Source organism: Nicotiana sylvestris, chromosome 12, assembly GCF_000393655.2.
Source record: "Nicotiana sylvestris chromosome 12, ASM39365v2, whole genome shotgun sequence".
NCBI lineage: Eukaryota > Viridiplantae > Streptophyta > Magnoliopsida > Solanales > Solanaceae > Nicotiana > Nicotiana sylvestris.
Genome location: NC_091068.1, coordinates 138,179,450 through 138,251,538, shown reverse-complemented (window position 1 = coordinate 138,251,538; position 72,089 = coordinate 138,179,450). Strand labels below are relative to the sequence as shown.

The window sequence follows — 72,089 nt, the reverse complement described above, 5'->3', positions numbered from 1 at the left end:
TAGACTATCTTTGATTTTCTGAACTATCTTTTTTCTGCACTCTCCACTGTCTCTCCTGTCTGATTCCTCCCCCAACTAATGGAATCCTCCTCTATTTATTCTAGCATCAGCCCATTCAAAACAGCCTGTTAAAATCCACTGAACTCCCTCACATGTTCTCCTACTGTTTTTCCACTCAAAACTCAAAAGAAAAGTATTCCCCATGAGATTCCCCTGACAGACCCTTTCTTTACTGCTAAAGTGGCCTGTCTTTATTAAATTAAGCAAATATGGGCAGTGTGGTCATGTCCTGACAACACATGCTGTCCATTTCTATTCTAACTTCCTAACACATGCTGCCCATGCCATTAACTTGAACTACAATCTGCAATCTATGCTAACACTAACAGCTATCCAATCTTTAGGTGATTTCTGGTTCAAATACACAGGCTAAACATAGTGCAATTACTTCTCAGAAGCTTCAATAAGCAAATCAATCATATGAGTCAGATAAATACCATTCCAAATCGAAACTGATTGACGACATATATCGACTCGACTATACTAATTATAACACAAAACAAACAGTCGATCAAACAAACAACACAAATAAGGCATAAACTATTCTTGACAATTTTTGCACGATACAGGGGAACCACATGCATTATCGATTCGACGATTTAATCAAGCTGGAATATGTATATCACTATACGTATTCAAACATAAGCAGAATAACAATTGACCGAATAAAAGGTCTATCGGAAATGGAGAATAACTGACAGTGGAATCCCAGAAATAAACAAAACTAATTAAACATGCCGAACAAAACTAAAACAAACAACGAAATGGACTGACATGAAAAAGGAAAACAGAAATACCTTAAAGGCTTGAAAAATCAGAAGGCCCTGTCTCGGATTTGAATCGACCTTTCTTGGGGTTGAACGAACCCTAATCTTCTGGTTCAAACGGAGAAAAATCGGACTCAGGACTTCTAGGGTTCCTAGGGCAGATTTGGGATTCACGTTTTCCTGGTTGAATTCGAACCAAACCAAGCCTGGTTTGGTCATGAGGGAGGTCAGGGGAGTGCCTGACATGGATTTGGGGTGGTTTGGTGCAGGTCGAGGCCCGGCTCGAATCTTCAAATGAAGATTCGAGATGGTGGGGGAAGATTCGAGACCTAAGGTTAGCAGATCTATGTTCAGGGCGGTTGAGTGGTCCTAGGGTGTTAAGGTGGTGGTCACCGGCGTTGTTGCCGCCGGGTTTACGGTGAGGGGAAAGGGGGGCGGCGCTAGGGTTCTAAGGGGTTTGGGTCTGGTGAAAATGACCTAAGGGCAGGGGGGTCTGGCTTGGGGCGTTTGGTAAGAGGGATGGGCTTATATACGGGGTAGGTGAGTGGATCCAAGCCATTGGATCTGATGAGATCAACGGTTTGGATTTCTTTAACTATATGAAACGGGTTCGTTTTGTCTAAAAGAGGGTTGAGTCGGTTTGGACGGGTCGGGTTTAAACAATGGGTATGGATATGTGATGAGGGCCGTCAGATCCATTTGGTTTGAACGGCTGAGATGGATTGTTCTTGAAACGGCATAGTTTTGGTGTCAAACTACGTCGTTTAGTGGCCTGGGCGATGGGTCTCTTGGACCGGCTGCCTTTGGGCTTGTTTTTGGTGCTTTTGGGCCTCGAATTTTCTAAATAAAATGGCCCAATCCGATTTAGACCAATTTGCACTCTTTTCTTTTTATTTTCTAATTTAAACACAATACCTAATTAAAGTAAAACTAAACACATATTAATTAACACTTAACACAATTATCACACACACATTAAAATATTTAAATAGGTAAAATCACACTACGACAACAAAACACAAGACGAAAACATACATTTTGCGATTTTTCTTTAAAAACTAAACCATGATTTAATTAATTCCTAAATGTACAATTAAATCCCAAATAAGCATGTAATATATTTATTTTACATTTTGCGATTAACTACAAAAGAGGTAAACATTTACGGACAAAAATGATTACCAAAAATGTCACACAAATTCTCACAATTGTACCCGAAGGTAACTTGTTTTATTTTTTGATTTCTTTTTGGAGTGATTTCCGTGAAGCAAAAATCACGTGCTCACAGTTGCCCCTCTTTGCCCGAAAACACAAAGAGTTTTCGTGCAAAGATAAAGTGAGCGGATATGAGCGATTCTGCCCATTGGAATACTCCGTGTGAAGCATCTTTGAAAGACTTGACCAAATCTTTGCTTCAAAGATTTCCTACATATCCTGGGCTAAACAGGAATCAGGTCAATGTAGTTCGGGAAACTTTGGTAGCTGGGACTACCATTGGATTGCAATGCTTGTTGTTACTGCTGTTGCTGTTGCCGCTACTGCTTACCGACAGCCTTATTACAACCAAAGGAAGTTGAAACTGAACTAACTATTTATGTCTGTCAACCGCTAGTTACAAGATTCCTATCTATAATTCTTTTGCAACTTGATCTTGGGTCTAAGCTGATTCTGCTTGTAGACTTCGATCCAAATCTTGATCCTTGCAAGTTGTAGGCGCTTGTTTATTTCTGCAATATTGAATGAAACGGGATTGGCGGAGCTTCGGGACTTTGATCAAATTTTGGAGCGATCCGCCGTTTGTTTGTTCCAGTACTTGGGAACATCTTCTCTTTTTGTTCTTTTATTCTTTTCTTTATCCAAGATTGAGATTCATCCCGTAGGTCAACTCGATCCATGTGCCTCGAGGTCAGACCTACTGAGACAAAATAAAACAAACGAACGAAATTTTTCTGCCCCAGTTTCACTAGGAAAATTTCGTGAGTTAATTGCCATAATAATCTACAGCACTGATGCGGGGATTGAAAATTCTAGTCTACGAAGCGCAACTCAGGGATTGGAGCCCTAATGTCACAAAAGGTAAAAATGCACAACTCAGGGATTGGAGCCCTAATGTCGGCTTAACAGAAAAACGCTCAGTTCAGGGATTGGAGCCCTAAATTGGGAGGATTGCCAGGTTATGTTGGAAACTGTCTGGGTTATGTCGGAAAGATTCATCGGGTTATGCCGGAAAAGGGAGAGAGTCCTCGGGTTATGCCGGGAAAGTCATCGGGTTATGCCGGAAAAGGGAAAGAGTCCTCGGGTTATGCCGGGGAAGTCATCGGGTTATGCTGGAAAAGGGAGAGAGTCCTCGGGTTATGCCGGGGAAGTCATCGGGTTATGCCAAAAAAGGAAAAGAGTCCTCGGGTTATGCCGGGGAAGTCATCGGGTTATGCCGGAAAAGGGAAAGAGTCCTCGGGTTATGCCAGGGAAGTCATCGGGTTATGCCGGAAAAGGGAAAGAGTCCTCGGGTTATGCCGGGGAAATCATCGGGTTATGCCGGAAAAGGGAGAGAGTCCTCGGGTTATGCCGGGAAAGTCATCGGGTTATGCCGGAAAAGGGAAAGAGTCCTCGGGTTATGCCGGGGAAGTCATCGGGTTATGCCGGAAAAAGGAGAGAGTCCTCGGGTTATGCCGGGGAAATCATCGGGTTATGCCGGAAAAGGGAGAGAGTCCTCGGGTTATGCCGGGGAAGTCATCGGGTTATGCCAGAAAAGGGAGAGAGTCCTCGGGTTATGCCGGGGAAATCATCGGGTTATGCCGGAAAAGGGAAAGAGTCCTCGGGTTATGCGGGGGAAGTCATCGGGTTATGCCGGAAAAGGGAAAGAGTCCTCAGGTTATGCCGGGAAAATCATTGGATTATGCCGGAAAAGGGAGAGAGTCCTCGGGTTATGCTGGGGAAATCATCGGGTTATGCCGGAAAAGGGAAAGAGTCCTCGGGTTATGCCGGGGAAGTCATCGGGTTATGCCGGAAAAGGGAAAGAGTCCTCGGGTTATGCCGGGGAAGTCATCGGGTTATGCCACAAAAGGAAGAGAGTCCTCGGGTTATGCCGGGGAAATCATCGGGTTATCCCGGAAAAGGGAAAGAGTCCTCGGGTTATGCCGGGGAAATCATCGGGTTATGCCGGAAAAGGGAGAGAGTCCTCGGGTTATGCCGGGGAAGTCATCGGGTTATGCCGGAAAAGGGAAAGAGTCCTCGGGTTATGCCGGGGAAGTCATCGGGTTATGCCGGAAAAAGGAGAGAGTCCTCGGGTTATGCCGGGGAAATCATCGGGTTATGCCGGAAAAGGGAAAGAGTCCTCGGGTTATGCCGGGGAAGTCATCGGGTTATGCCAGAAAAGGGAGAGAGTCCTCGGGTTATGCCGGGGAAATCATCGGGTCCTCGGGTTATGCGGGGGAAGTCATCGGGTTATGCCGGAAAAGGGAAAGAGTCCTCAGGTTATGCCGGGAAAATCATTGGATTATGCCGGAAAAGGGAGAGAGTCCTCGGGTTATGCTGGGGAAATCATCGGGTTATGCCGGAAAAGGGAAAGAGTCCTCGGGTTATGCCGGGGAAGTCATCGGGTTATGCCGGAAAAGGGAAAGAGTCCTCGGGTTATGTCGGGGAAGTCATTGGGTTATGCCACAAAAGGAAGAGAGTCCTCGGGTTATGCCGGGGAAATCATCGGGTTATGCCGGAAAAGGGAAAGAGTCATCGGGTTATGCCGGGGAAGTCATCGGGTTATGCCAGAAAAGGGAAAGAGTCCTCGGGTTATGCCGGGGAAGTCATCGGGTTATGCCGGAAAGGGAGAGAGTCCTCGGGTTATGCCGGGGAAATCATCGGGTTATGTCGGAAAAGGGAAAGAGTCCTCGGGTTATGCCAGGAAAGTCATCGGGTTATGCCGTAAAAGGGAAAGAGTCATCGGGTTATGCCGGAGAAGTCATCGGGTTATGCCGGAAAAGGAAGAGAGTCCTCGGGTTATGCCGGAAAAGGAAGAGAGTCCTCGGGTTATGCCGGAAAAGGGAAAGAGTCCTCGGGTTATGCCGGGGAAGTCATCAAGTTATGCCGGAAGAGGGAAAGAGTCCTCGGGTTATGCCGGGGAAATCATCGGGTAATGCCGGAAAAGGGAAAGAGTCCTCGGGTTATGCCGGAAAAGGGAAAGAGTCCTCGGGTTATGCCGGGGTAGTCATCGGGTTATGCCGGAAAAGGGAAAGAGTCCTCGGGTTATGACGGGGAAATCATCGGGTTATGCCGAAAAAGGGAAAGAGTCCTCGGGTTATGCCGGGGAAGTCATCGGGTTATGCCGGAAAAAGGAAAAAGTCCTCGGGTTATGCCGGGGAAGTCATCGGGTTAGAAAAGAAATGTAGGAAAGAATCAGGAGGAGACTTCCCTTTTGGGTTCGTTATTGCAGCATAGCTATTTCTAATCTTTGCGCATTTCCCTTTAGCTGCGCCTGCCTCTCGCAGGGTTGTACCTGCTTTCTGCTTAGTTCGTCTTGTATTGCAACTGCTTCAACTTCAAACAAAGGAAAATTGTTAGTTTGAAATTGTGGTCGGTTTTGTGGCCTTCATTGTTTTTCTTGGTCCCAAGCCTCATTTCTGTTGAGAAAATTCTCCATTGATTGGCTTCCAAGGCGACCTCCTTTCAAACTGATAAGACTCAATATTTCAGGATTTCACGATGATTTGCGCGTGTAAGGCTCTGTTTCCTCCATCTCAAACTCTGCTTGGGGATTTTGAGGTAACCAGATGTCACGATCAGTCGGGATTGGACCGACGCACCACTGAAGCCGGGTATGTTCTTCACCTCTTTCTAGACACAGCCCTGTGAAACCGCCACCTTTTCTTTCTAGCATGTTTTGGGGCTTAGGGTTAAAACGAAAAGGAATCCAAAGAAAGGTAAACAAAGAGCGAGGAAATGAATTTAAAAGAGAAGCGTCTTTTTCGGGGAAAAGAAAGACTTATCTGAGGTGCATGCTGGCTATAAATTGACATGACCTGCTTTTTGGACTGGATGCCCGACTCTCACGAACCTACATTTTCTCACGAACCAAATGGATCTATGTTTCCAAACCAGGGAGCCTTGCCAGAACCTTCTGTGGTGAAATCCTTTTTTCGGCCGACAGCGCCCTTTGCGAGTTTTCGCTAGCCGACCTCTCTCATTTCTCTTCTTACCGTCGCCTTATAGTGCTCGTCATGAGTTTCACTAACAAGACTCTCTCATTTTGATTTCTCTGCTCGCCATCGCCTTATGGTGCCTATAGGTTTTCACCAATAAGACTCTCTCATTTTATTTCTCTCATCCTGACTGCATCGGATCCGAGCAACTGCGTCCTTTGATTTTGAAGAAACTTTTGCCGATTGATCGGAAGGACTTGCAACAGGTTTGGGATCAAAAGAACTTGGATCGAATTACAACTTTGGAACCATCTAGGCGGGATTATCGCCGAATTATTATAACGTCTGCCCCAGTTTAAATTTTGGGGAAAAACTGGATTTTTGTTTTGGTGTGACTGAACCCCATAGAGAGGCTGCCTACGTATCCTTTCGGAATCAAGTCAAACGTAGTTCAGGACAGTTTCATTTTTTTTATTTTTTTTAACTAGCACTTCCGGGTTCCAAAGAGGGTAATGAAAGAAAGGTAAATGTCTCAAAGGGTTAGCAAAGGATTTGAGTGTTTGGGTAGCGGGAATGAAAGCCTTCGTCCTCTCAAATGTGCAAAAACATCGTCAGAGCAAGTTCAAACATAGTATCTTTTTACTGCATCTGCATTCACGGCTGTGTCGGGATCTTTTCCTTCAATATCACCTAGATATAATGCTCCCCTGGGCAATATCTTCCTGATGATGTATGGACCTTTCCAATTAGGAGCAAATTTTCCTTTCGCTTCCTGGTGATGTGGAAGAATGCGCCTTAACACCAGTTGACCTACTTCAAAATTCCTGGGTCGCACTTTCTTGTTGTAAGCACGGGCCATTCTTTGTTGGTACAACTGCCCATGACAGACCGCAGCCATTCGCTTTTCATCGATCAGTGTTAACTGTTCCAAACGGGTTTTGACCCACTCACTGTCTTCAATTTCAGCTTCAACAATGATCCGGAGAGAAGGGATTTCTACCTCTGCCGGTATCACAGCCTCGGTCCCGTAAACCAACAAGTATGGGGTTGCCCCTACTGATGTGCGTATTGTAGTGCGATACCCCAGTAGGGCGAAAGGTAACTGCTCATGCCATTGTCTGGAACTCTGGGTTGTCTTCCTCAAAATCTTCTTGATGTTTTTGTTTGCCGCTTCAACAACGTCGTTGGCCTTGGGCCGATGAGGAGTGGAATTCCTATGCGTTATTTTGAACTGTTCGCACACATCCTCCATCAAATGACTATTTAGGTTTGCCGCATTATCTGTGATTATAGTTGCAGGAATACCGAAACGACAGATAATATTTGAATGTACGAAATCCACCACGGCTTTCTTAGTGACCGATTTGAGAGTGACAGCCTCGACCCATTTTGTGAAGTAGTCGATAGCGACCAATATAAATCTGTGTCCATTTGAGGCCTTCGGCTCGATAGGACCAATGACGTCCATGCCCCAAGCAACAAATGGCCAAGGTACAGACATGGGATGCAGTTCTGTGGGAGGCGCATGAATCAAATCATCGTGCATCTGACACTGATGACACTTACGACCGAAGCTAAAACAGTCCTTTTCCATGGTCATCCAGTAATAACCTGCTCGAAGGATTTTCTTTGCCAAAACATACCCGTTCATGTGGGGGCCGCACACTCCTGCGTGTACTTCATGCATGATCCTTCCCGCCTTATCGGCGTCAACACATCTTAGCAGATTGAGGTCCAGGGTCCTTTTATACAATAACTCGCCGCTCAAAAAGAAACCACCCGCATGCCGCCTAATGGTTCTCTTTTCATCTCCAGTAGTATGTTCGGGGTATTCTTGTGTTTTCAAGAACCTCTTGATATCATGGTACCATGGCTGTGTACACGCTCCTGCCTCGATTACGTTGCAGTAACTGTGTCTTTCCCTGATTTGGATTTCTAAGGGATCGACGTGGGCGTTGCCTGGGTAGGGCAGCATTGAAGCCAAGGTAGCAAGTGCAGCCGCTAGTTCGCTGTGACACCGCGGGATGTACCTGAACTCTATTGACTTGAAACGCTTGTCGAGGTCTTCCACGTGCTGTCGGTAAGGAATAAGCTTGACATCCCGAGTTTCCCATTCACCTTGGGCTTGCCGGATAATCAGGTCAGAATCCCCCATAATCAATAAATCTTCAACATCCTGATTGATCGCCATATTCATGCCCATGATGCAGGCTTCATATTCAGCTGTATTGTTCGTACAAAAGAAACAAAGCCTAGCTGTAGCCGGATAATGTTGACCAGTAGGTGAGATCAAGATTGCCCCTATTCCTACACCTTTGGCGTTTACGGCCCCATCAAAGAACATCCTCCAAACATGAGCGTTTTCCGAGGTTATTTCTATGGTGTTGATTTCTTCATCCGGAAAATAAGTACTCAACGGTTGGTATTCCTCATCAACCGGGTTTTCGGCCAAATGATCCGCTAATGCCTGGGCCTTCATTGCCGTGTGGGTGACATAGACTATGTCAAATTCAGTAAGCAAGATTTGCCATTTGGCCAGTCTTCCAGTAGGCATCGGTTTCTGAAATATGTATTTCAGAGGATCCAACCTGCTTATGAGGTAAGTGGTGTGAGCTTGGAGATAATGTCTCAATTTTTGAGCAATCCATGTCAAAGCACAACACGTTCTTTCCAGCAGAGTGTACTTGGCCTCGTAGCCGGTGAATTTCTTGCTCAAGTAGTAGATCGCCTGCTCCTTCTTTCCGGTTATGTAATGCTGCTCGAGGACGCAACCGAAAGAATTTTCCAAGACTGTCAGATACAAGAACAGTGGTCTCTCTGGCTCTGGCGGGACCAAAACCGGGGGATTTAAAAGATATTCCTTGATCTTGTCAAAAGCTTCTTGACACTCAGCTGTCCATTTGATCGCTGCATCCTTCCTTAACAGCTTAAATATGGGCTCACACGTGCTAGTCAGCTGGGCGATGAATCGACTGATATAGTTTAACCTTCCCAACAGACTCATCACGTCTTTCTTCGTCCTTGGGGGAGGTAGATCTCTGATAGATTTTATCTTTGTTGGATCTAACTCTATACCTTTCCTGCTTACTATGAAACCCAAAAGCTTGCCTGATGGGACCCCGAAAGGGCATTTGGCTGGGTTCAGTTTCAAGTCGTACTTCCTCAGTCTCTCGAAGAATTTCCTCAAGTCTTGGATATAATTGTCCTGCGTCCTGGACTTGACTATCACGTCGTCCACATACGCCTATATTTCTTGATGCATTATGTCATGAAAAATGGCAGTTATGGCCCTCATGTAAGTTGCCCCAGCATTCTTCAGACCAAATGGCATAACCCGGTAACAGTAAGTGCCCCATGGTGTAGTGAAATCAGTCTTCTCGTCGTCTTCTTCATCCATCAACACCTGATGATACCCAGCGTAACAATCTACGAAAGACTGGATCTCATGTTTGGCGCAATTATCAACAAGGATGTGGATGTTGGGCAATGGGAAATTGTCTTTGGGACTCGCTCTGTTCAAATCTCGATAATCCACACATACCCGAGTCTTCCCATCTTTTTTCGGCACTGAAACTACATTCGCCAACCACGTGGTGTACTGGACTACCCGAATTACTCCCATTTTCAGCTGCTTGGTGATTTCTTCTTTAATCTTGTCACCGACATCAGTTTTGAACTTTCTTTGCTTTTGTTGAACTGGAGGATAATCAGGGTGAATTGGCAATTTATTCACCACTAGATCAACGCCTAACCCTGGCATGTCATCATATGACCAAGCAAACACATCTTTAAATTCAAAAAGAAGTTGAATTATCGCGTCTCGCATTCTCTTGTCCGTGTGAATGCTTATTTTGGTCTCTCGGATTTCCTCAGGATTTCCCAAATTAACCGGTTCGGTGTCATTCAGATTCGGCTTAGGTTTGTTCTCAAAGTGTTCCAATTCTCGATTTATTTCCTTAAAAGTCTCTTCTTCATCGTATTCCGTTTCTTGGTTCATTATTTCGCAGCTAGACTGCATGTTTGGATCTGGGCATGAAGTCCGCAAGCATGTCATGTTATTTAAAACCGCATTATTAGAACTGAAAGAAATAAAACAAAAAAAATAAAAAAATCAGAGAGAATAAATAAGATGGAAGATGAAATATTAATTTCATTTCATTGAATTTTGAAGATAATAGGGTTTACATCAGAATTTAAGGACAGGAAACTAAGAGGAAATCATTCGAGTTACACCCCAAAATAACTCGTGATGCAGAAAAGGTGGCAATACTGGTCTACCAGGATTCCCGCTTGATCGGAAACGGAGTAGCCTTCCAGTTTTGTAATTTGGCACCAGGCCCCATGTAAAGCACCTCATCAGTGCTCGAGCCTTCCCTCGGCTAAACCATATGGGTTTTATATAGCATTTGCCTCATAACCCCACAGATTTCTTCAATTTCCTCGGTCGTGAAGGTCTCATCCTCTCTTTCTTCAATGTACTTGGGTCAGACGAATGTTCTGTAAAGATGCGGAATTGGCTGAGATAAAACCCAACCATTACTCTTTCGTTGGTTTGCCCACATTACGTCAGCTTCTTCGGCATAAAAACCAACACCGAAGAACTTTTCGGCGGTAGGTAAGGTGATAGGCTCGGTGATACCTTGCAATGATGCCCCGAGTCCCTTCCCCAGTTTATAACCATGCCTGATCATTTCCTTGGCAACCATAACTGACGCTTTTGAGAGAAAAGGTTGAGGGTAAGGGCTTCCTTCTTCGCATTGGTCTGCGACCACAAACTCAAAAACTTGATAGACTATGTGTTCACTACCCTCCTTAGCTTCGAGGCATGGAACCGACGGGTCTCGATAAATTGAATGCTCATCCTCTCCGTGGACTATAATCTCTTGATTTTCATATACAAATTTTACCATCTGGTGGAGAGTAGAAGGTATGGCTTCCGCCGCATGAATCCAAGGCCTTCCTAGAAGGAAATTGCAAGAAGTATCCATATCTAGGACCTGAAAGGTCACCTCAAAATCCACAGGTCCAATAGTCAAAATCAAATCGATCTCGCCTAGGGTGTCCCTTTTGATGCCGTCAAAGGCACGAACACATACGTTGTTGGGCCTGATTCTCCCTGTCTCGATCTCCATTCTTTGCAGAGTCGAAAGGGGACAGATATCTACTCCGGACCCGCCATCCAGCATGACCCTCTTCACATAGTACCCTTCACATTTAACTGTTAGGTGGAGGGCCTTGTTGTGAGCGGCCCCTTCCGGGGGCAGATCATTTTTGCTGAAGGAAATCTGATTGATCATGAAGAATCTTTCTGACATCCTCTCTAGCTGTTCCACGGTAGTTTCAATTGGGACATAAGCTTCGTTGAGGGTCTTGATCAATACTTTCTGATGCTCAGTTGAATTCATTAATAGAGACAACAAAGAGACCTGAGCGGGAGACTTTCGGAGTTGGTCAATTATCTCATAGTCCGCAGTTTTCATTTTCCTGAAAAACTCTTCTACTTCCTCGGCACTAACTGGTTTCTTGAGTGGGAAACGCCTCTTTGTAAAATCATTCAACTCCTCCAGGTTGAGGTATTTCTCAGTTGGGTTAGTTTCATTTACTTCTCCCATGATTTCTTTTCCTTTGTAGGTTACTACCGCCTTGTTATAATTCCACGGGACGGTAGTAGGATCTGTCATGGGCCTCTGCGGCGCGCGTCCAATAATCACGGGCTCATTCAGCCTTGGTGAAATTATTGGCCCCCGTTCCGCATAGGTCCCTTTGGGCACATACATTTTAGATCCTTTGTTCAGCTCAAACCTTCTGGGAGGGCTCAATGTCACTTGTCCTTTCTTTGAACCTCGGGGGACATAAAGGACGGCATCTTTCGAAGGTACTACCTCAGTTTTGGTTTCCACTGCTTTTTCTGTATTTTGAAGAGGGGTTTTACTCTTCTTGTCCCCCTTTTCTTGCTTTGCATATGTCTTGGGCTTTTTCTCAATGTCGGCGATTGCAATGATGGCTCTCAAGACAGGATCAAACTCTTTATCTTCGCAGATCATCCCAATAATCGGTCCATGGTTGTGAGCCGGTAACGGGTTGTTGGTCACATTAGGAATGTCTTCGTCCTTTAACACTATCCGCTTTTGTTCTATGAGGTTTTCAACAACCCTTTTCAAAGTTCAACAGCTCTAAGTGTCATGCCCTTCCACTCCCGAATGATAGGCACATCGGGCACCAGGTTGGTAAAAGGGTGACTCTGGGTTTTGCCTATTTGGGGGTACGGGTTGTAACAAACCCATTTGGACCAATTTAGGGAAAAGGTTGGAATATGACTCACCAATAGGTGTGAAGTCCGTTTTCCTGGGCGGCTCTCGAGTGCGGGTGTTGTAGGGGAGATTATTTTATGGAGGTCGGGGATTATACTGAGCTTGGTGAGGAGGTTGATTTCTTGGAAATTGAGCTCGCTTTTGGTGAAATTGTTGTTGTGGCCTAATATATGGTTGTGCATTCATTACTGTGTAGGGCTGAAGGTTCATAGCATAGGCCGTATCTTGATGGGGGTAGTAATGTTGCGGGGCTCTTTCAGAGAAATGAAATCTGGACGGATAGGGTTTTCTTACACTCGAAGTGGCCATTGTTGCTTCTTCTTTCTTCTTTCGGTTTGCTCCTCCTCCAGGCCCGCCTTGGATTGCTTGGGAAGTGGCCCTTATAGCAGACTGACTCAAGATTCGCCCTGTCTTTAACCCATTCTCCACCATTTCACCGATTTTGATGGCTTCAGCAAACGGCTTTCCCAATGCAGACATCATGTTTTGATAATAATCAGCCTCTTGGGCTTGAAGGAAAACACTGACCATTTCTGTTTCATCCATCAGAGGTTTGACTCTGGCCGCTTGTTCGCGCTATTTGACAACATATTCTCGGAAGCTCTCCGAAGGCTTCTTCTTTAGATTCAACAATGAATTCTTGTCGGGGGCAATGTCGATGTTATATTGAAACTGCCTGACAAAATCCCGAGCCAAGTCGTCCCAAATGTGCCAACCAGATACTTCCTGATCCGTATACCATTCAGAAGCAATGCCGATCAAAGTTTCTCCAAAGTAAGCCATAAGAAGTTCTTCTTTTCCACCCGCTCCCTGCAACTGGTTGCAGTACCTTTTGAGGTGGGCTATAGGGTCCCCATGCCCGTCATATTTCTCAAACTTTCGGGTTTTGAAACCCAAGGGCAGATGTACGTGCGGGAACGTGCACAGGTCAGCGTAAGATACGCTCATTTGCCCGCTCAGACCCTATATATTTTTGAGGGTTTGCTCCATGCTTCTCATTTTTCTGGTCATTTCCTCTTGTTCAGGTGTTTTCTCAGCTTTCTCCTGCCCTGCGATAAACTCGTACCGAGACGGCTGAGGGTAAGCGTTGGTAGTGAACTGGCTAGGTTCCAATGGAAGAGGTGGTGCTTGAAATGTGAAGGATGATGAATCGAAGTTAGGCCTGGGTAAAACAGGTTGTGCCGTGGCTGAACAAGGTGGAGCAGTGAATATGTTTGAAGCCGCACCGGAAGCTAACACCTGGGGGCGAGACTCAGAAGGTGTTCCAGTAAAGTAGGTTGAGATGGTAGGAAATCCCAGTGGGGTATTTGGATAACTTATGGGGGTGTTGGAGGTCCCACTTGCCCTAGGAAAAAGCTCAGGGAATCCAGGGATCGCATTTGGTGGCTCTTTTCCATTGGCCCAGGCGTCCCACATTTCCATCATGCGGAGACGTAGAATTCTATTTTCCTTGACCGTTGCTGACTCAAAAGTTGGGATGGCTGAGATTGAACATTCCTCCGAAATAGGAATCGTTGGCAGAGGAACTTCTGAAGACATTTCGACACTTCCTTTCGACCTTGTGAAGTATGTATGAACACTTCCTCTTGATTTAGCGACGGGTGGCTGAACGTTTCCTTTTGATCTCGTGAAGTACAAATGTGAGACCAGATTACCACAAAACCAAACCACTTGTCTAGGAACCTGGACTTATCAGCAAAAAAATGGTTAGTTTGAAACAAAAAACAGACAGGTAATCCCACATTGGGGTGTGATGCACCTATACAGTTAGGTGGGTTTCTACATGCTTGCAACAAAGACATGCGTCATTCCGGCTTCTCTTTAAGCTTTTCTTTTATTTATCACCATTTTTCTTTCTTTGTTTTTTTTGTTGTTTTCAATATTTGTAGTTAAAAATGTGACCGGATCCGATGACGATTGCCTACGTATCATGATGCCGCATGAATCAGATCATTACGTAGTTCGAAACAGATGAGTGTAAAAGAAGCACACGTTTTATTACTGAACAATCTATTACAAACTAACATTCTTGAAAAAGGGAAAATAACAAACCTTGAAAAAAGTACTGACTCAACAGACTAATACACCTTGATGCAAAAGACGGACAGACTCGATGCGCCCGCGGGGCATCGTTCGGCCTCGCCGCGGTCCTAGGTGTGAGATCCCTTTCAAGTTGTTCTAGCTCATGCATGGTCTGCTTGACATAAACCATTACTACCGAGAGAACGGTAATGTTGGTCATGTTTTCACACCGTAGACACCGTCTGATGATGGCATGGGCAATGGTCCTGATCTTATCCCTGGTTTGCCTCTTTTCTTTGAGTAAGCGCTCTATTTGATCATTACGGGCTGTCATAACCCGAGAATCCTGGATGCATTGATTTTGCCACTACTGAATTTCTACTTCCATCTGGGCTAAAAGCTTGCGGCAATGTTTGTTTTCAACTCCCAGGGTTCGGATTTGCTCAAATGCTCTGTCCACCTTTTCCTTTAGATTGGCAATGGTTCGCTCGTGATCCCTTTCCAACTGTCGCAGGTGCCAGTTACATTTTTCTGTCCTTCTTGCCCAGTGTGCTTCGAGCCCTGCTATGGTATTTTCTGACTCACTCCGGCACTCCCCAATTTCCGTCCTTAAAGCTTTTATCAATCGCTCATCCGACCGGCTCCTTGGCTGGTTATCAGCATCTATCTTCATCTGTTTGATCTGGGCCCTGAGCATCTCGTTTTCCTGAGTCAACCTATTCTTTTCTCCCAGATCGGTAGCAACTTGCACGTTGTGCTCATATTTCAGACCTTCAACCTGTTGCTTCAATTTGCCAATTTCGGCACGATAGCCTCTTTCTTTTGCCAACCAATCCCACTGCTTTTGCGATGACTCGGCGAAGTTTCGGATGTGAGGTCTTTTAGCCGGCCTTTCGTGTTCAAGTTCTCTTCTGTACCATGCAAAGTAACCTGGTGCCATTTCACCTTTGGCCCGATCCTGCACACAAGTATCTGCTTTCAAATATTGACATTCATTCCAGATCTGGCGGATTTTTGCTTCAGGAAATTGTCCGTCGGGGCTTATCTCAATTGTTTGAGCACTAAGATCTTCCTCATGTGGTACTATCTGGTATCTTCCGAATTGTCTCAAGACTCGGCAGGGCGCGTAAGGTTGAATGCTCTTAAGTCCCATCATTAGAAAGTGAGTTCTTGATGCTGGCATATACATGACCTCATCAACAGGCAACCATCCCAGTGCCAATTGTATTTGGCTGGCGGTGAGAGTCTGAAATAATGAAGTCCATGCCATAACTCCTTTGGGTAGACTGATCTTTTTGGTTCTTGTATAAAACTCTTCTATGCAAGTTTTATTCGAGGAACCATGGCTTAAAAGCTCGGAATGATGGCATAGATGTTCAATCATCCATATTTGTAACAACAAGTTACATCCTTCGAAGAAATTCCCCCCGGCTTTGCAGGATGTGAGAGCTCGAAAGATATCGGATACCACCATAGGCGCGAGAGTACTGTCATTTTGAGTGAGTAAAGTACTGACGATCCCGGATATTTTCAGATCAATATTCCCATCTTTCCTTGGAAATACCAGAAGGCCCAAAAATGTTATCATGAAAGCCACCCGTCTGTGCTTATCCCACTTCTGACGACTACCTTTGCTGCATAGCTTGTTAATCGGATTGTTGAATCCTCCTACATGACCATACCTGTCGTATATGAAGCATGGATTACAAAAACCGGCGGCCAAATCTGGGTTGTTGACCGTCCTGGGTATTTTTAGTGAGTCTAGAAATCGATGCATTGTGACAGCTCTTGGGGTGACCAGGTATCTTTGCCTTAATGGAAGTTCAGCATTTCCGATGTACCCAGCCATTTCTTCCAGAGTCGGTGTGAGTTCAAAATCGGAGAAGTGGAAAACATTGTGCGCTGGGTCCCAGTAGGTGACCAAAGCTCTTATGATATCTCCCCGAGGCTGGATTTCCAATAAACCCGTGAGACCTTTCAGATATTTCTTGACCTCATCTTGCCCTTCAGCACCTAGATCATTCCACCATAGCCGTAACTTGACAGGGATTTTAGTCATTATCGAAAAGTGTTCATTTTGCATTGTGCTCATCCTGCACATTTATTAAGGTGACTTTAAGCAAAAATGACTTGACTCAAAAACACTTTGACTATATCTTTTCTAAAAAAAGAAGATCAGATTTTCGAACACGGCCTTTCAGCACTTCGGGGATGAAGATTTTAAGGTTGTGAGAGTCAACCGATCAAAAACTCTAAAAGACGATCGAAAGTGGCCGTTTTATGCAAAATCAGCCTTCCGCCGTCCCTTGCGGGAACATTTGGCTATTTTTGACAAAACTACCAGTTGATTTATTTATGACTCTTTTAGTAGTAATGAAAACAACATGGGGAACATGGCCTCACAGAGCCTCGGGGACGAGGATTCTAAGGCCGTTGGGCAATTTGGTCAGGAAAATAAAAATGACCAATAACGGCCGTTTGTGCAAAGTCGGCCTTCCGGCGTCCCTTCGGGGAACATTCGGCTATCCTTGACAAAAACGGCATCACCCGACTTATTCACGACGAAATTAAAATTCTAACATTTTGGCTATTTTGAAAAGGGGAGGTTGGACCCGATGAGGGTTGTCTACGTATCTCGCACCCTGTGAGAATCAAACTGGCGTAGTTCGGGCTTGATCAAGCGTAGAGTAAAACCCTTTCTGAATACAATCTTTTAAAGAAAAGAAAAAATATATTTCTGGATTTTTATATTTATTTTTTTGAAAAGAGATAAAGACTAAAGAAAAATCTTTTTAAGGAAGTATTTGGACTATTAGTCTGAATTTATAAAAGAGATACTACAAAAGAAACAACATTTTTTTTTTGAATTTTCCTTCTTTTTTACTTTTAAATAAATACCTTTTTTTTTTGGATTTTGAAAGTGATTAAAAGGAAATTTTTTATATGTTTTCTTTTTTATAAATCAAACTAAAAGACAAATTTTGTTTTCATTTTTTTCTTTTTTTTTTAGAAAATTCCGGCGAGGTTTTGATACTACTTGGACATTGGTTTTATTTTTCCAAAAATAAGTAATTATCTCCCTACGCTGCTACTTTTCTTTCCTTTTTTTGAATTATTTTTTTAGAAACCGGTCAGCATGCAGATCTGAAGCAAATAAATGCGCCAAACAAACGGGATGCAGCAGGATGATCTTTTCATTTCAGGTTACCTGTCCTAGACGGACCCAACCCCTGTGTTGAGTCCCCTATGTCAAATGCAACATGATGCAAATAAGCGTTCCTACTAGGGATCCGACATGAGGTTTTGTTATACTAGGTTTATAACCTGGGTATATGTTCTAGACTATGTACCCGAGCGGACAACTCGAGTCGAGGAGGGGGCTACGTACCGGGGACCCGCGAGATCGTCCGGCTTTGTAACTTGTCCGGCCTCTTTCTTATTTCAGGTATTGACACTAACAGAATAGGGAGTCTCGACCAGCGAGCTTCTCCCCGGAGGTAAGAAGAGAAGGGTTTCGGCACAGTTTATATACAGTTCAAATAATATCAAAGCGGTAAAAGACAATATTTAGCACGTTATGCCAAAACATGTAATAAAGATCAGATAATAAAGCCAAATATAACAATTATTCTAAGCTCGAATTCTTGAACCCTGAACCGGAGGTTCTGGGTTCTAGTCCCCAGCAGAGTCGCCAGAGCTGTCACACCTCCTTTTGCGCACCCGCCCCGAAAGGTAAATGCGTGAGGGAGTTTTTCCAATTTAAGTGACAATATTCGAAATGGGATTATTTATTTAATTCAGAGTCGCCACTTGGGAAAAGTTTGGCTTTTGGTGTCCCAAGTCACCGGTTTATCTTGAATCCCAAATCGAGGAAAATATTCGACTTTCCAAATGAAGTCTGCGAACCAGAAATTCTAAGTAAGGAATTCTGTTGACCCGAGGGAAGGTGTTAGGCACCCCCGAATCCCGTGGTTCTAGCACGGTCGCTTAAATTGTTGTAATGGCTAAATATCTGATTTTAATACATATTATAATTTATGTGCTTTTATCAACTTTAAACCGCTTTTATTATTATTATTATTTTTTAATAGAATTGCAACGTCGTGAAAATGCATCTCGAACCACGTCACAATCAATGCACCCGTGGTTGTTAATACATTCCGACTCCGTTGAGATTTGGATTTGGGTCACATAAATGCACACCCAAATTTAAGAAAGTAATATTGTTAAAACGCGCCTAAAGAGACTATCACGTTATTGTTTTTGGGGAGGATCGTGAAATTCGCTAAACGACCCATCCCAGATTCTAAGTATTCAATATATACATTTATGAGGGCCCCGCAGTTTGTGCATCTCATTTGGCGAGGCTCGTCTCATTTTATGAAACGGGTAAACCTACAATGACTACATCTTTATTATGTTCGTCTCTAAGAAATGGAAGAAAGAAAATACATTCTAATTAAATTGCATGCTTGGCCAACTCCGGATTCTTGTTTGATTATCTGATTAGTTGTTTATGAGGCGGGAATTATTTCGTGCCTTATTTCACGGGGGAACATGCTGTTAATTTGCTAAAGGAGATTGCAGGCACGATTAATAAAAATACTAAACTTACACTAAATGTTCTTCAAGTTCGAATTTAAACTAACTTATTTGGGCTTGATTAACGGAATCAACTACTTATTAGAAGATGCTACTAATTGGATTCGAAACTGCCTAATGGAATCCGGACGTGACTGAGTTAAATTAAATGATTTAAAGCTATATTGCGTTTGTCCAGGTTAGTAGCAATCTACCTTATACATACAGAGTATAAAAATGAAATCTAGTTATCGATATACCAATTACTCGTGCATTCCACGAATTACACAATTACATCATATGTACAAACTAAACAAGCTAAACCATTGTAAATCACAATAATTAAATAAACTAAGTTTTCAATTAGATACGAAACTACCTGCTGTATTTTCCTATTGAGTCACAACCTAAAGATTTGCACAAATCTACTAACACTTTATAAGACTATAGGTACAGCACCAAATGACTGAAAAATTCTTCGCGTCTTTCATTTCATACTCATTGTTACTGTTACATCAAGGTGAGATTCAAAATGTGTACCTGGATGCTGAAATGCAAAGAAGAAGAAGGAGGATAGAGAAGTCAGCAGCAGTGGCAAAGGATAGCAGCAACAACAACAAATACAGCAGCAATAGCACACCCAGGCAGAATGAAACAGTAGTAACTCAATGAAACAGTACCCAATGTCCCAGTAAAAGACTCAACGAGGCTCAGTTGAGACCCAGGAAACTCCAATGTTAATCAAACAGGTAATAGATGAATCCGACACAAGATTGAAACACAGTTTCTGATTTTCAGACACTCAAAGGAAAGAAACCCCAAATTTCGAATAAAACAAAGCAGTTGATGCTGATTTCAAACACAAAAGGTGAGGAAAAGCAAAGTTTTCAACTTCAATCAAACAACAGAAATTTTCTTTTCTATCTCCCTCCCTGATTTCTGAAACCTTTCTTTTCTGATTTTTAGACTATCTTTGATTTTCTGAACTATCTTTTTTCTGCACTCTCCACTGTCTCTCCTGTCTGATTCCTCCCCCAACTAATGGAATCCTCCTCTATTTATTCTAGCATCAGCCCATTCAAAACAGCCTATTAAAATCCACTGAACTCCCTCTCATGTTCTCCTGCTGTTTTTCCACTCAAAACTCAAAAGAAAAGTATTCCCCATGAGATTCCCCTGACAGACCCTTTCTTTACTGCTAAAGTGGTCTGTCTTTATTAAATTAAGCAAATATGGGCAGTGCGGGCATGTCCTGACAGCACATGCTGTCCATTTCTATTCTAACTTCCTAACACATGCTGCCCATGCCATTAACTTGAACTACAATCTGCAATCTATGCTAACACTAACAACTATCCAATCTTTAGGTGATTTCTGGTTCAAATACACAGGCTAAACATAGTGCAATTACTTCTCAGAAGCTTCAATAAGCAAATCAATCATATGAGTCAGATAAATACCATTCCAAATCGAAACTGATTGACGACATATATCGACTCGACTATACTAATTATAACACAAAACAAATAGTCGATCAAACAAACAACACAAATAAGGCATAAACTGTTCTTGACAATTTTTGCACGATACAGGGGAACCACAGGCATTATCGATTCGACGATTTAATCAAGCTAGAATATGTATATCACTATACGTATTCAAACATAAGCAGAATAACAATTGACCGAATAAAAGGTCTATCGGAAATGGAGAATAACTGACAGTGGAATCCTAGAAATAAACAAAACTAATTAAACATGCCGAACAAAACTAAAACAAACAACGAAATGGACTGACAAGAAAAAGGAAAACATAAATACCTTAAAGGCTTGAAAAATCAGAAGGCCCTGTCTCGGATTTAAATCGACCTTTCTTGGGGTTGAACGGACTTTAATCGAAGTGTTCTCAACTGAGAACACTTCGATTAAGGTCCATTAGACCCTAATCTTCTGGTTCAAACGGACAAAAATCGGACTCAGGACTTCTAGGGTTCCTAGGGCAGATTTGGGATTCAGGTTTTCCTGGTTGGATTCGGACCAAACCAAGCCTGGTTTGGTCATCAGGGAGGTCAGGGGAGTGCCTGGCATGGATTTGGGGTGGTTTGGTGCAGGTCGAGGCCCGGCTCGAATCTTCAAATGAAGATTCGAGACGGTGGGGGAAGATTCGAGACCTAAGGTTAGCAGATCTGTGTTCAGGGCGGTTGAGTGGTCCTAGGGTGTTAAGGTGGTGGTCACCGGCGTTGTTGCCGCCGGGTTTACGGTGAGGGGAAAGGGGGCGGCGCTAGGGTTCTAAGGGGTTTGGGTCTGGTGAAGACGACCTAAGGGCAGGGGGGTTTGGCTTAGGGCGCGGGCGTGGGGTAAGAGGAATGGGCTTATATACGGGGTAGGTGAGTGGATCCAAGTCGTTGGATCTGATGAGATCAACGGTTTGGATTTCTTTAACTATATGAAACGGGGTCGTTTTGTCTAAAAGGGGGTTGGGTCGGTTTGGACGGGTCGGGTTTAAACAATGGGTATGGATATGTGACGAGGGCCGTCAGATCCACTTGGTTTGAACGGCTGAGATGGATTGTTCTTGAAACGGCGTAGTTTTGGTGTCAAACTACGTCGTTTAGTGGCCTGGGCGATGGGTCTCTTGGACCGGCTGCCTTTGGGCTGGTTTTTGGTGCTTTTGGGCCTCGAATTTTCTAAATAAAATGGCCCAATCCGATTTAGACCAATTTGCACTCTTTTCTTTTTATTTTCTAATTTAAACACAATACCTAATTAAAGTAAAACTAAACACATATTAATTAACACTTAACACAATTATCACACACATATTAAAATATTTAAATAGGTAAAATCACACCACGGCAACAAAACACAAGACGAAAACATACATTTTGCGATTTTTCTTTAAAAACTAAACCATGATTTAATTAATTCCTAAATGTACAATTAAATCCCAAATAAGCATGTAATATATTTATTTTACATTTTGCGATTAACTACAAAAAGGTAAATATTTACGGACAAAAATGATTACCAAAAATGTCACGCAAATTCTCACAATTGTACCCAAAGGTAACTTGTTTTATTTTTTGATTTCTTTTTGGAGTGATTTCTGTGAAGCAAAAATCACTGTGCTCACACTCACAATGACACTAACCCTGAACACTCAGCCCTTTTGACCGTACCGTTTACCACAAATCTGAAAAATACTCGGGCTATCCTACTAATATGGCTTTTTTTGGACTGAAATAAATCATTGGTTATGAAAATAGTGGATTTTGATTTGATGGAAAGAAGAAGAGAATCCGATAGGTGGATTTGCATGTCAAAATGGTACACTGTTTGTTGTTCATGTCTGTTGTGCCAAAATGGCAAAATGCCATTGTTATTCTTGTTTGTATGTCCCAGACAAGTGACTGGAGAAGAGAAATGTTTTGTTTTCTTACCGCAGTACCGTAAAAGATAGTAAACCTTTTTTCTAGTAGTTTTAGGGTTTATTCTTGAGCTGGACATTAGTGTCCACACATTCCAAACTCAAAAGATCTTTTATAGGTGCATACAGAAACAACCAAAAAACACCAAGCGGGGGCTATTTTAATTTTCTTCTCTGGCCGTAAATTATGACTTCCTCCTTTCATATTAAATTAGGTAAATTTGAAAATAATTCAATTTTAAACTCTTTTATTTTACTCATTTATCTTTAATGAGAAGCTTTTAAACCTTTTAACTCCTTCAACCTTTTAAGAACATAAATTTCAAAAAATTTCTTTCTTTTTTCCTTAAACTCGAATCAAATAGTGGTCCACTAACAAACAATAGCAAAAGAAGACTCTACAAGTACTTTAGGAAGACTTTGGTGTAGAGGAAGAAAACTGTGTGAAAGAGCAAAGCAACAATGTGCGATCCTGTAATTGGTGCTACTGTTCAAGTTTTGCTTCAGAAGCTGCTTTCTCTCACTATTGAGGAAGTCAAAAGTTTAAGGGACTGCAACAAATATGTCGATATGCTGGCACAAAATGTATCCATGATCCAAGCTTTCATTCACGATGCTGAAAGACGACAAGTTGAGGATCAGGCTGTGGAACAATGGCTCAAGAGGCTTGAGAGGGTTGCTGAAGATGTTGAAAATGTGTTTGATGAGTTCTCCTATGAATCTCGCAGAAGAGAAGTGAAGATCCGAAACAACCCAATGAGAAAGGTCAGTGGTCTCTTTTCTCATACAGCTTTTAAGAGCAAAATGTCTCGAAAAATCAACAACATCACTCAAGAGTTGAGGACTATCAATCAGTTAGCCAATAACCTCGGTCTCCAACCCCTAATAGTTCCTCCCCGGCAAATACTATCAACTCGAGAAACGGATTCCATGGTAGTTGTTTCTGATGTTGTTGGTAGAGACAAGGATGTTGCTGAAATAAAGAGGAAAATGTTGAACGTGAAAGAGAATGTTGTTTTGTGCACCATTCCCATAGTGGGTATGGGAGGTTTAGGGAAAACAACTATAGCTAAGAGAATTTTCAATGATGACCATATCAAGCAGCATTTTGAAAAGAGAGTCTGGTTGTGTCTACCTGAAATGTTAGAAACTAAGAGCTTTCTTGAACTAATCCTTGAATCATTGACAGAAAGGAAACCTGAGGTGCAAAGCAGGGATATTATAGTCAAGAAGCTGCAAGATGAATTGGGAGGGAAGAAGTATTTGCTTGTCCTGGATGATTTGTGGCGTGTCGACCCTACAATATGGCATGAGTTTGTGGACACTCTGAGTGGAATAAATACATTCAGAGGAAACTGCATTCTTGTGACTACTCGTAGGGATCAGGTGGCATCCTCAGTAGCAGCAGATCCTCATAAGTTGAAAAATTTAACAGATGATCATTGTTGGTCCATTTTCAAACAAAGAGCATTTGTTGATGGGGAGGTTACAGAGGAATTAGGGAGCATGAGCAACATGATTGTTGAAATGTGTAAAGGTCTACCATTGGCAGCAAGTGTGTTGGGAGGCCTCCTACACAACAAAGAGAAACATGAATGGCAGGCAATTCTTGAGGGCAATCCCCTTGTTGCAGGTGACGATGATAGTGGGGAAAGTAGCTTGAAGAAAATACTAAAACTCAGCTATGATTATCTACCATTTCCACATCTGAAAAAATGTTTTGCTTACTTTGCAATGTTTCCAAAAGATTTTGAGTTTGAAAAGGACCAACTAATCCAACTCTGGATGGCAGAAGGATATCTTCGCCCATGTCAAGAGACCTCTGTGATGGAAGATATCGGGAACAGGTTTTTTCAACTTTTGTTGCAAAATTCCTTGCTGCAAGATGTTGAGCTAGATGAGCACAACAATATAACACACTGTAAGATGCATGGTCTTGTGCATGATTTGGCTGGAGATATTTTAAAATCTAAACTATTTGATGAGAAGAGCGATGGTGGAGAAAATCTTTCTCAAGTTCGATACTTTGGATGGAACTCACCAAGAGATCAAATAGATAAGATAAATAAGCCAGGACATTTGTGCACATTGTTCTTGAGAAGTAATCATATATCTGAAGATACGCTATTGAGCTTTCAGTTCTTGAGAGTTTTAAATTTGTCCAGGTCAGCCATCAAGGAGATATCAGTCTCAATCGGCAAGCTTATACACTTGAGATATCTTGATCTCTCCAACACTATGATCAAAGCATTGCCCAACTCCATTTGCAAGCTCTACAATATGCAAACACTTCGAGTCAATAACTGCTTTTCACTCGAGGTGCTTCCAGACGAAATGGGAAACATGATAAGTTTGAGGCATATATATTACAAATCTAAATACAAACCAAATTATCATCATCCTACGGGTTGGGGAGAATGGTGTATTGGTAATTATCTCTTTCATATGCCACTTAAGATGGGTCAATTAACTTGTCTTCAAACCCTACAGTTTTTCAAGGTAGGTTTAGAGAAAGGTCGTCGAATAGAAGAATTAGGTTTCTTAAAAAACCTTAGAGGTGAATTGACGATCAACGGTCTGCAATTGGTCCGTAATAGAGAAGAAGCTGGAAGAGCATATCTACAGGAGAAACCAAATATCTACAAGCTGGCATTTCTATGGTCCCATGATGAACCAGAAGACTGTCAAATCAATGATGAGGATGTTTTGGATGGTCTTCAACCACATCCTAACTTGAAAAACTTAGCAGTAATGGACTATTTGGGGACTAGATTTCCTTCATGGTTCAGTGAAGAGTTGCTACCACATTTGGTCAAGTTGAAATTAAGTGGCTGCGGAAAGTGCAAAGAAATTCCATCGCTCGGCCAACTGAAAGTCCTTCGGCATCTTGAACTGGTGGGCTTCCACACGTTGGAATGCATTGGACCTCCATTTTATGGTGTTGAAGTTAACAATAATGGAGCAAGAAGCAATAACGCTAATATTCAAGTGTTCCCGTTACTAAGAAAACTAGTATTGGAGGACATGCCTAGCCTCACTGAGTGGAAGGGAGTGGAAGTGATGCCAACTGGAAGTGGTGGTAGAGACGGAGTTGGAGTAAGAATGTTTCCTGGGCTTGAGATGTTGTGTATTAGTAAATGTCCGTTGTTAAAAAGCACTCCAAATCAATTTGAAATCTTACGTGAATTAAGCATTGAAGGAGTTAACAATGAAATGCCATTGTTGAACTTGTGCAGCAAATTGACTTCTCTCGTTGAGCTTTTTGTCAATAATGTGAAAGAGCTCACTTGTCTTCCACATGAAATGCTACACAACAATTTTTCTCTTCAACATCTATGCGTCTTAAATTGCGGAGAGTTTCGTGAATTTCCACAGAGTTTGTACAGTCTCCGTTCTCTTAAGAGCTTGATAATTAAGGACTGCACCAATTTCAGTTCCATTCCTGTTCCCTGTGGACAGAATCATTTGGCTTCCCTCCAAAGTCTTCAGTTATACAATTGTGATGGATTGACTAGCTTACCAAGTGGTCTGCTAGAGCATTGTCCGTCTCTGGAGTCTTTGGCGGTCTACAACTGTAACAACTTAGTTTCCTTCCCTTTACATGTGTGGGAAATGCCTTCACTTTCAGCTATAGCTATATCAGAATGTCCCAAACTGAATAGTGTACCCACAGGGGGCCTTTACTGTCTCACTGGTTTAAGGGCATTGTCAATAGGTCCTTTCTCAGAGTTGGTGGATTTTGATGCATTCCAATTGATTTTTAATGGCATTCAGCAGCTATCGTCCCTTCGTACATTGTGGGTGTATGGACGTGCGCACTGGGTTTCTCTTCCCTATCAGCTTATGCAACTTTCTGCCCTAACAGAGCTTGGAATAGTTGAGTTTGGAATCGAGGTTCTTCCTCATAGTCTTGGCAACCTTACTTCTCTTGGAAAATTGACGCTAGTGAGGTGCAAACTTCTAAAACATGTAGACTTCTTAGATGCCATGCCCAAATTACAGCATTTGGAGATCCGTGATTGTCCATTGCTAGAAGCTCTGTCGGATGGGCTCGTCAACCTTGTTTCTTTGGAAGAGTTAATTTTAAGTAACTGCGAAAAACTACAACATCTGCCATCTAGAGATGCCATTCAACGGCTCACCAAATTACGGCACCTGGAAATTCATAACTGCCCACAGTTAGAAGAAAGTTGCACCAATCTGACAAGCCAAATTACGGTTCCCATACTTCAGTTTTTCGGTAAGTCTCTGTTTCTCTTTCAGTTTCTGAGTCTATCTTTTTTCTTTTTCAAAATCTCCTCCATCCTCCTCTCCCTTGGCTTTCCAAACTTCTCATTCCCCAAACCGATACATGTTACTGTGGTACTGAAGAATTCCAGGAAAAAAAAGTTCTGTATTAATTCAATCCTTCTACTTGCAATTATATGACATCACGAAAATTGCAAAGTTGTCAGTGAATTGAATGCTTTCCTTCAGTATTTTGCAATTCCACTTGAAACTGTTTGATTGTCTCTGTGGATTTTTCACTTGAAACCTCTTTTTTTTCCTACTTGGTCTTCTTTTATTCCTTGTAATAGGAAAAATAACTTGTTTTTGAAGTTATTTATGCATAGACTGGGCAGATAGGAACAAGTAATTGAAAACCAAAGACCTCTGAGAACGATTTGCTCAGAGTCAGCACTCTAAGTAATTACTCTCTTCAGCTGGTGTTCTACAAGGATGCAAATGCATCACAAAAGGTTGCTCTAATGTTTGGTATTTCCTTTTGCAGATTAAATTTCAATGGAAGTGCGAAATTATATGATCCACATTCTGGCCTTGTTTGTGTACCAAGCAACCTTTTTGAGGAAACTGAAGTCTCCATATGAAACATCAATAAACCCAAAGCTTAAAGGGTGTTCAGTGAGAAACTATACAGGTCTGTCCTTCATCTTTGGATGGCCTTGTTTGCCTTTTTATTCCCCCTGTAAGTTTCTGCAATATTACTTGACCATAAAGTCTGATATCTACTCTCATCGAAACTTGGTGTTTAACTTATTTTAATGCCGAGTTGACTCCAGCAGCATTTTATAGCTCAAAATGAGTTTTGGCATTTGGATCAAAGAAATTATTTAATTTATCAATTTATCATGTGAATGATCTCCTACAATATGATATTCCCCGTTTCATAAGGATCTTTTTGTCTTGCTTTTTTTTTGGTCCTCCTTGTTGCATCAGTCAACTATCTATGAAATTGTTTAACTGTTAGAATGTAAGCTGCTAGGAAGAGCCTACATTAGTTTCTGTCAATTTGGTGCTTCTCTCCATATAATTCTTCCGCTTTCGTTGGCCAGAGCTTCACTTCAAATAATCCTGTGTTGTACGTTGATGATAGGAGTGTCTATTACATTCTCACAATATTAAAATTCTACCAAGTTTCCCCATTTCCTTTGTTGTATTAATGTCTGACCCCTCCCCTCTTCCAACCTGTACTAAAGAAGAAGAATCAGTATTTGTCATATCTGTTCAGGTACTATGTTGAAGATAATAAAGGGTGTACAGGGAGGTGCAATTGAATTAAGTTCATGAGCTGTTCCTGTGATGTAGCTGTGGAGGTTGCTATGACACATTTGGTAGATCCAAGTCCATGGCCTATTTCGGGTTCACTCGGAGCTTTGGAAACAACCGTAGGAGGTGTTAGGAAGGAAGACTCTGAAGATGACATAAAAAGAGCTGAGTTGGCAGCTCTGGAGACAAAATGGATGTGCAGTATTAGGTGCACCTTGCTCCCATGCCAGCCTAGACTTAAAAGTTGTGTAGAAGTATGCCTAAGAACAATTTCGTCGATTTTACTTTTCAGCTCCTTTTTCTCATGAAAATGCTGTACTGTTTAACAGGGATGCTTTTCTAGCAGTCTCCCTTGGGGAAGAACTGAGACTTGAATGGATTGAACAGTTGGAGGGACATTCATCCAGTAGGTTGAAAGATTCTCTACTTTTATAGGACCAATGTTTCTATGTAAGCATCTTCCAAGTTGTTAATCTCCTAGATCCCCTGGTTAGCACTGTTTTTATCGCTTACCTTACCTCTTTTGATCCCTTGGTTGCATAGGGACTAACTTAGTCGAGGTAAGTTAGTACCTATGCAACACAATGATTCAAAAGTTCTGTTTGTTTTGCACGATTATCGTTCAACAAAAGAGTATCTTTAGGAAAGTGATGTGATTTTGTGTAAAGAAAACTGCCATATCTTTAGGAAAGTGAAGTATTTGATTGGCATAACATTGGTTTGTCATGATTGGTATAATCAGTTGCTCTTGCATAAAAGAAGGATAAATGTAGAGAGGCAAAAAAAAAAAAAAAATGGACCCTCCTCCCATGTTAATATTCATATATTAAAAGCCACTGACAATGGACTCTTAGATGCAAGACAGATTTCATTTTGGACCAACATGTGAACTTCCATGATAGCACAGGCTTCTCCCAATTATGTTCACTGTCTTCAACAGTATTTCCTTTTTCCTATTTAATTTTCAGGGCACAGATTGGAACATTGTGCAGAGTGGTGCCTTTGGAGACTCTGATTGCACAAAGCTGGGAATTAGGTAAGTTAGCTTTTGTTCATAAAAGATTGCAAATGGTGGCTTTGGATCAATGCTTTTTTTTTTTCTCTGCAATAGATTTTCTTTCCCCCTTAAATCTGCTTTTAAAGCATCCTATTTACTTGTTCAATGTAAATAGGATACTCGGAGAGCAGGTATAGGAGGGATAATAAGAGACTCTAATGGAGATCTCATCATGGCTTTCTCAATATCTGTTCAATTCAATGTAAAAAACGAGGTAGAAGCTGTAGCAGCTAAACTTGGTGGTAAATGGTGTATACAGCTAGGCTACACCAGATTTCATCTAAAGCTTGATTCTCTGATTGTGGCCAACATGATTACAGAAGGATGTACCAACAATGCAAAGATGAAGCAGATCATTAGAGATGCCAAAAGAAGTATCAACTCTCGAGAAACAATCCTAAGTCGCGATTGAAGGGTTTCAAACAAAGAAAGTTGCAAAAGACTGCTATATAATGAATCTTATACTAGCAAAGAGTGCCTCATTGGCTCTTAAAATGTCTTTAGCAAATATGTGTTCACCTTAATAGGTCTTGCTTTATCCTAAAGCATCTCTTTTTCCAGTGGTTACTTGTGACCTGTTTCTCCGTTCTCCAAGAAGGATATGTGTGCAAAAACTAAGCTTTTACTATTTCCTGTGTTTCAGATTCATGGTTTAAACAAACGGCATGGGCCTTGTAAATCGTAGGCTGTAAAAGACTTTCTTATATGTGTTTCAGTGTCATGATTGGCAAGGGAAATTGCATTTCGTAAACGCATTTGCATTTGGCTGAAACTGGATGGAGATTATTTCCTTGTATGTGGAAAATTCTGGACTAAGATTTGACATCGGAGGCCTTTCCTTCACAGTATACATGCTACACCTGCCTCTTCTGTATAAACAGAATTTTTGTCTCCAGCAACCACTTTTGTCACGACCCATTTTCTAAACAAGCCGAGACCGGCACTCGATCACTGAACCTGATCGAGCGAACCATCTCTGCTTATTCAATCTATTATAGCTCCACACTTTATATGCAATAAAGCAATACTCTAACCAAATACTCTTGATTAATTCAAATATTTAAATAAATCAACTCCAAAACTTTATTCATAGTAACTACTGAATTATTGCTAAGTTATTATAAAATAACATATGAATCTCAACCCAATGACTATGTCTATGAAGCCTCTACTGATAAACTGACGCACTGCTCAGGACATGAGATTTCCTGGTCATTTCTCTAGATAAACAAAGAAATAGCTAAATGAAAATGACTCTAAGAATACTCCACGAACAAAAGCGGAGCTCACCAATATCACTGGAAGGGAAGGAAGTCCTAACTCGTAACCTGCTCACCTGCAAATCCGGTTCCTACGTTGTACCGCAGACCAACGTAGGTTCCCAAAAGAGAACGTCAGTATCATCCATTGTACTCAGTGAGTCTCAACAACAGGAGGAGAAACTTTAATAACATATACATTACGAGCAAATGTTCTAAATGCGTGTAAAACATAAAGCTTATAAGAATAATTCTAAAATAATTGCATAATAGCAATTTACGAATATTCTAAAAGAAATTCTTTTCTTTTTCTTTCTTTACAAAAAAATTACTTCACTTTATACTTTGGGAGTTCCAACTATCCTGACTTAATTCTGTCTCAGTCACCGTGTGATCGGCACGGGTTCGATCCCAACCTGATCGAATAGGTCCAATCCACGAGGTGCCCCTCGCTTCATGGTTCTCAGCGCTCATGTATCATACCTTAGCATGGCTAAGTAAATTCTCAGCAACGAGACCCTCGGCTCGTGTGCGCCCTACTTTGGCACAAGTAGTTTCAGGAAGTCAACGCCTTGGTCAGGACCCTCGGCCTGGACGATGACCCCTTCTCAGAATAACGGATACTCCCCAAAAATCTTTTCTTTCTAAAACTTCTTCCTTGTGACTTTTTCAAGTCTAAATCTTTTCTTTATAGAACATTATGTACATGCTCATATTGGTGCCCTTAAATGTAAAGCATGACATAAGAATGAAATAAACATATAAAAATATTTCTAAAGACTCTTTCTTCTTCATAATCTTCAACATGAAAATAGCATATAAGAATAACACAAAAATCTGAAAATTTAAGCACATATAGCATAATAGATCAATCTAAACTTTTGCTAGAACAATTCTAAATTAATGGGTACTCACTCGCTCTAATTAAATAAAGATAAACTCTTTTAAGCAATTCATCAAACACCTTGTATGCGTGCTTTTGTGAGTTAAACCACTTTAGTAAAGGGTTATATCAACTCACCTCAATACTCCTTGGGCCAATACGTAGACTCCAGTCCAATTTATACCCGTCAAACAATCGTTTCTACAAAAATCAGTGTATTTTAATCAATTTTAAAGTACTACGCCTAAATATGAAATCTATTGTTGATATAGAGGGAGAATGGAATTAACTATTCTATTCTTACCTATTACTACTGTAGGGTAATTGACAATAGGGGATTTTACATACCTGAGTTCAAGAATAAGTGAGTTATGAAGAACCCTAGAATTTTTTTCGCTGCAATATTTGTCCGCCTCTGTTCCTACCCCCGCGTATGTGCTTTTTTTTGTGTTCTGCGCCTCTTTATTTCCTTGTTTGTTAGAAATAGGCTTCTTGCCTTTTTGAATGAGAATTACGCTCATTCTTATTCCAAGGCTTTAAGCCTTTTGTATTTTTTTTAATTATTTTATTTGTTTTCAACCTACTTTTTTTTCTTTTGTGACTTAACTGCTAATTAATGATACCCACCTTTAATAATTAACAATATTAAAATTATTAACATTTTCATAATTGTATATCCAATTATTTAAGTGTGTGTGTGTGTATATATATATATCACTATAAACAAGATAAAAATAATAGTAATAATAATAATTTAGTTCTATAATTAGCGTATCTTGAAACTTTTATAAATTTAAGGAGTGTTAAAATCTTCCTCTCTTAAAAAAATTCGTCCTCGAATGTTGCTAGGACCTTATTCGTGTGCTAACAATCATTCCTTAAGTCCTTGAACCTCTTAAATTTTCTTAGCACTACTCACTCTTGCAAGGGATTCAAAATTTTGGCTGACTCCCTAAAATTTTAAAATTTCCGGCAGAGTTTCCCTTGTAAATTGGACTATCCAAAAAAATATCCCTGTCACAAATACCACAACTACACCAACAACAACCAAATATACCATAACAGGCCATTCATAGGCACCATACGCAGCTCATAAATTAATTACTCACACTCCGGCAAGGAGGTACCACGATAACTAACAAGAATCTAAAGCACAACAACTCTAGCACAAGTAAATCACTTTAATGAATTAATTATACTATGGCATAAACTAAATTACTACAACAACTAAGTATAATCTAAGAAGGACATAAACACTTGCTAACTTGTATTAATAAATGAAATATAAATGTCAAGTCAAACCTAGGTTCACATACCTTGTTACTCAAATAAATAAGGATACTTCTTCCTCATATCTTCCTTCGACCTCCCACGTAGCTTCTTTTGAATCATGATTACTCCACAAAACTTTTACCGATGCTAATTCTTTTGTTCTTAACTTTCTTACTTGCCTATCGAGAATTTCTATAGGTACCTCTTCATAAGTCAGGCCTTCCTTAATTTCTATGGTATCGACAGGTATTATATGCGACTCATCATGGATGTACTTTCTAAGCATAGACACATGAAAGACAGGATGAACAGAGGACAACTCAACGGGTAGCGCTAGCTTATAAGCCACGTTTCCTTTCTTTTCTAGAACTTCATAAGGTCCGATAAATCTAGGGCTAAGTTTCCCTTTCTTACCAAACCTCATAACTCCTTTCATTGGTGAAACTTTCAGAAACACCTTATCACCAACCATGAACTCTAACTCACGATGCCTCTTGTCAGAATAAGACTTTTGACGACTCTGAGCCGCTTTAAGTCTTTCTCTAATTAGCTGAACTTTCTCCAAGGCCTCACAAATAAACTCTGGACCAATCAACGGCACCTCTGTTGGTTCAAACCAACCCATCGGAGACCTACATCTCCGCCCATACAATGCTTCATAAGGAGCCATACCAATGCTGACCTGGTAGCTGTTATTGTAAGCAAATTCTATAAGTGGCAAGTGATCATCCCAATTACCTCCAAAATCTATAACACACGCACGCATCATATCTTTGAGAGTCTGAATGGTCCTTTCTGCCTGGCCAGCGGTCTATGGATGAAAAACGGTGCTTAAATTGACCTTGGTACCTAATCTTTTCTGAAATGCCTGCCAAAATTTTGCCGTGAACTGAGGGCCTCTGTCAGATATGATTGAAATTGGAGTACCATGCAATCGGACTATTTCTTTTATGTACAACCGCGCATACTGCTCTGCGGAGTCTGTCGTCTTTACTGGTAGGAAATGCGCGGACTTTGTCAGTCGTACTACAATAACCCAAATTGAATCATGTTTATGGTATGTGCGAGGTAGACCTACTACGAAATCTATATTAATCATCTCCCACTTCCACTGTGGTATCTCTATATCTTGAGCTAGGCCACCAGGCCTCTGATGCTCGGCTTTGACTTGCTGACAATTTAAACATTTAGCCACATGATCTGCTACTTGTTTCTTCATGCCTTTCCACCAATACTACTCTTTCAAATCTAGATACATTTTGGTAGCACCTGGGTGGATAGAGTATCTCGAACTGTGAGCTTCCTCCATTATGGCCTTCCTAAGACCATCTACATCAGGCACACATAACCGATCATTCAACTTCAAAACTCCGTCACTTCCTAGAGTGAAAACAATGATTTCTTTGCTTCTGACTCCTTCTTTTAATTTCACTAAGTACGAATCTTCGTCTTGCTTAGCCTTAACATGCGCAACAAGGGAGGATTGTGCTAAGGCATAAGCAGTTATGTCTCCTTCTTCGGTCTCATCCAATCTAATTCCATCATTTGCTAGTTTTTGAATTTCTCGACCCAAAGATCACCTTTGTACTGCAAGATGGGCCAAGACACCCATTGACTTCCTACTAAGTGCATCTGCTACCACATTAGCTTTGCCCGAGTGATAAAAGGATATTGATGTCATAATCCTTCAATAGCTCGAGCCACCTTCTCTGTCTCAAATTTAGTTCTTTTTGCTTGAAAATGTACTGGAGGCTTTTGTGATCTGTAAACACTTCAGAATGCTCGCCATAAAGGTAGTGTCGCCATATTTTTAATGCAAACACCACTACTGCAAGCTCTAAGTCGTGTGTGGGGTAGTTCTTTTCATGATTCTTTAACTGCCTGGAAGCATAAGCAATACCTTTTCCATTTTGCATAAGAACACAACCAAGGCCCACTCTGGAGGCATCACAATACACTGTGAACCCACCCGAACCTGTTGGCAAGGTTAGCACAGGTGCAGTGGTCAACCTCTTCTTTAACTCTTGAAAACTCTGCTCACAAGCGTCTGACCATTGGAACTTAACTGCTTTCTGAGTCAACTTAGTTAATAGAGCTGCAAGTGAGGAAAACCCCTCTACAAACCTTCTATAGTAGCCAGCTAACCCCAAGAAACTCCTGATTTCGGTTGGCGTTGTCGGCTTGGGCCAGTTCTTGACTGCTTCTGTCTTCTGAGGGTCTACTTTTATTCCTTCACTAGATACCACGTGGCCTAAGAATGCTACTGACTGCAACCAGAACTCACATTTTGAAAACTTGGCATAAAGCTCATTCTCCTTCAAGGTCTGCAAGGCTATTCTAAGGTGTTCTGCATGTTCTTCCTTGCTCTTAGAGTATACCAAAATATCGTCTATAAACACGATAATAAAGGTATCCAGGAATGGCTTGAAAACTCTGTTCATGAGGTCCATGAATGCAGCTGGAGCATTTGTCAACCCGAAGGACATTACTAGAAATTCATAGTGCCCGTAGCGAGTTCTAAAGGCTATTTTAGATATATCCTCCTTTCCGATTCTCAACTGATGGTATCCCTACCTCAAGTCTATTTTTGAAAAGTACTTTGCACCCTGAAGTTGATCAAATAAATCATCAATTCTTGGCAGTGGGTACTTGTTCTTAATGGTAACTTTATTCAACTGCCGATAGTCGACACACATTCTGAGAGACCCATCTTTCTTTTTGACAAACAGGACCGGGGCACCCCACGGTGAAACACTCGGCCTGATGAAGCCCTTGTCAAGAAGGTCTTTCAACTGTTCTCTCAACTCATTAAGTTCTGTTGGAGCCATCCTATAGGGAGGTATAGATATGGGCTGAGTTCCTGGCATGAGATCAATGCCGAAGTCTATGATTCTTTCGGGAGGAAGTCCGGGAAGGTCATCTGGGAAAACTTCTGGAAATTCTCTAAAAATTGGCACTGACTGAAGAGCTGGTGGTTCTGATTTTGGATTAATAATGTGAGCCAAATAGGCGAGACACCCCTTACCGATCATTCGTTGTGCCTTAAGATAAGAAATAAACCTACCTACAAGCGATGCTGAACTACCCTTCCACTCTAAGACTTCTTCATTTGGAAATTGGAACCTGACTATCTTGGCATGAAAATATAACATGGCATAGCAGGAAGACAACCAATCCATACCCATGATCACATCAAAATCCACCATTTCTAACTCTATGAGATCAGATTTTGGTGTTGCGACCTTGGACTGAACTATACAGCCTCTATAGACTGTTGTGACTTTCACTGACTCGCCAACTGGAGTAGATACTAGGAATGGCTCACTAAGTTGTTTAGGTTCTAGTCCGAGGTTAATTGCAAAGTATGGAGTCACATATGAAAATGTTGAACCTGGATCCATTATGGCATAAGCATTATGTGAACAGACTAAAAGTATACCTGTAATAACTTCTGCAGATGCCTCTGCACTCTAACGATCAAGTGTAGCAAATAAACGGGGTTGTCCCCCTCCCTGAGTAACTCGGTCTGCAGCTCTACCTGCTCCATGCCCGGACTGATTATGAGAACCACGAGCCTGAGGTGGTGCAACTGCAGTAGCTGAGGAACTAGAAGGACGAGTTGATCCACCACTGAAATTACGTTGCAACTTTGGGCAGTTGGCCTTTATATGACCAATGTCTCCACAATGGTAGCAACCATGAAACCCGAGCTTGCACTAACCTGAATGTTGTCACTTACATGTTCCACAAAGACTTTGCTGGTGTGAATGTTGCTCAGCATGACTTTGGCTATGTGAGGATGATGTCCTAAAATTCTGATTCTGGCGAGACTGATTTCCACTACTCTGAGTACGTCTAAAGGAAGACCCACCACCTGACTGATGACTGAACTGAGCTGGTGCTAATGACTCCTTATTAGAGGAATCCCTTCCGCCTCCGCTGGATGTACCATTAAACCTGCACGTTGTTCGGGATTTCTTGTTATGCTCTTTCTCTTCTCTCCTTTATTGTCTGTCTTTTTCTAAGTGCTTGGCGAACCCCACAACAGATGAGAAAGTTGTCATTTCTACCGCTGCAGCTGATGTCGTATCCTTAATGTGGTAAGCCAATCCACCAACAAACCTGTGAATCTTTGCTTTTTCTGTCTTAACCATGTGAGGAGCATGCTTAGCTAACCTTATGAATTCCATGTACTACTCTTACACACTTTTATTCCCTTGCTTGAGCTGTTCGAACTCTGTAGCCTTAGCTACCATATCCTCTTCTGGGATAAAGTTAGCCATGAAGGCCTCTTCAAATTCTTCCCAAGTAGGTGGACCATCATCTTCATCTCTCTCTTTTCCCCCATCTCAAACCAAGCGCCAGCCACATCTCTAAGCTGGTAAGCAGCTAGCTCCACAGCTTTGTCATCAAATACTTTCATCACTCGGAGGGCTTTCTTAACACCCTCCATCCATAACATTGGATCTTCATCAACTATAGAACCATGGAACACTTGAGGACTCAACTTCAGAAATTCATTCACTCTTGAGGACTCGGAATTGTTCTGCCTATTTGTTTGAGGTGGAATCTTATCTCTTTTCTCGTTCTGGTTGGCCATAAAGGCCTTAGACATCTCCATAACACTGTTGACTGCATTGAACATCTGACCCACCTCTGGGGATATAGTTGTTTGAGTCGGAGCTGCTGTTGGGGTTGGCGTTGGATCCTGAGGTACTTGCTCATCATGCTCCACCCCTTCTTCATGTTCAACCTGGGGTACTTGAACCCCCTTGTGGATTTACCCTTCCTTTTCTGAGTTCGAGCCTTTTTAGTTATGCCTTGAGCCACAATAGTAGCAATAGTTTCTTGAGCAGCATCCTGAGTGTCGGTGTCAGAGTTGCGAGTACGAGCCATTTCTGCAATTTTTTGAGAAAAGAATACATTAGATAATTTCTAAGAGGTAGGCTCTACCACACGATCTAAAGTATGAAAAAAAAAGATTTTTCCTAAATGCTTGTAGCCTCCTGTTTATAAGTATGGCACGCTTCATACACATAAACAAGACTCTACTAACACGGCTTCATAGACCCCTAGGACTCCATAAACCTGAGGCTCTGATACCAAGTTTGTCACGACCCATTTTCTAAACAAGCCGAGACCGGCACTCGATCACTGAACCTGATCGAGCGAACCATCTCTGCTTATTCAATCTATTATAGCTCCACACTTTATATGCAACAAAGCAATACTCTAACCAAATACTCTTGATTAATTCAAATATTTAAATAAATCAACTCCAAAACTTTATTCATAGTAACTACTAAATTATTGCTAAGTTATTATAAAATAACATATGAATCTCAACCCAATGACTATGTCTATGAAGCCTCTACTGATAAACTGACGCACTGCTCAGGACATGAGATTTCCTGGTCAGTTCTCTAGATAAACAAAGAAATAGCTAAATAAAAATCACTCTAAGAATACTCCACGAACAAAAGCGGAGCTCACCAATATCACTAGAAGGGAAGGAAGTCCTAACTCGTAACCTGCTCGCCTGCAAATCCGGTTCCTACGTTGTACCGTAGACCAACGTAGGTTCCCAAAAGAGAACGTCAGTACCATCCATTGTACTCAGTGAGTCTCAACAACAGGAGGAGAAACTTTAATAACATATACATTACGAGCAAATGTTCTAAATGCATGTAAAACATAAAGCTTATAAGAATAATTCTAAAATAATTGCATAATAGCAATTTACAAATATTCTAAAAGAAATTCTTTTCTTTTTCTTTATTTACAAAAAAATTACTTAACTTTATACTTTGGGAGTTCCAACTATCCTGACTTAATTCTGTCTCAGTCACCGTGTGATCGACACAGGTTCGATCCCAACCTGATCGAATAGGTCCAATCCACGAGGTGCCACTCGCTTCATGGTTCTCAGCGCTTATGTATCATACCTTAGCATGGCTAAGTAAATTCTCAGCAACGAGACCCTCGGCTCGTGTGCTCCCTACTTTGGCACAAGTAGTTTCAGGAAGTCAACGCCTTGGTCAGGACCCTCGGCCTGGACGATGACCCCTTCTCAGAATAACGGATACTCCCCAAAAATCTTTTCTTTCTAAAACTTCTTCCTTGTGACTTTTTCAAGTCTAAATCTTTTATTTATAGAACATTATGTACATGCTCATATTGGTGCCCTTAAATGTAAAGCATGACATAAGAATGAAATAAACATATAAAAATATTTCTAAAGACTCTTTCTTCTTCATAATCTTCAACATGAAAATAGCATATAAGAATAACACAAAAATCTGAAAATTTAAGCACATATAGCATAATAGTTCATCTAAACTTTTGCTAGAACAATTCTTAATTAATGGGTACTCACTCGCTCTAATTAAATAAAGATAAACTCTTTTAAGCAATTCATCAAACACCTTGTATGCGTGCTTTTGTGAGTTAAACCACTTTAGTAAAGGGTTATATCAACTCACCTCAATACTCCTTGGGCCAATACGTAGACTCCAGTCCAATTTATACCCGTCAAACAATCGTTTCTACAACAATCAATGTATTTTAATCAGTTTTAAAGTACTACACCTAAATATGAAATCTATTGTTGATATAGAGGGAGAAGGGAATTAACTATTCTATTCTTAGCTATTACTACTGTAGGGTAATTGACAATAGGGGATTTTACACACCCGAGTTCAAGAATAAGTGAGTTATGAAGAACCCTAGGATTTTTTTCACTGCAATGTCTGTCTGCCTCTGTTCCTACCCCCGCGTATGTTTTTTTTTTGTGTTCTGCGCCTCTTTATTTCCTTGTTTGTTAGAAATAGGCTTCTTGCCTTTCTGAATGAGAATTACGCTCATTCTTATTCCAAGGCTTTAAGCCTTTTGTATTTTTTTAATTATTTTATTTGTTTTCAACCTACTTTTTTTTCTTTTGTGACTTAACTGCTAATTAATGATACCCACCTTTAATAATTAACAATATTAAAATTATTAAAATTTTCATAATTGTATATCCAATTATTTAAGTGTGCGTGTATATATATATATATATCACTATAAACAAGATAAAAATAATAGTAATAATAATGATTTAATTATATAATTAGCGTATCTTGAAACTTTTATAAATTTAAGGAGTGTTAAAACTTTAAACTTGTAGCACTTATGTGCTGTATTATTACCTAGATGATAGTTTCTTTAATGTATTCTGTTTTTCCTTTTGAAATTTATCTTGGCTTTTGTTTGTGCACACTAAACAAAAAACAATCAAGCCTACCATTTGCTTTATTTATGTCTAAACACTATGATGGCTCAAATCTAAAGCTTGTGTTCGGAATCCCCAAGTCATGCACTAAACGTGTGTAACTCGGGAGAAATTCAAAAATAGCCAGATTTATAAGTGGTCATTGAAAAATAGCCACAATTTCAAAAGTAATCGAAATTTAGCCATTTTTCATATAAAGATAAATCTGAATGAAAAACACGGTTCAAAATCCGAAAAATATTCCAGCATAATATACTGGAATTCCAGTACAATATACTGGAATTATACTAGAGTTTCCAGTATAATATACTGAATGTCCAACATAATATACTGGAGTTCCAGTATAATATACCGGTCCATCATAATATGCTGGAAGTTCATACACAGATGCTCCAATCTCTAGTATATTATGCTAGAATTTTCCGCGTGTTGGAGTTCTAGCATAATATACTGGAAGTTCGTGCACAGGTGCACCAATCTTCGGTATATTATGTTGGAACTTTCCGTGTTACAGCAAAATAATGGCTATTTTCAATTACTTTGCAAATGTTGGCTATTTTTCAATTACTAGTCCAAAAACTGGCTAGCCCGTGCTATTTTTACATGTAACTCCAATTCTCAACCTCCACATTTCTGTATATTGTTTAAAAGGAAAAATTTACTTCCTCTGATCCACTTTAATTGATTTTTTGGCTGGTTTGACATATATTAAGGAATTCACCTTTTAACATTAATTAACAATCAAATTGACCATATTAACATTAATTTGTTCATTGAAAATATAACGAACTACTCCTAAGCTCTTTACTCTAAGAGCAACTAGGGAAAAAAAGTTAATTCCTTCTTGAATAAATCAAATTATGGGCGACTGATCGCAACAGACTCAACCTAAGAATGAGTGGGCGCTAATACTTTTACCCAATAGCGATATCGGGGTCGATTTTCCACAGGGAACTTCAAATTGGAGTCGAGTATTTGTATGGTCTAGGATAGTGTTTTAGCTCATAATTGATCTTCTAACATTTTTGGTTTTCTTTTGTTTAAGAGCTACAATTTATCAACTACAGTTGTAAAACTAGGTTATGCTAAAATTATGATTCTAAATTGTATGCAAGATAGATAAAAGCACTAGGGATGCAGCATTTACCTAGGTGGTCCACTAACGGGTAGAAATTCCTAATGCAAGAATGACGAATATGGGGCTTATGCTATAACCGTTGCACCTTTTACACCCACTCTCACACCTCTCGGTAGAGAGAGTGATTTTGCCCAATTGACTCTCTCGAGACCAATTGGGTAGGCTAATTTGCCCAAGCAACTTATGGTTCAAGTTGGGTAATTACTCTCTCGAGGTTTAACCCGTTAATTGGGACTACCATTCTCATGGGTCCATCCCGATTCCTTGTTGGAGTTAATCTTGAGGTCATAGACTCTCTTTCTCAAGAAGAGTCAAGACCCACTAAGCTAGACTTAGTGTTTGCAACCACCAAATCTTAGTGAAAACTTAAGATTAATCCAAATAGCAAACACCCAACATCATTCATGCACTAAACAATCACACCCATCAATTTCCCACACTAGGGTTGAGCCACAACCCTAGCTAATGGGTTTAGCTAGACATAGTAGTAACAAAAATCAAAGAAATAATAGATGAAATTGACATAATAGTTAACTACAATGTTAATCTACTTGATTCCACTTTAAAACTAGAAGAAATGGCCCAAAATAGGCTGATAATAGGGTAACACGAGTTCAGCTGCTCTCTGCTCTCGAACCGCTCTCTCAAAAAACTCGCTGCTAAAAAGTAAAATGTTTTATTTATACTACACAGGAAAAACTGGACAAAAATACCCCTGAGGGTCTGGCGCGGACCGCGCACAAATGACGCGCGGCCGCATAGGGCTCTGGGTCTTCATTACTTGCATCTGGTACTGGGGGCGCTTAGTGCATGAATGATGTTGGGTGTTTGCTATTTGGATTAATCTTAAGTTTTCACTAAGATTTGGTGGTTGCAAACACTAAGTCTAGCTTAGTGGGTCTTGACTCTTCTTGAGAAAGAGAGTCTATGACCTCAAGATTAACTCCAACAAGGAATCGGGATGGACCCATGAGAATGGTAGTCCCAATTAACGGGTTAAACCTCGAGAGAGTAATTACCCAACTTGAACCATAAGTTGCTTGGGCAAATTAGCCTACCCAATTGGTCTCGAGAGAGTCAATTGGGCAAAATCACTCTCTCTACCGAGAGGTGTGAGAGTGGGTGTAAAAGGTGCAACGGTTATAGCATAAGCCCCATATTCGTCATTCTTGCATTAGGAATTTCTACCCGTTAGTGGACCACCTAGGTAAATGCTGCATCCCTAGTGCTTTTATCTATCTTGCATACAATTTAGAATCATAAAATTAGCATAACCTAGTTTTACGACTGTAGTTGATAAATTGTAGCTCTTAAACAAAAGAAAACCAAAAATGTTAGAAGATCAATTATGAGCTAAAACACTATGCTAGACCATACAAATACTCGACTCCAATTTGAAGTTCCATGTGGAAAATTGACCCCAATATCGCTATTGGGTAAACGTATTAGCGCCCACTCATCCTTAGGTTGAGTCTGTTGCAATCACTTCTTGGCTCCGTTGCCGGGGATCGAACCCGGGTCACCCGCATGACAGGCGGGAATACTTACCACTATACTACAACGACCTAAGTGATCCGCGCATAAAAAAAAATGATGCGCCAAAGCCTAAGTGAGAAATGGCTTTGATCACTTTTTGCCGCGCATCAAAGCAGTGCGGTCCGCGTGGGCTGAGTAGTCAAAATGTGACTAAAAGAAAACCAGCACGGACCGCGGCCATTTTTGTGCGGCAGCACTGGTAGGTAAGCTGAAAGCCCCAGGGTTTTTCTATAAATAGAAGCCTTGGGCCTCATTTGAACCTTTTCGCAAATTTTCATCTGGAGCTCTAAATTTTCACTGTTCATCCGCACTCCCTGCTCATTTAGTCGATTTTTCACTAATCCCTAGTAACAAATCTTGTTCATTTCATGCCTAATTTTTTGTTTCTTCTCATTACTCTCTACTAGTATAACTTCTTATTTTCATTTTCTTCTTAATGACTGTTAGTTTGTATTTCTATTGTTTAGTGAGACTTAGGGGCATAAATCCATGTAATTAATTGAGTAGGGACACTGAGGGGTCAAATTCCGATCAAAATGGGACTTAAAGAGAATTTTTTTTCTGCCTCAGTTAAATCTGCCCTATGCAGCCGCACAGCATTTTTGCGTGGTCCGCGTGGCTTTTTGTGTGCTATGATGAATCGCCTCCATGCGGTCCGCGTGACATTGCTATGGGGTCCGCGTGAGTCCAGCGCGGCCGCGGTCCAAAACAGTGCGGACCGCGTGTGAAAAGTTCAGAGAAGTCACCATTTTGGCAGTTCACCTGTGCGGTCCGCGTCCATTTCTGTGCAGTCCGCGCTGAAGCTACGCGGCTGCAACACAAAACTGTGTGGACGACATCGGTTCATTCAGAGAAACCATTGTGTGAATCAGTAAACTGCGCGGACCGCGTGCCTTTTGGTGCGGTCCGCGTTCCTCTGTCTGTGAAACTGTGTCTGCAATTCTTTCATTCAATTGAACTGTCCATTTCATATCATGTGATTTTACTAGCAATGCTAGACATGTCTTCCTTGCAGACAATGGTTCAAAAACATGTGGCTAAGAAGCGAACAGGGAAACAAATACAATCCGAGAGAGGTGGTTCCTCCTGTGGGGGAAGGGGAAAAGGAATTGTAAAGCTAAATCCTAAGACCAGGGAAGCAGATAAAGCTGCATCTCACTCCACGGGGAGTGAGTATGCTCCGTCACGGAGCATTACCTCGGAGTCTTCTCCAACACATAGGGCCACTTCATTCCAACTCCGTGACCCTCCTTTCCCGGATCATGATGATATAGCCTCTTCCAAGGAGCCGATCGATGTTATCTCGGACTCGTCTGATGAGTCCGTAGCAGAAAAAGACAAGGGGAGCACTTACTCCATGTCTCCCACAGCTTCAATATCAGGGGATAGTGGAGGATATGCCGAAGGGGGTGAACCATAAGTTGGAGGTATAGAGAGAACCAGGAAACCAGAAGCATGGGAGGATAGGTTTGTCAGCGAGGTCGCTTTCCACAAATTCAGGGAATGGTGGCCGAAGAGAAAGTTGATTCCGGAAAGGCGGTTCATAGACGCCGATCTTGTCCCACTCAACCCTCACGTGCAAGCACAATTCCGCACTAGAGAGGGTTGGGGATTCTTCAAAGAGAGAGTCGAATTTGCAAACGAGCATATGGTGAAGGAGTTTTATTGCAATATTCACCACACAGTTCGGAACTCCAAAGCAACAAAAGTGAGGGACAAGATAGTAGTCTTTGATGGGAAGTCGCTGAATGACTTTTTGGGGTTTACAGATGAGGACGAGTGTCAATATCTTGAGAAGCTGGCATTGAAAGAGGAGGTTCGTCCGTGGTTGGCCGAGCATTTAGCAGCTCCAGGTACAGTCCCTGTGTGGTTGAAGGCACAGGAAAAGATTTTGCGGAACACCCTCAACTTTGAAGCAAAAGGGTGGTTAACCTTCGTGTGTAGTCGACTTGACCCGTCTACACACGATCACTCTGTCCCCCTTCCTCGGGCTGTCTTGGTGGTAGCTATCATGGCGGGCTTCCCTCTGAATGTGGGAAACATAATGTCGAGGGTGATTTATCAAGTCGGGAACGAAACAAAAACAAACTTCCCCTTTTCGAACACACTCTCCCTTTACTTTAGAGAGTTGAAAGTGAAGAAGAAAAGATATGATGTTACGGTACCTCCAGTGGCCCCCTACTCATGGTATGATCAGTTGGGTCCGGACAACCCAAAGAGAGGAAAGAAAACTCCAGCTTCTACCTCCTCCGCACCTGGCCAGTCTGAAGAGCCAGTTGCGACAGAGCAGCCCTCTGACCCTACTCCTGATGAGACACTTCCCCCAGGTCCTTCCTCCACAGCTGGTCCATCAGTTGCATCTGATCCAGTGATTCCTTCATCAAAGACTCACTGGTTCACTGCCAACCAGCTCGCACACTCCCTTGCCAGTTTAAACAACTGGATGTCAGTTGCGACATCCAAGTTATCTTCTTTGACCACTGTTGTGCAGGCACAGGGAGCACCAGCTACTGTAGAGATTCCCTCCGCCATTGAGGATGTTTTGAAAAAGATCCTGGCCAACTAGGAAAAGATGATGGCAACACAGGATACCTTGACCAAGACGGTTGGGGAACATGGAAAAGCTTTGGAAAAATTGGCTCGGGAGCACAAAAAGCTAAGGAAACAGAAAGCTTCTAAGGAGTCAGTTGCACAGTTGAGAGGGGATGTGGACAAGCTGCTAGCGGATCAGATGCCATTCGACTTATTATTTGGAGATCCAGCTGGAGAGCCAGCAGTAGAGTAGCCACAGGCAGAGGAGGATAGGCCAAGGAAGAAGAGGAAGCTCCCTAATACAGAGGGAATAGTGATCGAGGTGGCTCCCCCGTCTAGTACATCAGATGTTGAGCCCTCTTCAGTTCCACCAGTTGATGAGTAGGATCATGAGCAGACACCTGTCCCAGCAGTACAACAGCAGCAGTCTGGGGACCAGTTTGATGAGGCTTGAGGGACCGCTCAATATCCTTTGCTTATTTTTGATTTTTGATGTCTTATTTGGTAGTTAGCATTGGGGACAATGCTAGCTCTTATTCATGGGGGTGTGGCCCTACTATTTGGATTAACTGTCAGGATGACTGTATATATTATTTTACCTTCTTTTAATTTCTATACATTAGTAGTGGATAGATGGTTTGTGTATAACTGTTCATTCCAGATGATCTTCAGAGTTTATGTATATATTCATTTCCCCTTGGTTGTATATTCTACTCCCCGTTTGTACATATTAATTAGGTTTTCATCTTGATTTTCTATTTTTTGTTTTAGCTGCAAAGTTAGGCTCGTAGCCTTTGTGTTTTGTTTTGGCGTTTGCAATAAGCCCCTGGTATTCTTAATGCCACGGTTCATTCCAAGGGTAGATATTGTGCGAACCGGGTGGCTCTTCCCAATGATAGATGGTGTGACAACCTTCTTAAGGGTTTGAGTCCGTTTTTGATTTTTCTTTTCTTTTTTGATTTTCAAGTTTTTGTAGTTAAGGATACCTCAGGCAAAGCCTCACTTGGGCCTAACACATTTGCCTTTGATCCTATGGTCGAAGACATTATGTTGTGTTTAGGATGGTGAAAGTTGTGGCCTTGAGACTCTTGTGTTGACCAAATAATCATCACGTGGTCATTTTGGGCCATGGGGCAATTGAATCATATCTAAGGTTGTTGTGGGCCCTCGACTCCGTCTTAGGCAACCCTTGAGTGTGTGTGGTGAGAATTCGAATCGCGAGCCCAAGTACCGAGCCGATGGTCTAGAACTTGCCCTGAATGTTTGTTGAGGCAAAATCATAGGTAGAACTTGACTTGAGACGTGAGTATAGGCTCTCCTTGATCCAAAATGCAAAATTTGAACACTTTTCATGACCTACCAATGAAATAATCCCTAGTTCAACCCTTTTGAGCCTTAAATCTTTTTCGTTCATGAACCAAGCTAAAAACCTATACTCGTTCCTAACGAAACCCCCTCTTGGCACCCAAATCTTCCCTTGAGTAAATGGCAAATGTATAAGTTGGGGGGAGAGACAGGAAGGGCATCAATGTGCTAAAAAGATGCAAAAGCAAAAGAAAAGGAAGGCAATGAAAAAGAGAAAAAGACAAAAAGAAAGACAAAAATGAATAAAAACCAAAAAGGGAATCCAAGGACGACAAAAAGAAGTGAAAAAGGTGTAGAAAAGTGATAAAAAGGAGAAAGGATTTGAATTGCAAAAGAAAGAGTGACAATGTGTCCCTCTAACCCCTTGAAAGAAGTGAACTACTCAATTGAGTCAAGAAAGTGTGCCAAAATAAATCAAAAGAAGGGCTTAAGGGAAGATTAAACCCATTTGAACAAAAACACGTCCTACCTTTACCAAAAGCCTTCACAATGACTCCTCAAAAGCCCTATATGATCTTGAGTTGAGGGAAGCCTACATTAGTGGATACTTACATAAGGGGCAAGCATATGGTACTTAGAGCCGGACTCAGGGCCTCTTCTTTGTGAGAGACGAGAGAGAAATCCATTCATCTCGATTTGTGTGCAAATACCCTAATAGGTGAGATTCACTCAGGGAAAGTCAAGGATGTGTGAGTTTGGGTTCCATGATGACCAAAGAAATTGAGAAAGGTTCCGTGATGAAATGTGTCAACTCTTGATGCTCTTGTGTCGCACTTGATCCACAAGTTTGCAAGTTTAAATATGTTGAGGATGCATTTGCATTGAGGGCAATTGCTAGTCCCAACTGATGCCTGCTGAGGTTACTTTAGGATAAACAAGAATTACTTGGTTGTTTTCCATTGAGGGGTAGGTCTCATTTTATTTGCTTGAGGACAAGCAAAGGTTTACGTTTGGGAGAGTTGATAACTGCGATTTCTGCATGTTTTTTATACCCATTCTTACCTGAGCTTTGTGCATTTATTGCCATATAATAGTCCCAAAATGCATACAAATGACACTTGATTGTAGGTTTGAGCGACAAGATGACAAATACTAAAGATCGGCTCAAAAAGGAGTGAAATCTGCCAAGTGTCAAGAGACAACTGAAAGGGGGGATCAAAAGGCCCTGCGCGGTCCGCACTGTTCTGTCACACGGCTGCGCAGGAGAGTTCAGAAGCTAGGCATATCCAAGTTCAACCTGCGCGGACCGCACTGTTTTGCCACGCGGCCGCGCAGGAAAGTTCAGAGGCCATGATATTTTTAAGATAAGCTGCTCGGTCCGCGCCTCTTCTCGCGCGGTCCGCGCCTCTTCTCGCGTGGTCCGCGCCTCTTCTCGCGCGGTCTGCGCCCAGTTCCAATGCGGTTCGCGTCCCTTTTTGTGCGGTCTGCGCCTAAGAGAATCAGAGAAGTAATCACTCGAGACAAAAGCCCATGAGACCGCGCACCTAATCAGTGCGGTCCGCGTGGATAAAGTTCATGCGGCCGCACATCACTTTTGTGCGGTCCGCGCCCCCAGTACCAGATGCAAGTAATGAAGACCCAGAGCCCTACGCGGCCGCGCGTCATTTGTGCGCGGTCCGCGCCAGACCCTCAGAGGTATTTTTGTCCAGTTTTTCCTATGTAGTATATATAGAACATTTTACTTTTTAGCAGCGAGTTGTTTAAGAGAGCGGTTCAAGAGCATAGAGCAGCTGAACTCGTGTTACCCTATTATCAGCCTATTTTGGGCCATTTTTCTAGTTTTAAAGTGGAATCAATTAGATCAACATTGTAGTTAACTATTATGTCAATTTCATCTATTATTTCTTTGATTTTTGTTACTACTATGTCTAGCTAAACCTATTAGCTAGGGTTGTGGCTCAACCCTAGTGTAGGAAATTGATGGGTGTGATTGTTTAGTGCATGAATGATGTTGGGTGTTTGCTATTTGGATTAATCTTAAGTTTTCACTAAGATTTGGTGGTTGCAAACACTAAGTCTAGCTTAGTGGGTCTTGACTCTTCTTGAGAAAGAGAGTCTATGACCTCAAGATTAACTCCAACAAGGAATCGGGATGGACCCATGAGAATGGTAGTCCCAATTAACGGGTTAAACCTCGAGAGAGTAATTACCCAACTTGAACCATAAGTTGCTTGGGAAAATTAGCCTACCCAATTGGTCTCGAGAGAGTCAATTGGGAAAAATCACTCTCTTTACCGAGAGGTGTGAGAGTGGGTGTAAAAGGTGCAACGGTTATAGCATAAGCCCCATATTCGTCATTCTTGCATTAGGAATTTCTACCCGTTAGTGGACCACCTAGGTAAATGCTGCATCCCTAGTGCTTTTATCTATCTTGCATACAATTTAGAATCATAATTTTAGCATAACCTAGTTTTACAACTGTAGTTGATAAATTGTAGCTCTTAAACAAAAGAAAACCAAAAATGTTAGAAGATCAATTATGAGCTAAAACACTATCCTAGACCATACAAATACTCGACTCCAATTTGAAGTTCCCTGTGGAAAATCGACCCCGATATCGCTATTGGGTAAAAGTATTAGCGCTCACTCATCCTTAGGTTGAGTCTGCTGCGATCACTTTTTGGCGCCGTTGCCGGGGATCGAACCCGGGTCACCCGCGTGACAGGCGGGAATACTACCACTATACTACAACGACCTAAGTGATCCGCACATCAAACAAAATGATGCGCCAAAGCCTAAGTGAGAAATGGCTTTGATCACTTTTTGCCGCGCATCAAAGCAGTGCGGTCCGCGTGGGCTGAGTAGTCAAAATGTGACTAAATGAATACAAGCACGGACCACGGCCATTTTTGTGCGGCCGCGCTGGAAGGTAAGCTGAAAGCCCCAGGGTTTTTCTATAAATAGAAGCCTTGGGCCTCATTTGAACATTTTCGCAAATTTTCATCTGGAGCTCTAAATTTTCACTGTTCATCCGCATTCCCTGCTCATTTAGTCGATTTTTCACTAATCCCTAGTAACAAATCTTGTTCATTTCATGCATAGCCTAATTTTTTGTTTCTTCTCATTACTCTCTACTAGTATAACTTCTTATTTTCATTTTCTTCTTAATGACTGTTAGTTTGGATTTCTATTGTTTAGTGAGACTTAGGGGCATAAATCCATGTAATTAATTGAGTAGGGACACCGAGGGGTCAAATTCCGATCAAAATGGGACTTAAAGAGAATTTTTTTTCCGCCTTAGTTAAATCTGCCCTATGCGGCCGCACAGCATTTTTGCGCGGTCCGCATGGCTTTTTTGTGTGCTATGATGAATCGCCTCCATGCGGTCCGCGTGACATTGCTATGGGGTCCGCGTGAGTCCAGCGCGGGCGCGGTCCAAAATAGTGCGGACCGCGTGTGAAAAGTTCAGAGAAGTCACCATTTTGGCAGTTCACCTGTGCGGTCCGCGTCCATTTCTGTGCGGTTCGCGTTGAAGCTACGCGGCCGCAACACAAAACCGTGCGGACCGCATCGGTTCATTCAGAGAAACCATTGTGTGAATCAGTAAACTGCGCGGACCGCGTGCCTTTTGGTGCGGTCCGTGTTCCTTTGTCTGTGAAACTGTGTCTGCAATTCTTTCATTCAATTGAACTGTCCATTTTATATCATGTGCTTTTACTAACAATGCTAAACATGTGTTCCTTGCAGACAATGGTTCAAAAACATGTGGCTAAGAAGCGAACGGGGAAACAAATACAATCCGAGAGAGGTGGTTCCTCCCGTGGGGGAAGGGGAAAAGGAATTGTAAAGCTAAATCCTAAGACCAGGGAAGCAGATAAAGCTGCATCTCACTCCACGGGGAGTGAGTATGCTCTGTCACGGAGCATTACCTCGGAGTCTTCTCCAACATATAGGGCCACTTCATTCCAACTCCGTGACCCTTCTTTCCCGGATCATGATGATATAGCCTCTTCCAAGGAGCCGGTCGATATTATCTCGGACTCGTCTGATGAGTCCGTAGCAGAAAAAGACAAGGGGAGCACTTACTCCACGTCTCCCACAACTTCAATATCAAGGGATAATGGAGGATATGCCGAAGGGGGTGAACCATAGGTTGGAGGTATAGAGAGAACCAGGAAACCAGAAGCATGGGAGGATAGGTTTGTCAGCGAGGTCGCTTTCCACAAATTCAGGGAATGGTGGCCGAAGAGAAAGTTGATTCCGGAAAGGTGGTTCATAAACGCCGATCTTGTCCCACTCAACCCTCACGTGCAAGCACAATTCCGCACTAGAGAGAGGGTTGGGGATTCTTCAAAGAGAGAGTCGAATTTGCAAACGAGCATATGGTGAAGGAGTTTTATTGCAATATTCACCACACAGTTCGGAACTCCAAAGCAACAAAAGTGAGGGACAAGATTGTAGTCTTTGATGGGAAGTCGCTGAATGACTTTTTGGGGTTTGCAGATGAGGACGAGTCTCAATATCTTGAGAAGCTGGCATTGAAAGAGGAGGTTCGTCCGTGGTTGGCCGAGCATTTAGCAGCTCTAGGTACAGTCCCTGTATGGTTGAAGGCACAGGAAAAGATTTTGCGGAACACCCTCAACTTTGAAGCAAAAGGGTGGTTAACCTTCGTGTGTAGTCGACTTGACCCGTCTACACACGATCACTCCGTACCCCTTCCTCAGGCTGTCTTGGTGGCAGCTATCATGGCGGGCTTCCCTCTGAATGTGGGAAACATAATGTCGAGGGTGATTTATCAAGTCGGGAATGAAACAAAAACAAACTTCCCCTTTCCGAACACACCCTCCCTTTACTTCAGAGAGTTGAAAGTGAAGAAGAAAAGATATGATGTTACGGTACCTCCAGTGGCCCCCTACTCATGGTATGATTAGTTGGGTCCGGACAACCCAAAGAGAGGAAAGAAAACTCCAGCTTCTACCTCCTCCGCACCTGGCCAATCTGAAGAGCCAGTTGTGACAGAGCAGCCCTCTAACCCTACTCCTGATAAGACACTTCCCCTATGTCCTTCCTCCATAGCTGGTCCATCAGCTGCATCTGATCCGGTGATTCCTTCATCAAAGACTCACTGGTTCACTGCCAACCAGCTCGCACACTCCCTTGCCAGTTTAAACAACTGGATGTCAGTTGCGACATCCAAGTTATCTTCTTTGACCACTGTTGTGCAGGCACAGGAAGCACCAGATACTGTAGAGATTCCCTCCGCCATTGAGGATGTTTTGAAAAAGATCCTGGCCAACCAGGAAAAGATGATGGCAACACATGATACCTTGACCAAGGCGGTTGGGGAACATGGAAAAGCTTTGGAAAAATTGGCTCGGGAGCACAAAAAGCTAAGGAAACAGAAAGCTTCCAAGGAGTCAGTTGCACAGTTGAGAGGGGATGTGGACAAGCTGCTAGCGGATCAGATGCCATTCGACTTATTATTTGGAGATCCAGCTGGAGAGCCAGCAGTAGAGCAGCCACAGGCAGAGGAGGATAGGCCAAGGAAGAAGAAGAAGCTCCCTAATACAGAGGGAATAGTGATCGAGGTGGCTCCCCCGTCTAGTACAGCATATGTTGTGCCCTCTTCAGTTCCACCAGTTGATGAGCAGGATCATGAGCAGACACCTGTCCCAGCAGTACAACAGCAGCAGTCTGGGGACCAGTTTGATGAGGCTTGAGGGGCCGCTCAATATCCTTTGCTTATTTTTGATTTTTGATATCTTATTTGGTAGTTAGCATTGGGGACAAAGCTAGCTCTTATTCATGGGGGTGTGGCCCTACTATTTGGATTAACTGTCAGGATGACTGTATATATTATTTTACCTTCTTTTAATTTCTATACATTAGTAGTGGATAGATGGTTTGTGTATAACTGTTCATTCCAGATGATCTTCAGAGTTTATGTATATATTCATTTCCCCCTGGTTGTATATTCTACTCCCCATTTGTACATATTCATTAGGTTTTCATCTTGATTTTCTATTTTTTGTTTTAGTTGCAAAGTTAGGCTCGTAGCCTTTGTGTTTTGTTTTGGCGTTTGCAATAAGCCCTTAGTTTTCTTAATGCCATGGTTCTTTCCAAGGGTAGATATTGTGCGAACCGGGTGGCTTTTTCCAATGATAGATGGTGTGACAACCTTCTTAAGGGTTTGAGTCCGTTTTTTATTTTTCTTTTCTTTTTTGATTTTCAAGTTTTTGTAGTTAAGGATACCTCAGGCAAAGCCTCACTTGGGCCTAACACATTTGCCTTTGATCCTATGGTTGAAGACATTATGTTGTGTTTAAGATGGTGAAAGTTGTGGCCTTGAGACTCTTGTGTTGACCAAATAATCATCACGTGGTCATTTTGGGCCATTGGGCGCTTGAATCATATCTAAGGTTGTTGTGGGCCCTCGACTCCGTCTTAGGCAACCCTTGAGTGTGTGTGGTGAGAATTCGAATCGCGAGCCCAAGTACCGAGCCGATGGTCTAGAACTTGCCCTGAATGTTTGTTGAGGCGAAATCATAGGTAGAACTTGACTTGAGACGTGAGTATAGGCTCTCCTTGATCCAAAATGCAAAATTTGAACACTTTTCATGACCTACCAATGAAATAATCCCTAGTTCAACCCTTTTGAGCCTTAAATCTTTTTCGTTCATGAACCAAGCTAAAAACCTATACCCGTTCCTAACGAAACCCCCTCTTGGCACCCAAATCTTCCCTTGAGTAAATGGCAAATGTCTAAGTTTGGGGGAAGAGACAGGAAGGGCATCAATGTGCTAAAAAGATGCAAAAGCAAAAGAAAAGGAAGGCAATGAAAAAGAGAAAAAGACAAAAAGAAATACAAAAATGAATAAAACCCAAAAAGGGAATCCAAGGACGACAAAAAGAAGTGAAAAAGGTGTAGAAAAGTGATAAAAAGGAGAAAGGATTTGAATTGCAAAAGAAAGAGTGACAATGTGTCCCTCTAACCCCTTGAAAGAAGTGAACTACTCAATTGAGTCAAGAAAGTGTGCCAAAATAAATCAAAAGAAGGGCTTAAGGGAAGATTAAACCCATTTGAACAAAAACACGTCCTACCTTTACCAAAAGCCTTCACAATGACTCCTCAAAAGCCCTATATGATCTTGAGTTGAGGGAAGCCTACATTAGTGGATACTTACATAAGGGGCAAGCATATGGTACTTAGAGCCGGACTCAGGGCCTCTTCTTTGTGAGAGACGAGAGAGAAATCCATTCATCTCGATTTGTGTGCAAATACCCTAATAGGTGAGATTCACTCAGGGAAAGTCAAGGATGTGTGAGTTTGGGTTCCATGATGACCAAAGAAATTGAGAAAGGTTCCGTGATGAAATGTGTCAACTCTTGATGCTCTTGTGTCGCACTTGATCCACAAGTTTGCAAGTTTAAATATGTTGAGGATGCATTTGCATTGAGGGCAATTGCTTGTCCCAACTGATGCCTGCTGAGGTTACTTTAGGATAAACAGGAATTACTTGGTTGTTTTCCATTGAGGGGTAGGTCTCATTTTATTTGCTTGAGGACAAGCAAAGGTTTACGTTTGGGAGAGTTGATAACTGCGATTTCTGCATGTTTTTTATACCCATTCTTACCTGAGCTTTGTGCATTTATTGCCATATAATAGTCCCAAAATGCAAACAAATGACACTTGATTGTAGGTTTGAGCGACAAGATGACAAATACTAAAGATCGGCTCAAAAAGGAGTGAAATCTGCCAAGTGTCAAGAGACAACTGAAAGGGGGGATCAAAAGGCCCTGCGCGGTCCGCACTGTTCTGTCACACAGCCGCGCAAGAGAGTTCAGAAGCTGGGCATATCCAAGTTCAACCTGCGCGGGCCGTACTGTTTTGCCACGCGGCCGCACAGGAAAGTTCAGAGGCCATGATATTTTTAAGATAAGCTGCACGGTCCGCGCCTCTTCCCGCGCGGTCCGCGCCCAGTTCCAACGCGGTCCGCGTCCCTTTTTGTGCGGTCCGCGCCTAAGAGAATCAGAGAAGCAATCACTCGAGACAAAAGCCCATGAGACCGCGCACCTAATCAGTGCGGTCCGCGTGGATGAAGTTCATGCGGCCGCACGTCACTTTTGTACGGTCCGCGCCCCCAGTACCAGATGCAAGTAATGAAGACCCAGAGCCCTACGCGACCGCGCGTCATTTGTGCGCGGTCCGCGCCAGACCCTCAGGGGTATTTTTGTCTAGTTTTTCCTGTGTAGTATAAATAGAACATTTTACTTTTTAGCAGCGAATTTTTTGAGAGAGCGGTTCGAGAGCAGAGAGCAGCTGAACTCGTGTTACCCTATTATCAGCCTATTTTGGGCCATTTCTTCTAGTTTTAAAGTGGAATCAAGTAGATTAACATTGTAGTTAACTATTATGTCAATTTCATCTATTATTTCTTTGATTTTTGTTACTACTATGTCTAGCTAAACCCATTAGCTAGGGTTGTGGCTCAACCCTAGTGTGGGAAATTGATGGGTGTGATTGTTTAGTGCATGAATGATGTTGGGTGTTTGCTATTTGGATTAATCTTAAGTTTTCACTAAGATTTGGTGGTTGCGAACACTAAGTCTAGCTTAGTGGGTCTTGACTCTTCTTGAGAAAGAGAGTCTATGACCTCAAGATTAACTCCAACAAGGAATCGGGATGGACCCATGAGAATGATAGTCCCAATTAACGGGTTAAACCTCAAGAGAGTAATTACCCAACTTGAACCATAAGTTGCTTGGGCAAATTAGCCTACCCAATTGGTCTCGAGAGAGTCAATTGGGCAAAAATCACTCTCTCTACCGAGAGGTGTGAGAGTGGGTGTAAAAGGTGCAATGGTTATAGCATAAGCCCCATATTCGTCATTCTTGCATTAAGAATTTCTACCCGTTAGTGGACCACCTAGGTAAATGTTGCATCCCTAGTGCTTTTATCTATCTTGCATACAATTTAGAATCATAATATTAGCATAACCTAGTTTTACAACTGTAGTTGATAAATTGAAGCTCTTAAACAAAAGAAAACCAAAAATGTTAGAAGATCAATTATGAGCTAAAACACTATCCTAGACCATACAAATACTCGACTCCAATTTGAAGTTCGCTGTGGAAAATCGACCCCGATATCGCTATTGGGTAAAAGTATTAGTGCCCACTCATCCTTAGGTTGAGTCTGCTGCGATTACTTTTTGGCACCGTTGCCGGGGATCGAACCCGGGTCACCCGCGTGACAGGCGGGAATACTTACCACTATACTACAACGACCTAAGTGATCCGCGCATCAAAACAAATGATGTGCCAAAGCCTAAGTGAGAAATGGCTTTGATCACTTTTTGCCGCGCATCAAAGCAGTGCGGTCCGCGTGGGCTGAGTAGTCAAAATGTGACTAAAAGAAAACCAGTACGGACCGCGGCCATTTTTGTGCGGCCACGCTGGTAGGTAAGCTGAAAGCCCCAGGGTTTTTCTATAAATAGAAGCCTTGTGCCTCATTTGAACCTTTTCGCAAATTTTCATTTGGAGCTCTAAATTTTCACTGTTCATCCGCACTCCCTGCTCATTTAGTCGATTTTTCACTAATCCCTGGTAACAAATCTTGTTCATTTCATGCATAGCCTAATTTTTTGTTTCTTCTCATTACTCTCTACTAGTATAACTTCTTATTTTAATTTTCTTCTTAATGACTGTTAGTTTGGATTTCTATTGTTTAGTGAGACTTAGGGGAATAAATCCATGTAATTAATTGAGTAGGGACACTGAGGGGTCAAATTCCGATCAAAATGGGACTTAAAGAGAATTTTTTTTCCGCCTCCGTTAAATCTGCCCTATGCGGCCGCACAGCATTTTTGCGCGGTCCGCATGGCTTTTTTGTGTGCTATGATGAATCGCCTCCATGCGGTCCGCGTGACATTTCTATGGGGTCCGCGTGAGTCCAGCGCGGCCACGGTCGAAAACAGTGCGGACGGCGTGTGAAAAGTTCAGAGAAGTCACCATTTTGGCAGTTCACCTGTGCGGTCCGCGTCCATTTATGTGCGGTCCGCGCTGAAGCTACGCGGACGCAACACAAAACCGTGCGGACCGCGTCGGTTCATTCAGAGAAACCATTGTGTGAATCAGTAAACTGCGCGGGCCGTGTGCCTTTTGGTGCGGTCCGCGTTCCTCTGTCTGTGAAACTGTGTCTGCAATTCTTTCATTCAATTGAACTGTCCATTTCATATCATGTGCTTTTACTAACAATGCTAGACATGTCTTCCTTGCAGAAAATGGTTCAAAAACATGTGGCTAAGAAGCGAACGGGGAAACAAATACAATCCGAGAGAGGTGGTTCCTCCCGTGGGTGAAGGGGAAAAGGAATTGTAAAGCTAAATCCTAAGACCAGGGAAGCAGATAAAGCTGCATCTCACTCCACGGGAGTGAGTATGCTCCGTCACGGAGCATTACCTCGGAGTCTTCTCCAACACATAGGGCCACTTCATTCCAACTCCGTGACCCTCCTTTCCCGGATCATGATGATATAGCCTCTTCCAAGGAGCCGGTCGATGTTATCTCGGACTCATCTGATGAGTCCATAGCAGAAAAATACAAGGGGATCACTTACTCCACATCTCCCACAGCTTCAATATCAGGGAATAGTGGAGGATATGCCGAAGGGGGTGAACCATAGGTTGGAGGTATAGAGAGAACCAGGAAACCAGAAGCATGGGAGGATAGGTTTATCAGTGAGGTCACTTTCCACAAATTCAGGGAATGGTGGCCGAAGAGAAAGTTGATTCCGGAAAGGCGGTTCATAGACGCCGATCTTGTCCCACTCAACCCTCACGTGCAAGCACAATTCCGCACTAGAGAGGGTTGGGGATTCTTCAAAGAGAGAGTCAAATTTCCAAACGAGCATATGGTGAAGGAGTTTTATTGCAATATTCACCACACAGTTCGGAACTCCAAAGCAACAAAAGTGAGGGACAAGATAGTAGTCTTTGATGGGAAGTCGCTGAATGACTTTTTGGGGTTTGCAGATGAGGACGAGTCTCAATATCTTGAGAAGCTGGCATTGAAAGAGGATGTTCGTCGGTGGTTGGCCGAGCATTTAGCAGCTCCAGGTACAGTCCCTGTGTGTTTGAAGGCACATGAAAAGATTTTGCGGAACACCCTCAACTTTGAAGCAAAAGGGTGGTTAACCTTCGTGTGTAGTCGACTTGACCCGTCTACACACGATCACTCCGTCCCCCTTCCTCGGGCTGTCTTGGTGGAAGCTATCATGGCGGGCTTCCCTCTGAATGTGGGAAACATAATGTCGAGGGTGATTTATCAAGTCGGGAATGAAACAAAAACAAAATTCCCCTTTCCGAACACACTCTCCCTTTACTTCAGAGAGTTGAAAGTGAAGAAGAAAAGATATGATGTAACGGTACCTCCAGTGGTCCCCTACTCATGGTATGATCAGTTGGGTCCGGACAACCCAAAGAGAGGAAAGAAAACTCCAGTGTCTACCTCCTCCGCACCTGGCCAGTCTGAAGAGCCAGTTGCGACAGAGCAGCCCTCTGACCCTACTCCTGATGAGACACTTCCCCCATGTCCTTCCTCCACAGCTGGTCCATCAGTTGCATCTGATCCGGTGATTCCTTCATCAAAGACTCACTGGTTCACTGCCAACCAGCTCGCACACTCCCTTGCCAGTTTAAACAACTGGATGTCAGTTACGACATCCAAGTTATCTTTTTTGACCACTGTTGTGCAGGCACAGGGAGCACCAGCTACTGTAGAGATTCCCTCCGCCATTGAGGATGTTTTGAAAAATATCCTGGCCAACCAGGAAAAGATGATGGAAACACAAGATACCTTGACCAAGGCGATTGGGGAACATGGAAAAGCTTTGGAAAAATTGGCTCGGGAGCACAAAAAGCTAAAGAAACAGAAAGCTTCCAAGGAGTCAGTTGCACAGTTGAGAGGGGATGTGGACAAGCTGCTAGCGGATCAGATGCCATTCGACTTATTATTTGGAGATCCAGCTGGAGAGCCAGCAGTAGAGCAGCCACAGGCAGAGGAGGATAGGCCAAGGAAGAATAGGAAGCTCCCTAATACAGAGGGAATAGTGATCGAGGTGGCTCCCCCGTCTAGTACAACAGATGTTGAGCCCTCTTCAGTTCCACCAGTTGATGAGCAGGATCATGAGCAGACACCTGTCCTAGTAGTACAACAGCAGCAGGCTGGGGACCAGTTTGATGAGGCTTGAGGGGCCGCTCAATATCCTTTGCTTATTTTTGATTTTTGATATCTTATTTGGTAGTTAGCATTGGGGACAAAGCTAGGTCTTATTCATGGGGGTGTGGCCCTACTATTTGGATTAACTGTCAGGATGACTGTATATATTATTTTACCTTCTTTTAATTTCTATACATTAGTAGTGGATAGATGGTTTGTGTATAACTGTTCATTCCAGATGATCTTCAGAGTTTATGTATATATTCATTTCCCCTGGTTGTATATTCTACTCCCCGTTTGTACATATTCATTAGGTTTTCATCTTGATTTTCTATTTTTTGTTTTAGTTGCAAAGTTAGGCTCGTAGCCTTTGTGTTTTGTTTTGGCATTTGCAATAAGCCCTTGGTTTTCTTAATGCCATGGTTCTTTCCAAGGGTAGATATTGTGCGAACCGGGTGGCTCTTCTCAATGATAGATGGTGTGACAACCTTCTTAAGGGTATGAGTCCGTTTTTGATTTTTCTTTTCTTTTTTGATTTTCAAGTTTTTGTAGTTAAGGATACCTCAGGAAAAGCCTCACTTGGGCCTAACACATTTGCCTTTGATCCTATGGTCGAAGACATTATGTTGTGTTTAGGATGGTGAAAGTTGTGACCTTGAGACTCTTGTGTTAACCAAATAATCATCACGTGGTCATTTTGGGCCATGGGGCGCTTGAATCATATCTAAGGTTGTTGTGGGCCCTCGACTCCGTCTTAGGCAACCCTTGAGTGTGTGTGGTGAGAATTTGAATCGCGAGCCCAAGTACCGAGCCGATGGTCTAGAACTTGCCCTGAATGTTTGTTGAGGCGAAATCATAGGTAGAACTTGACTTGAGACGTGAGTATAGGCTCTCCTTGATCCAAAATGCAAAATTTGAACACTTTTCATGACCTACCAATGAAATAATCCCTAGTTCAACCCTTTTGAGCCTTAAATCTTTTTCGTTCATGAACCAAGCTAAAAACCTATACCCGTTCCTAACGAAACCCCCTCTTGGCACCCAAATCTTCCCTTGAGTAAATGGCAAATGTCTAAGTTTGGGGGGAGAGACAGGAAGGGCATCAATGTGCTAAAAAGATGCAAAAGCAAAAGAAAAGGAAGGCAATGAAAAAGAGAAAAAGACAAAAAGAAAGACAAAAATGAATAAAAACCAAAAAGGGAATCCAAGGACGACAAAAAGAAGTGAAAAAGGTGTAGAAAAGTGATAAAAAGGAGAAAGGATTTGAATTGCAAAAGAAAGAGTGACAATGTGTCCCTCTAACCCCTTGAAAGAAGTGAACTACTCAATTGAGTCAAGAAAGTGTGCCAAAATAAATCAAAAGAAGGGCTTAAGGGAAGATTAAACCCATTTGAACAAAAACACGTCCTACCTTTACCAAAAGCCTTCACAATGACTCCTCAAAAGCCCTATATGATCTTGAGTTGAGGGAAGCCTACATTAGTGGATACTTACATAAGGGGCAAGCATATGGTACTTAGAGCCGGACTCAGAGCCTCTTCTTTGTGAGAGACGAGAGAGAAATCCATTCATCTCGATTTGTGTGCAAATACCCTAATAGGTGAGATTCACTCAGGGAAAGTCAAGGATGTGTGAGTTTGGGTTCCATGATGACCAAAGAAATTGAGAAAGGTTCCGTGATGAAATGTGTCAACTCTTGATGCTCTTGTGTCGCACTTGATCCACAAGTTTGCAAGTTTAAATATGTTGAGGATGCATTTGCATTGAGGGCAATTGCTAGTCCCAACTGATGCCTGCTGAGGTTACTTTAGGATAAATAGGAATTACTTGGTTGTTTTCCATTGAGGGGTAGGTCTCATTTTATTTGCTTGAGGACAAGCAAAGGTTTACGTTTGGGAGAGTTGATAACTGCGATTTCTGCATATTTTTTATACCCATTCTTACCTGAGCTTTGTGCATTTATTGCCATATAATAGTCCCAAAATGCATACAAATGACACTTGATTGTAGGTTTGAGCGACAAGATGACAAATACTAAAGATCGGCTCAAAAAGGAGTGAAATCTGCTAAGTGTCAAGAGACAACTGAAAGGGGGGATCAAAAGGCCCTGCGCGGTCCGCACTGTTCTGTCACACGGCCGCACAGGAGAGTTCAGAAGCTGGGCATATCCAAGTTCAACCTACGCGGACCGCACTGTTTTGCCACGTGGTCGCGCAGGAAAGTTCAGAGGCCATGATATTTTTAAGATAAGCTGCGCGGTCTGCGCCTCTTCTCGTGCGGTCCGCGCCCAGTTCCAACGCGGTCCGTGTCCCTTTTTGTGCGATCCGCGCCTAAGAGAATCAGAGAAGCAATCACTCGAGACAAAAGCCCATGAGACCGCATACCTAATCAGTGCGGTCCGCGTGGATGAAGTTCATGCGGCCGCACGTCACGTTTGTGCGGTCCGCGCCCCCAGTACCAGATGCAAGTAATGAAGACCTAGAGCCCTACGCGGCCGCGCGTCATTTGTGCGCGGTCCGCGCCAGACCCTCAGGGGTATTTTTGTCCGGTTTTTCTTGTGTAGTATAAATAGAACATTTTACTTTTTAGCAGCGAGTTTTTTGAGAGAGCGGTTCGAGAGCAGAGAGCAGCTGAACTCGTGTTACCCTATTATCGGCCTATTTTGGGCCATTTCTTCTAGTTTTAAAGTGGAATCAAGTAGATTAACATTGTAGTTAACTATTATGTCAATTTGATCTATTATTTCTTTGATTTTTGTTACTACTATGTCTAGCTAAACCCATTAGCTAGGGTTGTGGCTCAACCCTAGTGTGGAAAATTGATGGGTGTGATTGTTTAGTGCATGAATGATGTTGGGTGTTTGCTATTTGGATTAATCTTAAGTTTTCACTAAGATTTGGTGGTTGCAAATACTAAGTCTAGCTTAGTGGGTCTTGACTCTTCTTGAGAAAGAGAGTCTATGACCTCAAGATTAACTCCAACAAGGAATCGGGATGGACCCATGAGAATGGTAGTCCCAATTAACGGGTTAAACCTCGAGAGAGTAATTACCCAACTTGAACCATAAGTTGCTTGGGCAAATTAGCCTACCCAATTGGTCTCGAGAGAGTCAATTGGGCAAAATCACTCTCTCTACCGAGAGGTGTGAGAGTGGGTGTAAAAGGTGCAACGGTTATAGCATAAGCCCCATATTCGTCATTCTTGCATTAGGAATTTCTACCCGTTAGTGGACCACCTAGGTAAATGCTGCATCCCTAGTGCTTTTATCTATCTTGCATACAATTTAGAATCATAATTTTAGCATAACCTAGTTTTACAACTGTAGTTGATAAATTGTAGCTCTTAAACAAAAGAAAACCAAAAATGTTAGAAGATCAATTATGAGCTAAAACACTATCCTAGACCATACAAATACTCGACTCCAATTTGAAGTTCCCTGTGGAAAATCGACCCCGATATCGCTATTGGGTAAAAGTATTAGCGCCCACTCATCCTTAGGTTGAGTCTGCTGCGATTGGCGCCGTTGCCGGGGAACTTTACGGTGTTGACTATCTGTGTAGCTAGTATTGTGTTTTGCTTCTCTTTCCTTCTTATTTACTAATTTTGTGTGTTGATCAATCAGGTACCATGGCTCTTAATGCAAATGACCCTCTCGGCAATGTGATAGCGGGGGAGGAGGTAGAAGATCTAGAACAAGATGAGGTCTTACCTCAACTTCCACGGAGAGGCCAGAATGTCAATATAAATGCAAATGAGAACAACAACATTCCAGACCCTCCTCCACAACCGCCGAGAGTGGCTCCCAGAGTTCTACCAAATCAAGGATACGCCAGTGCTATTGTTCCTCCCCGAATCCGGGCGGGGAACTTTCAAATCATAAATGTTATGCTGACCTTGCTCGAGCAACGAGGTTATTTCACGGGTGCCTCCGATCAAAATGCCTACAAGCACTTGAAGGGGTTCGTGGATACTTGTTGGGGTAGCAAGCAGACAAACGTGTCCGAGGACGCGTTGAGATTGAGGCTTTTCCCGTTCTCTCTTCGGGGTAAAGCATTGGATTGGTTAGAAAGGCTCCCCAATCATTCTATCACAACATGGGATGAATTGGCGGACAAATTTATTGCCAAGTTCTTCTCTCCAAGTCATATGGCGGCTCTTCGGGATGAAATTCTAGCTTTCAAGCAGGAGCCAACAGAACCTTTGCATGAAATATGGGAAAGATATAGAACAATGGTGAAAGAGTGCCCTAATAATGACATGACCGAGGCTATGATTCAACAAACTTTTTATCGGGGCATCAACACCACAAATCAATGCATTGTGAACCAATTGGCCGGAGGGAATTTTATGAAACTTTCTTACCAAGAGGCATGTGATGTACTTGATGAAATGGCCGACACCTCTTCGGCATGGCAAAGCCGAGCAAACGTGCCACAAGGTGACCCCACGGTCATGGCCAAGCGATATCCGAACTTACAACAACTATGAATCAATTAGCAAAGGCGCAATTGCAACAAGTCCAAAACCCGCGCCAAGTCAATGCAATGGAAGGTGTTTCTATGTTGAAAAGGAGGCAAAGAGGACAACAACCTCAAGGTAATTGTGAACAATATGACAACAACAATGATGGTGGTGGGTATTCGAATGAAGGTTTTGATGACCAAAGTGAGGAAGTCCAATATGTCAACAACTACCAAGGGAATAGAGGCAACCAAGGGAATCAGCAATGGAGACCCCAAGGTAATTGGGGCAATCAACAAGGCGGCAATTGGAATTACAACAACAATCAAGGAGGCAATTGGGGGAACAATAATTCTGGGAATCAAGGAAATTGGAGCGGGAACAACAATTGGAACAACAACAATGGTGGTCAAGGTAATAGGGGGCAAGGCTATCGAAGGCCCCCAATGTATTAACAGCCCAATAACCCGCCTCCGTTCCAATCTCAAGGGTCGAGTTCGTCGGGCAATGACATGAGTCGAATAGAGAGCATGTTCGAACAAATGATGAAAAAAAGTCAAGATTCCGAGGCCCAATTAGCTTCGCATAACACATCTATCAGGAACTTGGAAGTGCAATTAGGCCAAATCTCTCAATCTTTAAATACTCGCCCAAAGGGTGCTCTACCAAGTGACACGGTAGTAAACCCCAAGGGAGGGCACAACAATCATGTGATGGCAGTGACAACACGAAGTGGAAGAGGCGGTGATGTGCATGCCTCAAGAGATAACCGAGTTCCGGTAGATGAATGAGTTGCAAAATGATGAGATCCTGTTGGTAGTTGAGGATGTTGTCGAACCAAGTGAAAATGATGATGGGAGAATTGCAATTGATGAGGGTGAGGAGGAGACTCAAGAGGCCGTGAACCCGTCTAGGGAACACGTCATTGATATGCCCGAACCGGAGGTGCCAAAAGCCAAGGCACCCTTGCCTAGACCTCCTCCGCCCTATCCTCAATGGTTGGCCAAGCAAAAGGGTGACAACCAATTTAAGAAATTTATTGAAATGATGAAGAGTTTGAATATCAATGTGCCTTTGGTGGAGGCACTCGAGCAAATGTCGGGATACGCAAAGTTCATGAAAGATTTGGTTACAAAAAAGAGATCAATGGAGTGTGAGACAATCAAGATGACCCATCAAGTGAGTGCAATTGTGCATTCTATGGCTCCAAAACTTGAGGATCCCGACGCATTCACTATCCCATGTACCATTGGCAGTGCCGACTTTGCAAAAGCCCTTTGCAACTTGGGGGCAAGTATCAATTTAATGCCATATTCGGTCTTCAAGACCTTGGGAATCGGACAACCTCGTCCAACCTCTATGAGGCTTCAAATGGCGGACCGATCAATGAAGCGGCCTTTAGGAATTATTGATGATGTCCTTGTTCGTGTTGATAAGTTCATATTGCCAGCCGATTTCGTGATCTTGGATTGTGAAGTGGATTTTGAGGTGCCTATCATTCTTGGGAGGCCCTTCCTAGCTACGGGAAAGGCCTTGGTTGATGTGGAAGTGGGAGAATTGACCTTCCATGTTGGTGATGAAAAGGTGGTGTTCCACGTATGCAAATCAATGAGGCAACCAAATAGCAACGAGGTGTGCTTGTTTGTTGACATTGTCACGGCAGTGATAGTGGATGACACAAGCGCTATGACTAATGTTGAGGACCCACTTGAGGCCGTGCTATTGAACATGGATGTTGATGATGATGCTAGAAGGGTGGAGTGTGTGAATGCATTACATGGCATGGGCTCATATTCTTATGAACCGAGGAAGTTATCTCTTGATCTTGAAAATCGCAAAACTCCTCCCACCAAGCCATCTATTGAGGAGCCACCGGTGTTGGAGTTGAAACCACTTCCTCCTCACCTCAGGTATGAATTTCTTGGTCCTAATTTTACTTTGCCGGTTATACTTTCTTCTTGCTTGACTAACGTGCAGGTTGAAGCCACTTTGGCGGTTCTTCAAAAGTGCAAGCGTGCAATTGGATGGACCTTGGCGGATATTCGGGGTATTAGCCCCCCGTTTTGCATGCACAAGATAATATTGGAGGATGATGCTAGGCCGTCTCTTGAACATCAAAGGAGACTCAATGAAGCCATGCAAGAGGTGGTTAAAAAGGAAGTCATCAAGTGGCTTGACGCTGGTGTGGTGTATCCAATTTCTGATAGTTCGTGGACTTCTCTAGTACAATGTGTGCCAAAGAAGGGAGGAATGACTGTGGTGACTTATGACAATAATGAACTTATTCCGACTCGCACTGTGATGGGTTGGAGGGTATGCATGGACTACCGGAAGTTGAACAAGGTGACTAGAAAGGATCATTTCCCATTGTCGTTCTTGGACCAAATGCTTGATCGTCTTGCAGGCCGGGATTTCTATTATTTTCTGGATGGGTATTCAGGCTATAACCAAATTCTCATTGCCCCGGAAGACCAAGAAAAGACAACTTTCACATTTCCTTATGGAACATTCGCCTTCTCTCGAATGCCATTTGGGTTATGTAATGCACCGGCGACTTTCCAACGATGTATGATGGCAATCTTTACCGATATGGTGGAAGACATTTTGGAGGTCTTCATGGATGATTTTAGTGTGGTCGAGGACTCTTTCGGTGATTGCTTGCAAAACTTGGATCATGTATTGGCCCGATGCGAAGACACAAACTTGGTTCTCAATTGGGAGAAATGCCATTTTATGGTAGAAGAAGGCATTGTGTTGGGTCACAAAATTTCAAAAAGAGGGATTGAGGTTGATAAAGCGAAAATTGAGGTTATCTCGAAGCTCCCTCCCCCTACTTCTGTCAAAGGGGTGAGGAGTTTTCTTGGACACGCGGGTTTCTACCGAAGATTCATCAAAGACTTCTCTAAGGTAGTTAACCCGTTGTGTAAATTGCTTGAGAAAGATGCCAAATATGTGTTTGATGAGAAATGTATGGAGGCTTTCGAGCTTCTAAAGTAAAAGTTGACGACTACCCCCATTATTACCGCACCAAATTGGAGCTTGCCCTTTGAGCTCATGTGCGACGCTAGTGATGTTGCGGTGGGGGCGGTGTTGGGCCAAAGAATCAACAAGATGTTCCATCCTGTGTATTACGCAAGTAAGACAATGAATGAAGCTCAAAGGAACTATACGGTCACCGAAAAGGAATTGCTTGCCATTGTTTTTGCCATGGAGAAATTTCGCCCATACCTTATGGGGGCCAAAGTCATTATTCATACCGATCACGCCGCCCTTAGGTATTTGATGACGAAGAAAGATTCTAAAGCGAGGTTAATGAGATGGGTGCTTCTTCTTCAAGAATTTGATTTGGAGATCATTGATAGAAAAGGTAGTGAAAACCAAGTGGCGGACCACTTGTCTCGATTGGAGGAGGAAGGGAGGCCTTTGGACGGCCTTGAGATAAATGATGCTTTTCCGGATGAACAACTCCTCTCGGTTTCAATGCTAGACATGCCATGGTTTGCCGACATTGCCAATTATCTTGTTACCGGTGTAGTTCCGTATGAGCTCTCTTCTAACCAAAGGAAGAAGCTCAAGCGGGATTGCTTGGATTACTATTGGGATGAGCCGTATCTTTTTAAAATCTGCACCGATGGTGTAATTCGCCGGTGTGTTCCTGAAGAAGAGCAACTGAGTATTGTGGAAGCTTGTCACTCTTCGCCCTATGGTGGCCATCATGGCGGGGCAAGGACGGCGTCTAAAGTGTTGAGCTGTGGTTTCTATTGGCCTTCGTTGTTCAGGGATGCCGGTGACTTTGTGAAAAGATGTGATGAATGCCAACGTGCCGGAGGGATTTCGAAGAAAGATGAGATGCCCCTTAACACAATTCTAGAGGTTGACATCTTGATGTTTGGGGGATAGACTTTATGGGACCATTTGTAAGTTCCTGTGGCAACACTTACATCTTGGTAGCGGTTGACTATGTGTCGAAATGGGTTGAGGCCATAGCTTTTCCAAATAATGAAGCTCGAAGTGTGGTGGCATTTTTGAAAAAGAGTATCTTTACGAGGTTTGGCACTCCACGTGCCATAATTAGTGACGGGGGTTCTCATTTTTGCAACCGGGCTTTTGACTCTCTGCTAGCCAAGTATGGGGTAAATCACAAGGTAACCACTCCTTATCATCCTCAAGCGAGTGGCCAAGTTGAGGTGTCCAACCGTGAGATTAAGAGTATTTTATCCAAAACTGTCAATGCAAATAGGACTGACTGGTCGAAGAAATTGGATGATGCTCTTTGGGCTTATCGTACAGCTTTCAAGACGCCGATTGGTATGTCGCTGTATCGGTTGGTGTTTGGGAAGGCTTGTCATCTTCCGGTAGAATTGGAACATAAAGCTATGTGGGCGCTGAAAAAGTTGAACTTAGAATGGGATGTAGCTGCAAATCTTCGGGTGGAGCAATTGAATGAACTTGATGAGTTTAGGTTTCATGCTTACTACAGCTCGTCCTTGTATAAGGACAAGATGAAGTACCTTCATGACAAGTATGCCAGAAGGAAGGAATTCAAAGTGGGTGATATGGTTCTTCTTTTCAATTCCCGGTTGAGGTTATTTCCGGGCAAGTTGAAGTCTAAGTGGAGCGGCCCTTTTGAAGTGGTTGGTATAAGTCCCTTTGGTGCCATTGATCTCAAAAATAAAAATGGTGAAGTCTTCCGAGTCAATAGGCATCGCGTCAAGCATTATTTGGGAAAGATTGATGACAGCCACGTGGTGGCGCGCATTCATTTGAAATGACTGTGATGGTAACATGCGTCGTGCCGCGACGTTAAATCAGGCGCTTCGTGGGAGGCAACCCATGTCTTTTTCCTTTTCTTTGTTTTTCTATTGTAGAGTAGGATTTTTGAGCTGATAATTTGTGAAGTGTTGCAGGGATTATGTTGAACCAATGCAGGGAAGAAGTACAAAAAAATTATCAGTCCATGGAAATTGCCCCACGCGGCCGCGCATCAAAGCAGTGCGGTCCGCGTGGGCTTTTGTCTCGAGTGATTGCTTCTCTGATTCTCTTAGGCGCGGACCACAAAAAAATGGACGCGGACCGCGTTGGAACTGGGCGCGGACCGCGCGAGAAGAGGCGCGGACCGCGCAGCTTATCTTAAAAATATCATGGCCTCTGAACTTTCCTGCGCGGCCGCGTGGCAAAACAGTGCGGTCCGCGCAGGTTGAACTTGGATATGCCCATCTTCTGAACTCTCCTGCGCGGCCGCATGACAGAACAGTGCGGACCGCGCAGGGCCTTTTGATCCCCCCTTTCAGTTGTCTCTTGACACTTGGCATATTTCCCTCCTTTTTGAGCCGATCTTTAGTATTTGTCATCTTGTCGCTCAAACCTGCAATCAAGTGTCATTTGTAAGCATTTTGGGACTATTATATGGCAATAAATGCACAAAGCTCAGGTAAGAATGAGTATAAAAAACATGCAGAAATCGCAGTTATCAGCGACCAAAAAAGGCCAAAAATTAACTAATGTGGTCCGGAGGAAGTATTTTTTGAGTTGGTTTGTTTATTCTAAACTTCACTTATGATTAGAGGCAGATCCAAGAGTTAAATCGTATGGGTTCAACTTTTAAGGTTTCTAGTATTGAATCCATTATATTTTTAAAGTTATGGGTTTATATTTACTATTTTTGTAATTTTAATTAGTTTTTACATATAAATTTTTACTCTGCATCGAAAATTATATGTTCAATTGAACCTGTCGGTGCAACACTATATTCGTCCCTGCTTATGATAATGTTCACACCAACATGTAGACTCCAAAATGGGTTGGTCAAGTGATTTTTTGTTGGGAATCTTATAGAAATATCCCAAAAAAGTCTCAACTTACCAACCTCTAGCCAAACACATATAAAAATTAAAAACACAAATAAATAAGGTTCTTTCCCTCCAAGACACACACAAAGATCTCCTTCCATATTTAAAGTGTGATTAGCAACATTAGATGCAAGACGAAAATAAAATTTCGTAGATAAGGTAACAAATAAGGTGATGAAATACAAAAAATTATATATACAAGATTTCAAAAATCTAAGCAAAAAATGACTTTTTTCAATGGGTATGGTTGAGATCCATTAAAACAATATAGATGAGTCAATATACAAAATTTGAGGAAGATTAGAGGTGATTTGGACTGATTTAGTATCAAAGTTCGTAGTTAAAATCGAGTTTAAAAAATTCTTCTACGACACATGTAACACGCATGTATCTCATACGTAGGTATACATGGATATAAATGTGATACACATTTGATACAAATGTGATACATGTTTGATACACAAGTGACACACATATTATTTTTTTTTCATGTTCATCTTCTACTTCGAATTTTCAATTCAAACCACCTCAAAACTCTGCCAAATCATCCCAAAACTGAGATTCAAGCTCCTTAAGATGTACTCAATCTATTCTGATAACACTCAATCAAAAGAAAGCAAAAATTTGACCTTTTTTGGCTTACAAATAGCTAATTGGCTAATATTGGTAATATTTTAGTAATTGACCAATTTTTTTAATAAGCTATTTATAAATGGACATAGCTGGTATTTTCCCTTTTATGTTACACTTGATAATCAATTGAGCTTTTGCTTATGCAGAAATCAAAGTCCAATGGACCAGTCGAAACGGCCAGCCCACAGCTCCTAAAATCAGTCGACCTGATGCCTTTGGAGTTTGTTATGGGATGTGCACAGATAGCCATTAATAGCACATGTCTTTATTTTTAAGCCACTGTTTTAAATGTCTTTAGTCTTTAGCCACTGCTTTAATAAACTTTTACCTGCCTGGACGAAAATATCCTCTGTTATAAGCTTATACCTACGCTCCTTATTAACGACCAGCAGAGGCTATGATCGTCCAAAATTGCAGAAGCTTCTCTTCCGATTTCAAACTATAGAATTCAACTTTCTCGTCCAAAAATCGACATAAAATTATAGTAAGTTATGCTTTTGTGTGTTTCTGTTGATTTTTATTTCATTACTAGAAATTTGATGCTAGGAATTTGATTTTTTTTTTTGCTTTTCTAGATTGATAACGTTAAGGACATCGCGTCCTGTAATTATTCTATAAATATTAAGGACATTGTTGATACCCAATTTTTCTCTAGGTATTCATTTTTACACTCAAAATACTTTCAAAATAACATATATGTGCATACATAAGCATGCCCAAGTATTTTGGTATTTTTCCCAAATTTTTAAAGATTTTCAAAACCAATTTATTGTCTATTTTAGCAGTGCAAAATCCAATAATTATTTCCAAAATTATATTTTTTGGTGAATAATTTATTTATTTCTCATATTTACACCAAAATATAATTAAGGTGATTTTTTTGCATATTTTTACAAATTTATTTGGTATTTAAAAGCTAAATTGCATGTAATTGCAATTATAGCCTATTTTACAATTAACAACATTTCATAATTATCAAATTACTTACAGTATTTTTAAATTAATACTTATACCTTATTAATTAGTTCAGTGCTTTTAATTTGTTTTAAACACCATTTTAACTATTTTATATAAAATAAAAAATGGGAAACTGGCTATTAAACATTTAGCCTCATTTCATTGCAATTATACCCCATTTGGATTTCAATTTTAGCCCTCAATTTACCCAGTCCTAACCCCAATTGAATCGACCCATATTTTCAATTAATCAACCCGGCCCAGCTCCGATTTAATCTAAGTCGTTGATCAAATGAGATCAACGGCCCAGATTTGATTTCCTTAATTAAAATCCAATTACCCCCCCCCCCCAAGCCCCTCATTTCTGAGACGGTCTCTCTCTCTATATATATATTGACTCTCCCTCTCCCTTCTCTCTATAACCTTCTGGTTCTCTTCTTCTCCGATGAACCCACCACCTCTCCGGCTACCTCCAGCCTCACCTCTTTCGACCACGAGCCGCCGTGAAACCTTACCTCGCTGATTCCCTCTATTTTTGAGACCCCAGAAGCCTCCACCATACGAGATGGTCACTGAAAGCTTTGCCTGGTTTGTCTCCGGCCTTTCTCCGATGGGTTTTGGTCCGATGGTGCTATGAACACCATTATTGCTAAGTTTCACAGCCAGGTTTCTCCTACTTCTCATTGGTTTCTTATGAAACCCTAATCTGTACCCAACCTCTTAAATATCTATAGTTTTTATGATTTTTTAACTCACACCTTGATATTTTACACTATTCTCTACTCGATCCTTACGATTGTTAAAATTTTAAAACGTTTTGTTCCCCTTTTGAAACTAGGGTTTCTGAACCCCTTTTCAAAATCACTTTATTTTCTGATTTTGAGTACTGACTCGTGATTCTCAGTACTATTTTTCAAATGTTTGGCTTAAGTTTGATGAAACCCTAACTTTGTATGATTGTGTTTGCATTATTTGCATGTTTGTGTGTTCTTCTTGGTTCTTCTCCGAGTTCCATGCTCTTTGCTTTAATATCGTTGTTAGTGTTTCATTCCCCTACCATTCTGTGTTCTTTGCTTAAAGCTTCTCTGATTGCTTACACGAGGATTTTATACTGATTATCCGAGCCCTCTATGAGACTGTGATACTTGCTTTGAAATTGTGATTCTGCGTATTTTCCCTATAGTTTGAATTACTTCCTTAAATTGTGGGATACTCTCCTCGATTAATACTGATTTCCTAGGTATTCAATCTAGTTCATTATTTTTGAAAATTATTTTCCTGAATTACAATGATATTTTGCCCTATATATGTGCACAAATTTGTTGATTGATTTGCCTGACCTATTTCCCTAATTAGAGTGTCATGTACTTAGTCTTTATTGAATATTATATGTTACTCTATTTCCTTATGTGATTATACCCTACTTTGTGATTTCTTTCCTTTTAGATGATTGATTTTTACCGTTCGATTTGGATTCCTTAATTAAAGGGAAGTCCATATACTAATTTGATTGTGATTGATGTCAGTTCCTTAATTAAGGGACTACTGCCTTGTTGATTACTCGTATTCAGTACTATAAATACTCCCCATTCTCTTTTGCAAACACACAACAGTCTTCGGACTTACACACCACTGAATACTTTCAAAATCTGTCTTCTCTCTTGCTCTTTGGCTCTATTGTTGTTCTCTGCTCCTGCTTATTATTAGCCGACTAAAAGCCAAGGCTAATATAGTGTTACTACTTTGTCTTTGCACCCTGCTCTTGCTCTTTTACTGGTATGTCCTAATTAACTTTCAAGTCTCACACCAATGTGTTTATTTTTGTTTCAGTTCATTATCTTTGTGATTCTCTTCTACTTATGCTTCTCTTGC

The 72,089-nt window shown here is 42.0% G+C and overlaps 1 protein-coding gene and 2 non-coding genes across 6 annotated transcripts; 1 reads left to right on the top strand and 2 right to left on the bottom strand.

Annotated features, from left to right (window-relative positions):
* The first annotated feature begins 22,105 nt into the window (after nucleotides 1–22,105).
* On the top strand, nucleotides 22,106–29,654 carry LOC104216630 (putative disease resistance protein RGA4). 4 transcript variants are annotated; one of them, XM_070165297.1, is made up of 7 exons: nucleotides 22,106–26,539; nucleotides 27,071–27,217; nucleotides 27,809–28,100; nucleotides 28,176–28,296; nucleotides 28,815–28,882; nucleotides 29,019–29,117; nucleotides 29,224–29,654. In XM_070165297.1, exons 1-2 carry the CDS (start codon nucleotides 22,762–22,764, stop codon nucleotides 27,073–27,075), a joined length of 3,783 nt encoding a protein of 1,260 aa, XP_070021398.1. In that variant the 5' UTR covers nucleotides 22,106–22,761; the 3' UTR covers nucleotides 27,076–27,217; nucleotides 27,809–28,100; nucleotides 28,176–28,296; nucleotides 28,815–28,882; nucleotides 29,019–29,117; nucleotides 29,224–29,654. The 4 variants fall into 4 exon arrangements, with proteins under 4 accessions (XP_070021398.1, XP_070021397.1, XP_070021399.1 ...); XM_070165296.1 differs by having other exon boundaries at nucleotides 27,809–28,054; nucleotides 29,019–29,654; XM_070165298.1 differs by lacking the exon at nucleotides 29,019–29,117.
* Nucleotides 29,655–48,782: 19,128 nt separating this feature from the next.
* On the bottom strand, nucleotides 48,783–48,853 carry TRNAD-GUC (transfer RNA aspartic acid (anticodon GUC)). Its single transcript has one exon. It is a non-coding gene; the product is annotated as a tRNA-Asp (tRNA).
* A 6,461-nt stretch (nucleotides 48,854–55,314) lies between these two features.
* Nucleotides 55,315–55,386, bottom strand: TRNAD-GUC (transfer RNA aspartic acid (anticodon GUC)). The gene has a single exon. It is a non-coding gene; the product is annotated as a tRNA-Asp (tRNA).
* Nucleotides 55,387–72,089: the final 16,703 nt, after the last annotated feature.

Excerpts from the sequence above, each read along its gene's own strand:
- LOC104216630 (XM_070165296.1), top strand. The coding sequence starts at position 22,762 with ATGTGCGATCCTGTAATTGGTGCTACTGTTCAAGTTTTGCTTCAGAAG.